We start from the raw sequence: 72,089 nt of genomic DNA, 5'->3' as shown, positions 1-72,089 counted from the left end.
AAAAACAAACATAAATACTTTATAAACATTTACATGAATAAAGAAATACAAAATTACTCTTAACAGTCACACAGGCATTATCACAACTGAACATAATGACTTTATGTTGATTTACAAAAGATATAAATTTTCTTAATAACCAACTTGAACAGTCTATCTTGAATGGGCTATTCACCAAATTTTCTAATATATAAAGCAAAAGATATGTTCCTTGTATTTATTTTTAATGCTTAGAAGGTTTTGTATGGGCTGGGATAGAATGATTTTTTGGAATTTCTGAAAATATCTACAAAGTCTTACTTCACTTTTGATTTGTTTCCTAGCAGCAGTAGTTTAAAATGTACTTTATTAAAAATAAACATTGTAACATCTAGCTTAAGAAAAATTAAGAAGTTTAATAATCATCATAGCAACATTTCATAAATGAAAATTTCAGCCTTTTTAAAATGGCTTTGAAGAGATTTTATATGTTTCCTAAAGTTCATTTGAACTTAAAAATATGTAGCAAAAATACCCAATATAAGGTATAATATTTTATTTTTCCATTTTACCCAATGAGGACTTCCAGAATATTAAATGTGTCAGGTTATATATTTTAAATATAGTACAATCTAAGAAATATCCTGTATTTAGGTCAGATGTTAAGGTGCTAATCATAGCAAATATTATAACAATCTATTACAATTACCTAAATAAATCAGAAAATATGACTTCAGAGATCATAGTGGAATCATGTGGAATCATTCTATATCTAAACAATATCATTATCAACATCTTGTGCTATTTTAATATAGTTATGACAGATGTAATTGGAAAAATTAAATGAGGCATGTGTAAGATCTTTATTTCATAAAACTTAATGATCTCAAAAATAAAAATTGACAAAACTACTTAAATTCTTTGCTCACAGACATCAGATTCTTTTCAGTTCTTTCTTAAACCTACTCCATATAGACTTTTGTTTCCAGTAATTCACTGAACCTCTGTCCTTCTAGGTCAAATATGATATCCACATTTCTATTTCCAGTCCTCTGCTTAACACAGATGAAACACAGGTAAATTCTTCCTTCACAGTAGGTTTTCAGAAGACTGTTGGTCAACAGTCTTGCTTTTCCTCCTAACTAACCAGTGGTTCTTACTCAGACTCTGTTCTTGATTCTTCTCTTTCATCCTTAATATTGGAATTCTCCAAGCCACAGAGTATTAGAATCTTCTATTTATCAGCATAAGAGAATCATTTTTCTGATTCATGGCTTTTAATATTCTATGTATTCTGGTAATTTCTTGTATAAATCTCCAGGTCATAACTGTCTCGGAAAATCTAGTCTGCTACATCGTGCCATCAGTTGTACATGTTACAGACATTCAACTCAGCATCCATCCCAGAACTGCTCTATCCTAGAAAAAACTAGACATATAGATTTTATTTATCATTTCATTTATTTAAATTGCATTATTATTTGATTTATTTAAATATTATTTCATCCACATATTTATTTCATTTATTTAAAATTCCTTATTTCATTAATGGCAACCCCACCTTTCTAACTTCTCAGTAAAAAATCTTTAGTTCCTTCTTACCAATTTTTGCTCCCTCAAATAATGCTTCTAATTTTCTAGGAAATCCTTTTAAAAAATTATGTTCCAAATCCAACACTTCTCACCACTCCCATGATTGGTTCCCTGATCTAAATCATTAACATCTTTCACTTGGTAGCCTGTAAAAAATGGCACTGAGAGTAATCCTCTTAAGTCAGCTTCTTGCATGACTTGGTCAAAACTCTATAGCAAATTCTACATTCTCATTTATGATTTCATATTTTGCTGTGTATATTAGTCATGGTATTCAATTCCTCTGGCTCCCTTGTTTATCTCAGACATGTTAGATATATCCCCCAACTATGGATTTCTATTGTCAGATCCTTCCCCTGGAATGTATTACCACCACTCTCCACTACCACCAAATCACCGCTGAAGACGTCTTCCTTAATAAGTCTGTATGTGATCATCTTATTTGATGCAAAGTTGTGCATTGTTAAGACTCCCAGTTAACTGGTAACTACTTGCTCTTACTTTGTTCTTTATATTTTTAAACACATCTTCTATGATAGTTAATAATTTCACGTATTTTCTGCTTTTCCAACTTCCCAACCAAAATGTAAGCTGTACATGATGGGGAACTTTGTCTTGTTCTTTAATACTATTCAGTTACCTGGAAGAGTACCTAGGACATAATATGTTAACATAAATTGTTTTATTTATTTCCATTTGCCACATTAAATGTTAATATTAAAAATCAACTTGATAAATACCTGAAACAAATTTGAACTATTGAATATATTGAAAAAAGAATATATAATTTGTTAACCTTCACAATTTCAATGGAGATAATTAAATATAAATTTCAATCCAACTCTTTTCTTGGTCCAAATAAGCTAATGAGAGTTAGTAAAAGGCTAAAAGTTACAAGGAATTTGGATGCCCAAAATGCAGAAATGCCCAATATTTACAATCAAGAGAACAAACATTTGAACTTTCTATATTGGTGACTAGAAAGTCTAAATGTGCTTATGTCTAAATACAGTTTATGTATTTCCCAAGAATTCAAAAATATTCAAAAAGTCAAGTCACCCAGAAATATGAAAGGAGATAAAAACAGAATGATAGGTTAAAAATGTAATTTGACCCCCTCTGCCCACCAGATATACCCAGCATACCCACAAACATTTCTGGAGATAAACCCAGAATTATTGCAAGAAAATATATTTTCCTAAGAAAAGAAATTGACAGATTTCTTTTTGAGGAAACCATACAGCCAAAGGGATAAAACAGTATCTATTAATAGTTGTAGTTTCCTTTTAATAGTTGAAAATTCTCAGTCTAATTTACCTTTACTGAGACTAAATACTTAACCATTCTTTTCATTCTTTTAGTGTAGTATTGGCTCATTCAAAAATATGATTAATTGTTCAGGATTCACTGTATTTGAAGAATAGGCCCAAATTTGAAAGGCATTGAAAAATAAATAGAAAAATGAATAACCCAAAGCAATTTTCAAAAAAATCCAAGGATAAGAAAATATTCAAATAAAATAGACTCTTTTTAAAATTTAGAGTATTTCATCTATGAAACAAATATAGAAAGGAATAATAAAGGATAAATAGATTCATGGAAATTAAGAATACAATAAAGAAAATTCAATATAAGGATCAGAAGATCAAGGAATTCTCTCATAAAAAATCCTCTATTGAACATGGCGAATTTATAATACAACATAAAACTAAGGCTGCAATGATTTCAATTCACAAAATCCAATGCCCTAAAAATAGGCATTTAGACCTTTAACTTCTATTCTGAAAATACAGAGAGTAATATTTTCAAATGGAAATTTCAGAAAAATTTCTCAAAACAAACGAAAGTATATTATTGTGAAATTCCAAAATAGATTGCTAAAGGGAGAGCTCATGCCTGCAAAAAACCACCAAGACAGTGGGAGATATGTATGCAAAGGATTAGTAAATAGAACAACTTAGAATTTCTCAAGAGTGAAACCAAAGTTTCAGGATCGCAAAAAAAAAATACATTCATAATTCTAAGGAAAATCACCTCCAAGAGGAAGAAAAAATGAAATTAATGACCTATTTCCTGTGATGTAAAGTTGAATTACTGTTTTCCAGCACCTGGGATGGAATCATGAAATCTACATCGAAAACAAACAAAAAAATATGTTAGGAATTTGTTCATTCCAGGAAAATAATGAAATTTGTAGGAAAGAAAATATGCCCATCCATAGTTATATTTCAGATAAAACAAACTTGCATTCTCATACAAATGTATTCATACTTACATAAATCTTGAATATTAATTGCTTTAACTAAAGAATTGACCGGGATATATCAGCATATAGAGAAAAAGAAGTGCAAGTGAGGGTACAGAATTTGGGGGATATAAGAAATGTTAATGCCTATTTTTACCTGAGGAAGAATATATAAAATTGAAAAAAACTGAACAAGAAAATTTATAGGCATGATATCTTCAAACAGAAAAGCAAATGAGAAAAATAGGAGTAATAGCTTATAAGAGATTAAATTGATTGTTTCTTAGAACTGTGAATCAAGGCTTTTCTGCTGCAATATCCTAAATTTTTTGTTTGTTTTGTGGTAAGCCTTTAGAAATAATTAGAATATTTATACTGCATAATATAAAACTTCAATAAAAATAGTAAAAATATTTTATTATACTTAATTATACCCTATCTCTTGTTGAAAAATAATGTTTATTATCTCTTGGTTTAAGAATCATTATTTTATAAGGTTCATTCCTATTTTCTGTTCTAACTATAGTGCTCAGTTTCTCCCATAGACACTTGAGGTTTAATATAATACCCATATTGTTGGTTTCTAAGAGGCACAAAACCCTAACTTCACAGCTGTGCTACTTACAAAAGTCTGTGATCTAATCCTTATTTGCTAGGTATACTAAAAAAATGGAAAAGTGTTGAAAGAAAGATTTGATCCACAATAATATTTTAATTATTTCCTTTCTCTAGTGGCCAAGGTGCTTGACTAAGCCTTCTAAACCATTATTAATAGACACATTCATTATTCATGTAGTAACTCAGGGGGATAGTCAGAAACCTAGAGATAACAAGGAGAGGAATTGAACATAGGAAGAAAATAAATTTTTTTATGGAGTTTGTGTGTACCCAAAATTTGAAAAATATTAATAACATTGAAACAAATTTCCTGCTACTTAAGCATGGGGTATATTTGGAGACTTGTAGGCAGAAAGAACGTTCATTTGGCTGATTACAACAAAGAAAATAAACTCAAAAATGGCATCCCTTCTAAACAAATATAAATTGTGTTGAACATCCCATATCGCCCCATCCCAGTATCCAGGCCTTTTGCTTTGTTTCTTTGCAATACCTTTTCTTTCTGACTCTAAGTTTGCTCATGCAACTTGACTTGATAACATAATAGGGAAGAAAACACAGCATATCTTTCTCAAATATAGGACTGAAGAGATTTTGAGTGCTTATTCTTGCTCTCTTATGCTTCTGTGACTGCCATGGGAACCTAACAGGTGCAGCCGATAGAAGAATGGCAAGCATGGAATACCAAACAAGGTTATCCTAAATTGTGGAGAACCATCTGATCCCTAGACATAGGAATGAACCCAGCCAAGATAAAGAGATACATTAACACTCCCAGATGACCACATAGTACACATGACGCACAGGCAGGCCACCAAGGGTCTGTGATTGTTTTGGATGTGGGTTTTTATGGCATTTTTTTTCAGTCCTCCATAGTTGGCCCTAGAGCTTATACCCAAAACTTACGTCATGAATCTTGTAATTATACTTGCAACTTTCCTCTCTTTTCTTGAGAACAGATTCGAATATGTCTGTTAGCATATGTGCAACAAATCTGTTGTTTAGTGCCTGATTTAGAAAGACATGCTCACTGCATGTTTCTTGATAAAATTCAGATTTCATGTCCCACTTTCCTTCTTTCACTTTATGGAGCCTCTTTAGTCCTCTTTATATACTTACAACCAAGTCACTGGATTTTCATTGTGACAATCTCTTTGACCCCAATCATTTTGGTCATCTGTAAGTGACTTCTCCAAGCAAGGACAGATCTGTCTTTTTACCAGAACTAGACATTTGGATGCTGTTTGCCAATGTTCGTTTGTTTGTTTGTTTCCATTAAACCTCATACTGTAGTAGAGCAGACTTCACCATCTTCTGCCATGGCCACAATCCACTATCCTCTGCTCACTCTGGACTCCTCATTCCTTCTGTTCTCTTCTGTCCCAATTGGCAGAACAGATACACTAGCCGTATTTTTAAGTAGAAGTAGTGGGTGATGCTGACATCCTGATACATGCAGAATGATTTGATATTCCCCTTAACTGCAATAATGAATTAGGCCTGATAGATCACTAATGTAATGGAATTTATTTCTGAAAAACTGTTCAATGAGTAATGTGCATAAAGTTTTTTTGAAGTTGTCATTCTCTAGTGACAATACAAAAAGATCCTAAATAATAAAAATATAAGAATTAAAGTGACCTGCTTCATTCCCAAAATTTGTCTTGCCTTGATAAGAAAAATCCTGATGATATAATTGCATATAGATTAAATAAATTGGGAAGAGGAGATGCTTTTTTAAATATTAGCAGATAAAGAGTATTATCCAGAGACATGATATATGCTTGAAACATTCTGTTTAACAATATTATTAGATAGTAACAATATTACTGGAAATAATTAAAAAAAACTATTCTTAATATCATATTGGTTCTGTCCAAGTAGATATACTTCAGATATTACTTTTAGAAGCAATTTCTATGGATAGACTTTCAAGAACATACTGTAAGATACTGGAAATATCCTGGGAAATGTCCTCTGTCTGCTTTTGCAGGGAGTACAAGGTCATCTGTTAGACTGGAAACAGTTCTGTAAAGTCTGATGTTGGAGGTAAAGTTAGTATGTTCACTCATACTGGTGGCCAAGGAATCAGATAAAGGTTTAACAATGAGTAACCAGCCTGTGCATATCTGTAGGACATTCTTTAGAAAGGAAGAAATTAAATCCTACCTTGCTTTCCTCTGTACACAGTTAGGGTCAACACATTAATAGGTGGGGGATTATTTAGAACTGGAAGTCCCCCTGTAAAGAATTACTACTTTTTTTTTTTTTCTGAGTTTCAAAGTTTCAAGTTGTTGTTGTTTTTTTTTTTTTTTTTTTAAGATTTATTTATTTATATATACAAGCACTGGGTACAGTCAGAAGCGCGGGAGGGTGAGAGAATTCACCAGAACCAGAGCGGGGAGCAGAGCAGGCAGAAGGACCGAAGTACACTGCTGAGGGGAGCAGTGGGCGGCAGGAGAGGTCTGCGCGCCATGTGGTATCCCTGCTGGCGCCTGCGGATAGAATCGGTGCTGCAGAGGCTGCGGGCATCTTCACAGCCCAGCACTCAACCGCTGCGCCACTAGGGGAGGCCCAGAATTACTATATTTTTAATATCAATGACTCACTGCCTGTATTATGAACTAAATTCCAATTTGTTTGTTGTAACAGTTCTCAGAGTGAAATCTACTGGAGTTAGATAAACTCTGCCTTCCAAACTTCACTTTGACTATCTAATAAGTATTTGTTCTAACTACCATTGAATCTTTATTTGAAGCTAACACTTCAGTAAAAGGAACAAATAGCAAATTGCTACCAAATATAGGTACTATTAATGATGCACTTAACTTCTGTTCAAAGACACTTTGAACAGCTTTCGAATGAAAACTCACAAATATATGTCAATAGAAATAAATTAAAATTTATCTTATTATAGTGACTTGCATGGATATGCTAAACAGTCTATAAAAAGTTAATGTGAGTGGGCAGGGGGAGGGGTACCCTGGAAACCCCAAAACCTGCCTGTACTAAATAGGTCCTGCCATCTGCCATATCAACATAAAACATACTCATACCCTAGTGCATAAGACCTTCAGTAGAAAGTAACTTTAATACAATACGTGTGTAGTAGAAAGAAGAGAAGGGAAAGAATAGATAAAATAGTTTCCACATGAAACACCCAAAGTTTCCCATCCCCTCATGGGTAAATGCCCAGACATACAGGGTTGGCTCAAATCAGGACTGCTGAGACCCAAAAGCTTGCCACAGCTTAACACACATCTGGTGGAACCATAGGCAGATGAGGCCAGGCAAGTCTAGAAGGAAAAGAGAAACTCAAAATCAAGATAAAAGCTGCCATGTCAGCCTCTCCCCGGGTCTCTCACCCACGTATGGTTCAAATGTCTCCTTCCATGTCCCCCAAGTCCCTGCTACAAGTTCAAGGCAGAGAAGCAAGAGCAGCTTCTTCACCTGTGTCTGCTCCATGTGCCTCCCCCATGTCTCCTTGCTCCCCTGCTCCCTTCTGCTAGGCTCCTCTGCCTTCCCCTCCCTGTTCAGCCCCACCATTCCTTGGGTGGGGTAGGGAATCTAGATCCTCCCCTTTCCTTGGGGATTATCCTGTCACAGTAACAAAGTTTAAGTGAAAAATACTGTTTGCTAAAATAAAATTTATTACTGCTTGTTACCTATTTTTCCTACCTCTCTGTCTCAAAGGCAGTTATGATTTAGAGAATGAACAAAGTTCTCCTAAGTTAAATTGCAGATTTATTTTTTAACATGTGGTGCTTTTTTCAAGGGTTGACTGTGTTTTCCCAATAGATGGGTTCCTGAAATGGATAGATATTAAAGTTTATGATAGAAGAGCTAGAGATATGCTTTTCTCTTCTCAATCTGCTTATCCTGAAATGCATCTAGGTTTTCTTCTGCAGATGACTAAACTGTAATCCCCTAGCAATTCATTCTGTTGAATTTTTAAATAAGTTTCTTTCTGCTAGCTCCTTGAGAATGTGTATGTTGCAGAGCAAATGATTCTCATGCTTACCAGAGCATCAGTATACAAAATTCAGGTATCATTTTGAATACCTAATAATTGTCACAAAGCAGGCTAGTATAGAGACGACTAAGAGGAGGGGACAAAAGCCTCCTTACAATTCGTTACTATGCCTGAAAATATGCTTAATTCAAGGCATAATTCTATTCTGTCTTATGACCTCTTCTTTCATAATTATCATTGCACATTTATAAATTATTACTCTCTTTTACCCATTATTATACCAGTAGTACATCACTCTGGGGTGAAATGCCAGAGTATCAAGTGTAAAACTGAATAATTGTGTGTGTGTGTGTGTGTGTGTGTGTAAGTATTCCTGACTCTTAAAACATTTTTAGTATGGAAATGGAGTTATGGTCCAACAAAATGTGGTCTATGGATGAAGTCAGACAGTCATGCCTAGTCCCAGCTGCTAAAAGATAAGAGGTAAATTGTTCATGGGGGTGGCAATTGCTCTGCTAATTCCTTTAATTAAAGGCTTTTTCCAATAAATCTCAACCTTTGTGTGGCTCTGCCATGTTTCTTTACACATGCTTTAAACTTGCTTTATAGATGGCAAGTTGTAATCTTTTGTGCACAACAGCTTTTAGTTTTTATGTAATATTTATTGGGTTATCATTAGTAAGGTTAAAAACTAAGCCACCACTCCTTGCCCAGCAGGCAAGTTTAGGAGGCTTGAATAGATAAAGGAATCCACAAGGTGCATTAGATAGATAGATCACCTTGACCATGACCCTCAGAGCTCCAAGAATGTGGAAACAGACACATTCTGTGTCAAAACTAGATTAACACCCAAGACCATATATCCCAGCAAATAACTGGCACAAGCTGGTGCCCCCAAAGCATATAACAGTGAGCCTCAAGTATGAAAGAGCACCTCAGGCCTTGTGACCTCTCCTGTCTCAGCCCTTGCAGGGTATTTGATAAACCTGCCTTTTCTGCTCTCCACTCTGTCTCTGGTGAATTCCTTCACTCCTGGGACTCTGGCCAACACCTTGATGGTCCCCACAACAGTATTCTCCCCTGTTTTGATTGCCCCTGTTATACTGAAATCTTAAGGTCTGGACAGTCCCACTCAATATTTTCAAATAGAGACAATGAATCATCTTTGAGGTTTACTAAGGAACAATTCAAGTACAAATAAAAGTCATAGCTCAGAAACTAGGCTGTACTGTGAATTATCCCCAGTCTGTAGGGAGATAATTTTAACAGACTAAGATTCCGTAGTTATGCATTCCAGCTCTAGAGATTACTTTCAACAATGAAGCATTCTTGTCTATAATGGATGTATTGCTGGTCTCTTCCCACAGAGTTACTTTGAGAGATAATTAATAAAACATGTACAATGTGCATATTTACTACCTAGTATTAAATTTTCGATCTTGTTTTGTTACTGATATTGTTGTCGTTGTTAACTTTTTGAAGTCTTAGATGTAAATTGTAGCATTATGTCCAATGTCTAATACAAGGTGTGGCAAACACTACATTTTCAATATATATTTACTTAAGGAATTAACCACTTATTTATATCACTTGACTCTAGTGATAGAGACTTTTAAAAGACTTTGCAAAACTGACGTGAAGAGAAAATTTCAATTAAATTTAAAGCAATATAATTCTGAATATAAATACATAAAAGTGCTTATCAGAGTAAAAGGAATGGTGCAGTGTTCAGATACCTTTTTCTTGTCATGTTGAGACACAGGGCAAGCTAGGAATTAGGCAGTTTTAGGGACAGTGCAGGAGGGGACCTCTAAAGAATTAAGGGAGGCTTCAGAGATAAGGACAACCAAGGGAATGTAACCAATTCCACTGGGAAAAACAAACATCCCAGAACCATGGACAATGTTAACAATGGTCCAGGTTTTCTTCAGGTGATAAGATAAAGTGTAGAGATGCTCACCTGGAGGACTAAACCATAAAGATAAAGCGATAAGCATAGCAAATGGGGAAAGACAGACCTGTTAGATAAGGAATGTGAAGATCCCCCACTCAGTAGCAAATTAAGTGAGGCAGCCTAGAACTAACCAATCACAAAGAGACTGGGGCAGCTTTAGAATAATGAGGGAAAAAAGGTATATATTCCCTAAGACACGACTCCACTTTGGCTTTCTTGCCCCTCCCAGGCCTGGTTCCCTGGCCTGGGTGTCCCACTTTATTTCTGTTCTTTTTCTCCTCAATAAACTTTTTCTTTCTCTAAACAAACCTGCCTCTTCTCGCTTGCTTGCCTGAGTGTCTGTGAAGTTCCTGCTGCGGCTTTGTGAGACACAAACTCGTGGGGGTGGGGGTCTAGCAGCTGGGGCTCAGTGCTGCCCTGCAGCCTGGGATCTGTTCCTGGTGGGGAGACTAGGCCTGACAATTCCTGTATCAATGTCTAACTGAAAAATAAAGGTTTTGCCTCTACTTATGGTCATTCCATTGCTTACTTTCTTTAAAATATCCCCATATGCTATTTTTTTTTGCCATGTGCTTCCTATTTTATCTGATTTGAAAGTTATAAAAATTATCTTCCAGCGTAAGTATTAAAAATATCTTTTTATTGATATTTCCTAATCAGATTGTTTTAGAATCTTGAAAAAAAATCTTTTTACTTTTTAAGTTTTCACTAAAAAAATCATAAACAATGATGTTAAATATAAAGCTAAATGTAACTATATTACTCTGGAAGACATTTTAACTTTCTCTAAATGTAAGATAGCAATAATTTTAAGGTTAGTATTTTGACATAATACTCTACACTTTTAAACAATTGTATTGATTTCTTTTATTATTAAATTTCCTCATTCCTGGCCTCCCAAAATAATAGAAATCAGATTTATGTTAGACCAAGAAAGCAAAACTAGAATATTACATTTTAAAACCTACAAATATGTTCAAGCACATTAACTGAGATTGACATATAATTGTGAACAGAATAACTCCCTTCTTTTCTCAAGTTCATTCTTCATTTACCTCATTATTCTTGTTAGTGCCCATAAAGTCAAAAGCATAAGTTGTTTAGCTTACATCTGGTATGTGGTTCACATACAAATGTTTTCTTCCAAATAAAAGTTTTGTTGCTTTGGATGTAGTCTTAATGGTAAATAATTGAGAGATAAAGAATTCTAATTCTTACTATCTAATTCCATTTCACTTACAAAATGAAATAAACAAATTCAAATAAAATGCATGGAAAAGAAATAGAAAATGCAGAAGATTCAAAAAATAAAAAAGTCACACTGTCCTATTTTAGTCTTCTAAATTTTAATGGAAGGTCCAGGAAATCAACATAATCCTATTGTCTGCCTCTCTTTAAGTGCTAAAACTTTTTATTTTTATTTTTTTTTTTGTGGGATCCTCGCCGTAAGTACTAAAACTTATATTTTATAAATGTAAGCATTTCCATTATTTTGAATAATTGACAAAGTTCAAAATAATAGACTTGGGGAGGGAAGAATATATGGAACATGTATATTGTTCTGATTTTATTTGAATAATCTATAAAATCAATTTAAATTGTTAGCTCAATTAGAACCCTTCACAATTATTTGGCAATTTCTCCCTATTCCCAGAAAGAGTCAAAGAAGTCCAAATACTTCCATAAAAACTGATACAGTGAAACCATCACACATATGGTTTTATCAGAACATATTCTCTTTCCGAAGTGAAAATAACCTCCTTTTGAGAATAAAAATCTGAACAGAAATCCCATTCTTGATTATCTGCAAAAGCTACAAAAGCACTTTTGGGCTTATTCAACCATCAGATAGGCAGAATTTTAAGGAGGTCCATTCCTGAAATGTATCTTTATTTCCTGATGTGCTTATTGCCAATGTTATTTTAGCTGTTAGAGTATCTTAAAGACATAAAAGCAGTTGGCTAGATGTTCGAAAGATGATGACTGTAGCCTGCAGCTTACATAAACACTATAGGGTCCATGGACATAGTTGCAATAAAGCAGAACATCGAAAACACGGCTTATATAAAACTTAATACACTCAGCCCGGAAGATACTTTTAAACATTTGCTAAAATTACTTTACAAGCAGGCATGTTCACTATAAAATCATCGTAATGGAGAAATAAAGCAGGGGTACAGAATAAAAAGCAAAAAATTCTTCCAAACTATTCCATTTAAGCATCTAAATAACAACTAGGGTTATCTTGATGCCATGTACAGTTTCTTTACATGAAATCTCATTTATAGCTTTCTGGTATAGATAATTATCTTATTAAATTTAATGTTCCCAAAAGCTCTCATGTTTTTGTAATACCTAAACAAGTCTCTGACTTACTTACCTTCCAGATATATCTGCCAGTAAGTTCGGGTTTGCATATAGTGTCTTTTAAGAGGGATTAGTTCTTGTGCCACACCCCACAGTCACACAAGCATGTTTGTTAGCACTTAATTTTACAAAGGATAATCAGACTTATTATTGCTTGCCATTGACTATTATTGCTCAGAAGAAGCCGTAGCGTTGGGAGAAGAACAACTGTCAAATCAAGTTAGCAGAATTTTGTTAGTTAGGGAATTCAGGTAAGATATAAATATAGACTTGCCTGAAACTGAACTGTCTGAATAGTCTTCCACTGAATTGCTGCTTTCTCAACACTTTCTAAAAAAGAGGGAAAATTGAAGAGGAACAAGACCCTACAGTAACATGAACCCACACTGCACATCCCGTAGGGTTTCTTAGCCACAGGAAATATTCTGGGACAATGGGAAGATGAAGGACCAGTGAATTCTCTTGTTGACCCTATTCTTAATGAGTTTTCACATTCCTTCATTGTTTTATTGTATTCCCTACTGCATTCAGCATAAATTGGATTGACCTTAAAATTGTCACTTTACAGGTAGCGACCATGAAAATGCTCACCTTGTTCAATATGCTGCAAATACGGGAATGTGTCTATGTATGTGAATATGTGTGTATAAATACAAATATATTTAATTTTTAAAAATATGTTTCACTTCCTTCAAAAATCGTTCATTATATTTCCTTTGAAGATACTGGACATTATTTCTGGAAATGGCTTGTAATAAAAATAGAACACATGCCTGATCTTCTACTTCCTATTATCATGTAGAAAGCAACAGAAGGACATTTTTCTCATCTCTAACAAAAATAATAAGCTCAGTAGTGTAGACATTTTTAAAAGCTCATCAGAAGACTAAAGTTGCAAGGCTACATGGTGAAATAAAATCCAAACAGTGAGGGTGATAATTCAAAGAGGTAGGTGGAAAAACAGAACACATAAATCTTACATTAGGCAGTTCTGCAAGGAGCGGAGGTGCCCACCATAGAAATGGGGATTAAAGAGATTTTAACTGGGACCTCTCTGGTGGCGCAAGGGTTTCAGCACAGCACTGTGAAGCTATCCACAGCCACTGCAGCAGAGTTCAATCCCCAGCCAACCAGGGAACAACCCGCATGGCACAGCAGACCTCTCCTCTCTCGCCTGCTGCTCCCCTCAGCAGTGTATTTTGGTTGGTGTGCCTGTTCTGTTCCCCACTCTGTGTTTGGTGAATCCTCTCACACACACACACCCTATCGCCCCTGCACCTGTGGCCTGTGCCCCAGTTCTTGCATGCATAAATAAATAAATCTTAAAAAAAATAAAAATAAAGAGATTTTAACTAACTCGAAGGTGCAGCTTACACGATGGTTTAGAATCCCAGCAAGTTCTCCAAACAAGAGAAGTCTACAACTGTACTACGACTCATTTCTACAGTCCTTTGCCATTGCTCACAAGGAAGATTAGTAGCAGGGCGAGTGGGCTTTGGGAAAGCCTCACCAAAGTGCAGACTTAAAGGAATTACCAACGTAGAAGCAGCCAAACCTAGAGAAATTTCTCTGCACAAGGGTGTAAGTTCATATAGTTGGTTAACTGTCACAGAGGAACAAACAGACATGTAACCAGACACTGCTCCAATATAAGACATAGCCATCTGCTGCTGGGAGAGGAATAGGCACCCTTTTGGCCCCCAGGACTTTGCATTGACTTAGGCAGAACACATCTGCCACTGAGGGAATTGGCCCTAAGATGAGCGAGAGGAAAGGTTGGTTGACAAACCAGCAGACATCTTGAAGAAGACTCACCCCTGTAATTTGCTACATCAATCTTACCATAAACTAAGGCTGAAATAGAAAAGTTGAGCAACCTCTCTACCCAATCCAAGAGTTTTGCACACACACGCGCACACACACACTATAGAACATTCTCTCTCATATAGGAATATATGGAAATCCTTAGTACATTAGCAAATATAATCCAGGAATATTTAAGAAGATAATACTCAGGGATCAAGTTAGATTTTATTCTAGGATTGCATGCTTGATTTAACATGTAATAATTAATGTAATTTGCCATGTTAATCAATTAAAAACAAAATTGTGATCATTTAAATTGATGTAAATAAAACACTTTTGATGACATAAAAGAATAGAAATACCTTGCTCATTTTATAATTGGCATTTACAAAGAAGTTAGAGCTTATAAAATCTTTTAATGCTTTTAGCTTTTTCATTAGTTCTAGGCAAAAGACAAAGATATACTTTACACACAGCCTTGTACTGCACATCCATGTAGTACATTAAGACAAAAACAAAAACAATGTTGGTTGGAATTAAAAAGTAAATCTTTCTTGGCATATATCTTATGCATAGAAAATCCTAAAAATCTACAAGACACTTACAAGTTTCTCATAAAATTTATCATGCAATTGCCATATAACCCAGTAATACTACTCATGGGTATTTTTCTAAGAGAAGCAAAACCTATGATGAAACAAATCCCTGTCCATGAACATTCATCAGTATAAAAATGAAGCTTTATTAATAATAGCAAAAACTGGAAACCACCAGATACTATTTTGGTTGAAAAATGGTTCAACAAATCATTCACTCAGACCCCAGAATATAATTAAGCAATAAAAGTGAGTCAATTATTGATGTATACAATCTACAAGGAATTATGCTGGATGAGAAAAGCTATATAATTTCATATATACATACATACATGTATAGAACATTGTTGAAATGACAAAATTATAGAAATTAAGGATAGATTGGGGGCAGAAGGAACGGGGGAGGCAGCTATATAAGACAACACACTAGGGGTCCTGGTGGAATTACTCTTTATCTTGATAAGATCAATGTCAATATCCTTCATGTGATTTTTTTTTTCTAGAGTTTAGCAAAATGCTTCCATTGGGAAAAATTGGGTAAAAAGTACATCTTTCTGTATTTATTTTTTATTTCTTATTATTACATGTAATTCTATAATCATTTTCAGTTTACTTATATATCAACTAAAACTGGACATTTCAAATTAATGGTTGTCTAAGCATTTCAATATTTCAAAAAATTACATATTTTTGAAAAATTTTTTCAAAATTTAAGAGTGCTTATTTCCTACACATCGTGTTATTTCTAAATGAGGATTACTCTTGTAGTTTATCACATAACATTTTGCACTTCTTTAATATATAGTTTCTGTTGCTCATACCATGTAATTAAGTGTAAGTTTAGGTCAGGTTGACTTATTCCTTAAATGATGCTTTTTAGAACTACTGCACTGTCATGTCTATTTCAATATTACTACCAAATTAAACTCAATAATTTTTAAAAATACTGCATCTTAATTTTTATTATTTAGCATATTCTTGAGTTAAATTTTCATTTAAATAAAACAAGTTAGCAAGTGATCAGTCTTTCAAAATATATGTTTGTGTGAGCTAAAACTGTGAATTTTCTGCCCCCACATTTTAGATATTTGAATACATGTCTTACTTTTGAACAAGAAAAGCATATTTACTCAAATTAAGAGTTTTCCAAGGTCATTTTGGTATAAATATTTAAAAGGTGCCTTAGGCTACTGGGAATAGAAATGATATCGAGGGGCACAATAAACACATCTTCATAAAATTAGTTTGCATAAACAAATTAGATATCCAGAACTGAGTGTGGCATTTGTTTACGTCCTCCCGTATGAACAGGAAGCTGTATTGCATTTGTGTATGTGTGTGATAACATGGACTGTGTCCCTTGTTTCAAGAATATTTGAATTGGCTTTTTTCTCAGATTGACAGTGTTGTATTGTTAGAGCAGAGTGCATGAATACAAAGATAAATTCATATATGTGTATAAATACACACACTTACTTGATAAAGATTTTCCCAGATGTACCCTGTTAAAACAGAGCACATGTGTATATTTCAAACATATGTATAATTGAAATTTCTAAATAGTTCTGAGATGCATTAAATTGTAAAATGTTTGAAATTTAGTAACAAGTTTAGTAACAACAGCCAATAATAATGTTTGAAATTTATCAACAGTACATATATGCATAGAAATATATTAGCATACTGCTAATATAAATTAGTCAAATAGTATTGAAAATAAGTAAGATAGTACTTTAAAGAATCACGCCTAATTCTGGTCCAAAGCGGTCACCTTTGTCTCTCACTTTGCTTCATTTGTTCCATAGATATTCAGATATTTGAGGAAATAAGCTCATTAAGTTCTCTATAAAATTGCATATAAAACAATTATATATGTTTAAATGTATATTTTAGTCAGATATTCTTCTGAAATGCTTTTTTGCTTAACTATAATGTGAAAATTATATATACACATATACACATATGCATTTTTTTATAGGATATGAGAGTCTTTGAAAGTTTTTTCTCCTTTGGAACAATGAAATGTGAGAATATGTAATGTGTATCACTTATGGGAAGAAATTTTAATATCCAATATCCTGTTTGGCTTTTTTCATTTCATTTACTATAAAGACTGACATATCCCAAATGGTGGGGTTGTTTTAGCTTGCATTCCTGTTTGAGGCTGACAGGAAACAGAACCATTAACTAAACGTGAATAAAAATGTAGCATAAAAAAATCTAACCTGTGCATCTAAGCCAGGTCATTGGAGGTCATTTGTTCCTACAGCATTTTCTAGGTTAGTCTGAGGGATTCTATGTAAGATTTTCCTGCTGGTATCTAAAAAGAGAGAGCATTAAAGATCTTGACATTAACTCTACTTGCATGGGGGCTATGCTTCTCTCTTGAACCAACATGCAAATTAATCTTTCATTTTACACATATGAAATAATCATTATACTTATTTTGTTAAATTCTTATGGCCCTTACTAATGCTCAGTAACTAGGAATGCTATTTGGAAAACAAGTACATAATTCTAATGAAAAGAAAAATCTACTGTAAATGTTCTTTTACTTTTTTGTAAAAGAGTCTCACATTAACACATCCATCCTATCACTAGTTAATGCCAAAAATGAAAAAAAAGTCTGGAGAGAGAGGCAACCAATGTTTGTTTAGAATAAAACCTACAGGAGGCATCAGCTGGGAGGAGGAACTCAAATAGCAATTTTGATGAATTGCTGGAAGCTGAGCAAGGAATAGTATGAAAATGACAAATGCCTCATATCCCCCATTTTCTCCGAGCTGTCCTCCAGGATCCTAGCCATATTCAAATGGTGAGGATTCTAGATCTTTATGATAGCAGGGCAGGGAAGGGTAATCATTACAAAACATGCCAAGAGCCTTAGGTAGACCCACTTTCCAGTGTAAAATATTTCACCAGTGTGCAATTCTGAAACTTAATACCACTTGGAATGAGGGTGTTACCAAATGCTGGTCTCGGTTTCCCTTAGACAATAAAAGGAAACAGAATTAAAGGAGAAGGAAAGTAGTTTGATTTGTTGACAAATTGAGGAGTACAGCAGACTCCTGTCTGAAAAACCACAATTCTGTTCTTTGGCAGAGGGCAGGGTACTTATCAGTTACAAGGGCATAAAAGGGGGAGTTGGCAAGGGTTGGCATGTTTATCCCTGCAATTGGTTGATGCCAGCTTGTTTTTGACATCATTCCCTTGAAATGTAAGAAAACAGACTTGTTAAGTCGAGAGGGTCAATGAGAAAATGGCAGAGCTTATCTGGTGGGACAGAAAGAGAGACAAGTCCTACATTCTTGTTTCAAGGAGACCCTTCTTCACAAGAATCACCAGAGTTCCAAAGAAATAGATTGGGGATACTATTGTGAAGGAAAGGAGTTGGCAGCAAAGAGGGAGGAAAACTATATTTGTTGAGAAAAAATCGTGAATGTCAGTCATGAGAGAGATGCCTTAGGATTGTCAATAGGAATATTATAAAACAATCCCCTCTCCTCCCTATCCCTTCAGGACAGCTCCTGTATAAGGGAAGTGACTTATAGCTGAAAGAGTGACAAGACAACACTCTCCGATGAACAATACATTGGGAAGCCCCAAGGCCAAGAGAAGAGGCAAAAATAACATTTCTATGATATTTGGCAGCTTCTGTACCTACAGCTACAGCCAATGCATATTCATAGTAACATAAATCCCCACACTGAAGTCTTATTTATAACATATCCAGTATTCAACAACAATCAAGATTTAGATGGTATGCCAAAAGGCATGAAAAATCACAGTATGATGAAACAAAGAAAGCACGAGAAGCTGATGTGGATATGAAAGAGATGTTGGAATCATCTGACAGGGAAGTTCAAATAACTAGGATTGCTATGTTCAGTATTATCATGCAAAAGGAGACATGAGTAATGCCAACTAATACATGGGAATTCTAAAAAAAGATTGAAAAGGGGGCCTCCTAGGAGGTGCAAGGGGTTAAGCACCACGCTATGAAGCTATCCGCAGGTGCTGCAGCACGAGTTTGATCCCCGGCCAGGGAGCTACCCACATGGCGCAGCAGACCTCTCCTGTCTAGCCCGCTGCTCCCCTCAGCAGTGTATTTCAGTCAATCCTCCTGTTTTGCTCCCCACTCTTTCTCTGGTGAATCCTCTCACCACCCCCACCCCCACCCTGCACTTCTGGCCTGTACCCCAGCTCTTGTATGCATAAATAAATAAATTTTAAAAAGAAGATTGAAAAGTACATGCTGGAATTAATGAAAAAATGCTTGACAAATTCTAGGACTTCTTCAAATGGCTCATCAGTATACCCAACAAGACTGAGGAAGGAATCAGTGAACATGAAAATGGGTACTTAAAAACTTAGCAAATTGGAATGCAAAGGAAGATAGAATGAAACAAACCAGATCAGAACATTCAACATCTGTGGGACAATATCATATGATATCACATGTATAATTTGAATAACAGGAGAAAAGAGAACAAAGGAGAATATTTGAAGTATAATGGTCAATAACTGCAAAATTAATATCAGACTGCAAATCATACATCCAGGAATCTCAAAGAATGCGAAAACCTTGGCATTTCTAGTGGATAAAAATTCCCACCTCAATGTTCCATGACCTTTATGGTATGAATTGCTGCTAGAAATGTAATGGTGTTTTAAGGAAGAAATATTCTATTCTTCAAAGCATACACTAAACTCATCAGCATTCTTAAATACATATTTTTGGACTCACTTAAATATGCCCTTTATCTTGATTTAAATCTTTTCCCAGAAGAACTGGTTAGGGTCACTAATCAGGACCACCATCTCACAAACCCAGAAATTCATTATACTCAACCCATTCAGTGATCAGTCTTCCCATTTGTCTCATTTATTTTTCCATGAAAGAAAATTTTAATCTTGTGGCTCTTTCTTTCTGCAGAGTTTGTTAGATCAATCAGTTCCACTTTAATCAGTTTCCTAAATCTCACCCTCAGTGAGCAGGAGTCTCTGCCCATTCCCTCCTAGAAATCTCCTGACTGCTGATTAGCAAGAAGCTTTATTTAACAACCTCCTTGCTCACTATCACTAATACACACAGTCATACTTGCTAAATGACCTATTATTGAATAATCTTAAACTAGGAAATACAAAGAAGAATATTTCATGTGGTCATTTCTGGACAAGGGAGCTCCTACTGGTAAATTTCATGTGAACTTTTAAAGATAAGAAGCTGAAAGCTGATTTTGCCTTTATGAGGAAAAAATATACTTGATCAGGTCATCCATGAAATTAGGTGGCCTCATTTAGGGTTGATGATTGCTGTTAAATTTACTTTTTTTAATAAAAGTGTTTTTATGAAATTTATGACTAAGTAGTTTAGCTATATATTTTGTAGAATCCAAAATATGAAAGGATTATTATGTTTTTGAAAGCTCTCAGGTATGAAACAGTGCAGATAAATAGATTTGGAATTTTGGGGGAATACACATCATATAAATAATGAAAGTAATGACAGTACTAAAGATAACTCCATTAAAGTATACCAGCAAGCCATGGTGTAAAGAGAGAACGCTATTGCTTAAAGGGTGTGTAAAAGAAAATGATCCATAATTGGCCGAGACCTAAGACACCTGAGGGACATGGAGATATTTTAGAGATTTAGAGGAGATTCATCAGAGTGGTGAAAATAGAATCTTGGTTATGATGGTGTCAAAGAAATAGAATTCAAAAAGTTTCAACAAGATTGGTAAATTTTGATTTTCAGGAAAAGATGAAAATGTAAGAGAAGGAAGAGTCATTGAATGATATCTTATAACAACATAGTATGAGAAGAAAAAGACACTATAGGTTGACACAGGATTAGTGATTTACGGGAGAGTTTTATATCTAAAGGGCAAAGTTGCAGAGGACAAAACACAAATGTAGTGATGGTAGAAAATTTGTTCTTGTAATGACACTTTAGCACATAAAGAAAGGATATGGAAAAAATTGATGGAATTTAAGTGATTTGAGAATTAGGAACAGTTCTTGGGTTGAGGCTATATATATTCTATATATATATTCTATATATAATATGTGATATATACTTTATATATATTATTATGTGATATATACATATATACACTTTCATTGTGTGTGTGTGTGTATATATATATAGATGGAATAGTATTCAGCAATCAAAAAAGATGAACTCATGCATTTCGCAGCAACATGGATGGAGCTAGAAGGAATTATGCTCAGTGAAATAAGTCAGAAGGAAAAAGAAAAATATCAGAGGACACACCATTTTTTAGGCTGACTTTCCATTTCCTTAGTCATTCTTCCTGTCAGTAATCATATAACCAAATTCCGACGTCTAGTGCTAAAAGCAATACACACAGACTTAGCCTTTTCTCTCTTTTTTTCTTTGGGGAGATATTGAAAACTATTGCAACTTCCTTGGGCCTTGAAAATGGAAGCTACTCTCTCAGCTCTGAATCATATGTCACAGGAGTGACAGAAAACAACAGTAAATGTATTTCTTATTGACGGCACTGATAAGAGGACTGCTTTGTTGTGTGGCACAATTTGTATCTTTTTGATAAACTTTCACTATCGGACAAGTCATTTTCATAACTCTACCAAATGCACACAAATCCAATCTCTACTAGAATAAAATGTCTAAGTGTATACAGTTATATAGTCAACAATATAATCTTCACAAATCAAGTACATGAAAAAACCTATAACTAATGTTCCATTGTAAAGTTGCTGAGAAAGCTTTAAATTAAAACAAAAATCAGACATCAAATCTGGGTCAGTGAGTATTCCATGCAATGCTAATGTAAAATTACTGTTTTGATGACATCATTGAGTGTCAGTGAAAACTTCAGTGACCTCCTGAGCAAATAAATCGATTTTAAAAATGTTTATACTTTAATTTTTTATATGGAGGTAACAGTAGTTTACAATACTTTGTAAGTTTCAAGATTACATTTTATCACTTGGGCAGCCACCAAATGCCCACTCATAATCCACCAAAAAACAACAACCTTCTTCTACCCATTCCCTGGCCCTCTTTCTCCTCTGTTAACCACCATGCTGTTGTCCAGAGACTGAAGATTTGTTTTTGTTAATAAAAATTGTAAATAATCCCCTCTTCTTTTTGGTTTACATATATCTCTAATTATCCAAAGGAATGACTCATCTTGACTAAATTACTATCTGTTGATTTGCCACCTCCCCCTCAAATCCAACACTTTAATTCAGTTCACAGCACCTTATATGAAATGAGACCAAAAAATGTATTTTTATTTATTTATTTTTTATTTATTTATGCATACAAGAGCTGGGGTACAGGCCAGAGATGTGGGATGGTGAGAGGATTCACCAGAGACAGAGTGGGCAACAGAACAGGCAGACTGATGAAACACACTGCTGAGGGGAGCAGCGGGTGAGACAGGATAGGTCTGCCTTGCCATGTGGGTAGCTCCCTGGCTGACCTGGGATCGAACTCATGCTGCAGACCTGCTGATTGCTTCATAGTGCCTTCATAGTGCTGTGCTAACCCCTTGTGCCACCAGGGAGGCCCCCAAAAAACATATTTTTAGACAGCAAAAGACTTTATAGCAGCTGATGTTGTTCCTTTATTATTATATTTCAGTATTTACAAAAACTTTCATTATAAAAATCTTTAAGATGAACTTGAAGATAACTATGATGGAAACATGTATTAAAGTTGGGTTTATAAAGAAGTCAATGAACTACATGCTTTGCAGCCTTTTATATAACACCATTTGTGTGAGTCAAGACACTGTTAAGCTTTTCTCAGTTTATTCTCCAGAGTGCACTGACCAAACTCTAATCTCATGGAAAGGTAAATATAACTGAAGTGTTTGGAGAGGTGATGAGAAATCAGTGCCCAGAAAGAGCACTTAGCCATAAATGTCAAAGAACTGGGTCATAAGTGTTTCTCCACCTTGCTAAAAGTGTTCTACTTTTATTTTTATTTTCTCCTGGGCTCTGGAATGAGAAAGAATGGCTAGTGAACTGACCTAGCATTTATTGTCTTAGCACAGCTCCTTCTTAGAGAAGTAACATCCTTATATGTGTTTTCCATTACATTCCATTTTCTAAAAGTTCTTAGACACTATTTATTAAGATTGTTCCATCTTTGCCCATGCTTGAGGAATTCCTAATGAAATACACTTCCAGGTGGGGGAGATGGCATGTAGCAGGGTCCCCGGCATTGATTCTATTGTATTCTCTGTTAGACAGGGCAGTGCTCCTGGCTTTTTAGCTCTTGGACAAAATGACCAGTCATGACTTCCACCAGCAGGCCCTTAATATTATCCAAAATGTGGCTAAAATACATCATTGACAGCCTCCAGTATCGTATTTCTAGGTTTGTTAGTTCAATCAATATTTTCTAAGAAGTTCTTTTTTTGTTAAGGCTCAAGCTAGAAACCACCCCTGCTGCTTTTGGCCACCTGCAAAGCACAGGCCTGCAGTTGCGCTCCCTTGGGGATGGTGAGGGCAGATGGCACCTACAAAGCTGGCACATCCTGCACGTAGGTGGCAGGAAAGAGCCAGCTTTACCACTTCTCCAGTTCTTTCCATTTTGTAGATCCATGTTTTTGCCTCCAATAGTTTGACGCTATTGTTAAGGAGTTACATGCTAAGAAATGTTATCTCCTAGAGTGACCACTTTCTTCTTATGTAATGCTCTTCTAAGTTACTGGTAACTTTCTTTACTTTGAAGTTTGATCTTTTTGAAATTAATAGTTAATCCTGCTTTGATGAATGTTGAAGCATTATATTTTTCTTCATTTACTTATAATCTATATGAGTTTTTATATATTTTTTGCAGGAGTAAAATAGCACATACTGCATTTATTTCCTTGCCAAATAAGGAAAGAATTCACTGAAGAAATTCTCTGAATTGTTCAATGAGTGGAAAATGTCAGGATGATTTATGTGTTAGAAAATGTCTTTATATTTAAATTATATTTATTGACATTAGTCAGTGCATTTACACCTTTAAATTGAAAGTAATATTGATGTAGTGGAAATAATATTTATCATGTTTGTGATTGTTTGCTATTTTTTATCCTTTCTATATCTTTCACTCTTGTTCTTCCCTTTGTGGTTTTAATACAGTATCATATATGAGTCCATTTTCTCTCCTTTTGTTAGTATATCAACCCCCCCCCTTTTTTTTAAAGATTTATTCTTATTTATACAGAGCTGGAGTACAGTCCAAAGTCGCGGGAGGGTGAGAGGTTTCACCAGAGACAGAGTGGGGAGCAGAACAGGCAGACAGACCGAAAAAACTGCTGAGGGGAGCAGCAGGCATGACAGGAGAGATCTGCTGCGCCAGGTGGAATTCTTCCTGGCCGGATGGGAATCGAAGGGACATGGTGGAGGCTGAGGACAACTTCACAGTGCTGGGCTTAACTTACTGAGTCACCAGGGAGGCCCCTCCCCTTTTTTTTTAAACATTTGTTAGTAATTGCCCTAGAGTTTGCAATATATTTTTATGGCTAATGCAGGTACTCTTTCAAATCACATAAATAACATTATACCACTTCACAATTACTGTGAATGCCTTATAATAATACCTTATAACAAAATAAGCCTAATTCCTTCTTTATACATTTCCTATCAATGCTATAATCCATTTAACTTGCATATATGTATATTTAAACATATATATACACATAATCAAATACATTTTTATTATTGTTAGTTTGAAAAAAATACTGTAATCTGTAAGATTAATTAAGAAAAAGGAAGCTTTTCATTATATCTTTACTTATTCCTTTGATGATTTTCCCTTCTCTATGTAGATGCAAATTTCTGACCTATGTTATTTTACTTCTTTCTAAAGAACTTCTAACATTTCTTGCAAAGCAAGTCTACTAACAGTAAATTACAATTTTGGGATGAGATAATCTTTATTTCACCCTCACTTTTGAAGATTAACTCTATAGGCTATAGAATACAGGTTTGGTGAGGTTTTTATTTTATCAATACTATAAACATTACTCTCTTCTGGATTCCATGTTTTCTGAGACGTTAGATATAATTCTTATCTCTGTTCCTTTATAATTAAAATGAGTTTTATTCCTTCTGCTCTTCTATGATTTGTTCTTTATTTTTAAGTTTTTGTAGTTTGAAGATGATATACCTAGTTGTAGATTTTTAGCATTTAGCTAGCATGAAGTTCTTCCAGGTTCCTGGATCTGTGATTTGATGTATGACATTGATTTAGAGGATATCCTCAGTTGTTATTTTTCCATACAATCTCCTTTTTTGTTATTCTCATTCTGGTATTTCCAACATGTTACATGTTTTGTTTTGTCCAATTGTCCTTGTATCTTCTGTTCTTCTTCTTCTTTTTTATTTTTTATGTAGTCTTTGTTCTCTTTGTCTTTCAGTTTTTGAGGATTCTATTGATATATCCCCTAGCTCAGAAATGCGTCCTTCAACTGAATACAGTCTACTAATATGCCTATCAAAGTCCCATTATTGAATTTACCAAGGAAAGCACAGTAAAGAAAGGTGCACAGATATAAGATGTAATTGCTAACTTCTTCAGTGGAAAGACGAAACTCTTCCCAGTAAAATGAGGGAGATACCCTTAAAGAGAGAAGTTTACATATAAATGTCTTCTTTCAAAAACAACCTCCACTTAGCCTTTAAGGCCCCTTCTATAAGATCAAAATGAAAGATTTAGGGTTGGCAGATTTTGCTCCCTGACACTTGCACCTTCTTGCTTTAAGTATAAAATGTCTTTCTCTTGAGGTCACAGCACCCATCACATCTTGTTCAAATGCAAATTGCCACTTAATAAAAATAGCCCAGGTTTACATATGTCAGATGGTAAAGAAATATATAAATGCTACAATAAATATGCATAGCATACTGATTTTTAAGAATTCATATGCCACATTATAACAGAATTGAATTATCTCAGTGGGCAGAAATTTTCTTGAAAATAGAACTACTAAGATCTTTTGGGGGGAAATGTTGCTGCTACATGTTTCTGATTTTCAATATCAAGTTGGACAGTCATGATAAATTAAAATCCTCCTACTTTTCCCCTGGTCATTGTCTTTTCTGTGCTTTGAGTTTATGTTTCAATCTTTTTCTGTAATCACAAATTTCATATAGGAAAGTAATTTTGAGACAATAATCTATAATGGTAGTGAAAACAAGAATGCATCTTAGATACTTGTGAGTTTTGTTTACATTAAAAGCAAATACCCAATAGATTTTGGCTATGGAGAATGGCTCATGTAGATAAATAGGAAAGTCCTTAACTCTCTGGCTTGAGTAAGTGGATAAGTGGTACTATAATTCATTGATATATATGATAAAATTAAAGGAGTTAGTTTTTGAAAATCTTGACTCAGAGAAAGGGTAAAAGAAAGTTTGGTTATATACTTGCTTGGCTATTGGTCTTAATATAACCAATGACAGAAAGGTGCCAGTATGTAGTACACGTTTGAGGAATCAGGGAGAAGATGAATCTACAACGTAAGTTCTTTTGATTTGCAGGAGTGACTAGAATCAGAAGGATGATACATATGTGTAAGATGAGAGGCATTCTCCACCTGGGATGTTGGCTAATGAAGAAACAGTCATGATTCTACATGGCAGAGAAAAAAACTCAAAGCAATTCTAGCCTGATACATTCTTTTTTTCCTCAAACTTAACGAATTATTAATTGATCACAATTCAGAAGCAAATGTCAACTCGTCTCTTGGTTTGAGCCAAAGGAGAGAAAACATCATGGATTATTTCTTAATTACATCAATTCAGCAGCCCTTTGCTTTGATTTAAAAAAAATTGCTTTATGAATTTAAATATATATATTTAATTAAATATATATATGCATTTAAATATACATATATATGAATGGTTTTTTAAACTATTCTTGGATCATTCAACATGAGAAAAAGTGCTTGGTTAAATAAAAACTGACCCTGAAGAGTAATTTTATATGCTCATTAAAATTACCTTTTTTTTAAAGTACTTATTCCATATTTTATAATGTCAAAGAAATATACAAGCTTCTTTAGGAATGAAGAAATGTAGTACTGTCTCGTGATAATAATTTTATTCTTTCCCTGCTCTCTCCATAATCTCCTCATCTATAATGTGAAATAACAACTAAATAATTTAGGAGAGAAATGAGATATCTTTATGCAGACTGTTAATAAAAAAGAAAACAGCATTCTATCACTAATACAGATAGTTATTCATGGACTAAGACATAGTTCTTTCGATGATGATGATTATTGTGGTCTTTAGTAGTTATAGTGTGAAAATAACTTCTGTAATCAAGATAGAAAATATTCATTCTACAGTATAACTGGTATAAAGTTTACAGGAAAACTCTCTAAAGTTATAAGACAAAATAAAAATATCCATCAAGTGCTAATTTCTTTAGGAAGAAGATACAGATAAATCATTAATTAATATAACAAAGGCTGCTGGCATTTATAAATAGTATTGCTAGTTCCTGATAAGACAAATTACGTAAGAATCTATGTTTATTTTATTTTACCTAGCCCAAGAGAGACATCCTTCTAAGAAAACTTGTATTGCCCATACTTGACATAATTATAAAACTCTGCCATATGTTTCTGACATATGGCAAGCATTTGTGAGGAGCAGATAATGCAAGTTGCTAGACAATGATAAAGAAAAAAAGATATCTTAAATTTGTACAAATATGCCGATGATCAAATGATTTTATTGTTAAAGGGAACTGTAGTTGAAATTCTAGATTAAGAATACAGAATAACCATGAAAGACAAAATTAAATAGCTGGTTACATGTGCTATATATGAGGGTCTAGATCCCAATAGAAAAATAGTGTGCAGAATAATTGCAAATTAGGTTTATTTGAATCACTACCTAAATTACTATCTATTCTAAAATAAAATCAAAAAAGAAATAAAAATTAAACTGATGAAAATTACAAAATTTCATGTTTTTCTACTTTACGAAATCAGAACTTTATGTCGTATATGCTGCTAGAGCGTGACACTCTTCCTTAACAGGAATCTCGCATAGGCACTCACACAAGGAGAACCATTCTGTGACCTGACAAAAAAGTACAAAACAACATAGGAAAAAAGATGAAGAGACAACTTGTTATGCTAATTATGTTAGTCATTTGATTTGAAAAAATACATATTCCTCATCTCATATTCTGCTTAATATTTTTTTAAAGATTTATTTTTATTTATGCATACAAGAACTGGGGTGTAAGCCAGAGGTGTGGGGCAGTGAGAGGATTCACCAGAGAGAGTGGGGAGCAGAACAGGCAGATACACTGAAATACACCCCTGAGGGGAGCAGTAGGCAAGACAGGAGAGGTCTGCTATGCCATGTGGGTTGCTCCCTGGCTAGCCGGGGATCAAACTCACACTGCAGTGACTGGCAATAGCTTGATGGCTCTGTCTTTAACCCCTGCACCACCAAGGAGGCCCTCTGCTTAATGTTGATGTGAGTAAATGTTATATAATTTGTAGACTCCAATATTAATGGAGAGTTGGAAGTATATTCAACCAAATTTGTGACATAAACAAAATTACAAAAGGTAAGAATAGGTTATATATATATACACACAAGTACATATGTAATGTGCATTTAAAATGATAATGGCAGGGCCTCCCTGGTGGCGCAAGTGGTTGAGCTCAGTGCTGTGAAGCTGTCTGCGGCCTCTGCAGTGCCCCTTCAATCCCCGCTGGCTTTGAAGCAACCCACATGGCCCGGCAGACCTCTCCTGTCTCGCCCACCCCTCCCCTCAGCAGTGTATTTCTTCAGTTTACCTGTTCTGTTCCCCACTCTGTCTCTGGTGAATCCTCTCACCCTCCCGCACATCTGGCCTGTACCCTGGTTCTTGTATAAATAAATAAATCTTAAATTATAAAAAAAAGATAATGGAATATTGAGTCCATTGAAAGATTATCAATTAGGAAAATCTAAATGAATGTATATATCTTTTAATTTTGCAACTCTGATCATCACTGTATATAACGTATTTTTTCAAATAATATATACAAATATAGCATATGATTTGATTATTTGAAACCGTAGATATAATTTAAATACTTTAATAACATTAATTTTCTCTGGTATAATTTCAAGAATATCTGACATTTTTCAACACCTACAAATTTATTATCATGATCATGAGTACAAAGAAAGTTCAAAATGTATTTCCATTACAATTTTTACATACAATTACACAGCCAAAACTTGAAGAAGAAAGATGTATTTGCTGATTCAGGGAATTAGAGAGTAATTGACTATATACAAACATTCTAGACATGTGGAATTCACATTTAAAAACAAAACTACTATAGGATAATGTGGGTTATTGAGTGGTAACTTTGAGAGGTACGGGAGGAAAGGCCATAACCAAAATTAGGTATAAGAGCAAGAGGAAGGTAAGAATAAGATCAATCAAGTAGAGACAATGATAGTATACTGATTAGCAGATAAATGAATATACTGGCACAAATGTATGTATTATATCAGCAGTTACATTTATAAGTCACTGCATATAAGCTGGTAGTTTAAAGTACATTAGACAAAATGGAAGCTTATTTCTCGTGTGTGTGTGTGTGTGTGTGTGTGTGTGTGTGTGTGTGTGAGAAGTGTGAAGTAGTAGGTATTCTGGGGCTGAGATGGAAGACACTGTAGAGAGACATCAGGCTTTTGTGTCCTCAGCGTGTTGCTTTGATTCCAAGTCCCCACACACCCAGTGGGTTACTGTACCTGGAACTTCATCTAACTATTCCAGGTTATTCCAGGTTTTATTGCATAAAATACTGGAGAAATAGCTTCCTCTCCCTTTATGAAATGTTTCTTGAAATTGTCTCATATTTCACTAAAATTGTATCATTAAGATTTAATAATATAATCCAACTAACTTCAGGAGAATTTGAAATATGTGGTGTTTTAGCTGGCCAGATAGTGTTTTATTAATATGTACAGTAGACTCATTACTTTCCATTATTATGTTCTATAAAGTTAACACAAACCTCGAATTGGTAAATATAGAACCATGACTTCCAAGGTTAGGAGGGTTAGGTTCTTAAAAGCCTCTAGTTTCATTTTCTTCAACCAGTCAAGATGTTTGTGTGTGTTCATGTGTTTCCATTTAAAGGCTCCTTACTTAATATGTATTGTGGATTCATTAACATTGAACTCATGGACATTTACCATAATTCATGCTTCAAGGAAGCACATCAAACACATATACTTTCTCTATAGTGCATATCACAGCTTTCATGCATTTAAAAAAAAAACAAAAAAAACCCAAAACACTAAACGCCACTTCAGCACTACATCTGGGGTTGATTTTAAATAGGGAGCAAACAAACAAAAAGCACAATGCAAAAATAATGACACCAAATGGACCAAAAAAAGATCTTTGTTTATGTTAAGCAATATAAAACAAGAAAGCAGAGGTACTGATTAATAAACCACCCCCAAATGTTCAGATATACTTTTCACAAGATGTCCAGAGCTGGCTTTTTCCAGTAAGTGTCACCTGGGCAAGAGGAGCTGAGGTCAACAGAGGTCTGTGAACTTCAAGAAAAACTGTTACCATTAAGGGCCTCCCTGGAGGCGCAAGGGGTTAAGCACTGTGAAGCTATCCACAGCTTTTGTAGCACAAGTTCGATCCCCGCTGGCCAGGGAGCAACCCACATGGCGCAGCAGACCTCTCCTGACTTGCCCACTGCTCCCTCAGCAGTGTATTTCAGTAGATCTTCCTGTTCTGTTCCCCACTCTGTCTCTGGTAAATATTCTCACCCCCCACACCTCTGGCCTATACCCCAGTTCTTGAGTGCATAAATAAATCCTTTAAAAAAATTGTTACCATTAAAGAATGAAGATGACCCAGCTTTTGGGTCATCTCCAGAAACAACTTTTTACTGGAGAAACTTAATGATGGCAGGGCAAACATCTAGAGCTTCAGGTTTCCGCATGACTCACCCTCTCTTTATCATGTGAGACCCCCCCCCCCACTCTCCTTGAGACCTCAGATGCCTATCCCACCCATTAGATGAAGAATAAAAGCACTTGGTCTCTCCCAATTATTCCAGACTTTATAGTCATATAAATTCTCCACACGTATGTAATTAGCTGATTTTCTTTCACTTTCTGATGTTAAATTTCTGGCTTGACCAGTCTGCGAGGACTCTCAGAGAGGTGGGGTAATTTTTCCCTGGACTGTGCATTGTTTTGGTCAGTCCACTGGGAACAAGCACCTCCAGCTGTACCTTTTCTGTTCCTCTTCTGTCTGCAGAAGACTGGTAAAGCACTCTGCCTATTGACTTGGTAGTAACAAAGAAATTTTTGCAAGTAGGCAAATTGGCCAACAAGAAATCTGTGAATAGAAAGGATGAACTGTAATTAGCAGAAAGTGGATATTGAGATGCAAATATAATCTCAGATAACACATCTTTAGAATTTATGTCTCATCAGGTACTGACTTGCTAACATTAACGCTTTCATTATTCAAGGTAAATTTTCCCCCTATTTTAGTGAAGATTTAGTGAAGGTAAAATAATTGAACTAATTTGCCCAGGGTAACATAATTAATGCTAGAAATAGGAATGCAGAACACACATCATTTGGTTACTGCCTTTCTCAGTTACAAATGCTTCCAAGGGCCCCAAGCAAAAACACAAAGAAAATTCTCCAATTTAGCAAAATATGTTCATAACTATATGGCCATTTTTGCCATATTAGCCTAATTATCTTAACCAAAATTTAAACTCACCCTTCAAATTAACATAAAATAAGAATGGGGGTGTGATAAGTAGATAATGGGAAACATCCTGTGTGCAAAAGAAAATGCTAGAAAGTAAAGGAGTTTGATAAGAACTGATCATGGGACCTAGATAAGCCAGAGGTGATTTCTATTTTTAAAAATTCCATATTCGGGCCTCCATATTCAGGCGGTTGAGCACAGCACTGTGAAGCTGTCCACAGCCTCTGCAGCGCAGGTTCCATCCCGGCCGGCTAGAGAGAAACCCACATAGCACAGCAGACCTCTCCTGCCTTGCCCGCTGCTCCCCTCAGCAGTGTATTTCAGTTCATCTTCCTGTTCTGTTCCCACTCTGTCTCTGGTGAATCCTCCCACCCTCCCTTGCCTCTGGCCTGTACCCCAGCTCTTATATAAAAATAAATAAATCTTTAAAAAAAATAAAAAAAAAATAAAAATTCCATATTCAGAAACTATATATAAAATTGGAAAGCTGGAAGTGGTTAACCTTGCTGATACACACACCTACCCACTATGTTTCATTCTGTGGGTTGGTAAAAATTGATTTTCTGCACAACAGGGGAAACTTAATTAGTATGAAATTCTTCTTAACACTTTATTAAAATATGTAAATCCCTTTAAGATATAAAAGTCAATTATTATGTGTACATTCTGTCAAACTTTTATTTTGTCTCTTCTCCCACAGAATCTTTATTTCATAGGAGATGCAAAGCCAATTAAAGAACATCAACACACATTAAGCCCCTGTATTTTCAAGTGAAGGGACTAAGATCCCAAATTATAAGGGAATATTTTATTCAGAATCCAGCTATTACATAGAAAATCTAGAAAAATGCAGGCCCACTGCTCTTAGTTTTAGGTCCTGACAAAATTACAAAGGAAGATTTGCTGTTGGCATTGGGTCTCCTTCACTCCCACATTTGACTTCTCTTTGTCACTGGCCTCCTGAGCATGGATGTGAACAATAAAGCCTGTGTAACTGGGTTCCACCCACAGTTTCTGAAAGACCTACATTTTCCTTCCCCACCCTTGTTGGTCCTTCCTTAGATTGAGGAACATGCAACCGATGAGGTTCTCAATAAGTATAGACAGAAGATCAGGGGGAAGATTTTGCCATTGGGCAGGAGATTCCAAGGTCAGGTCATGGTTGGAGGAGCCATGGGCTTTGTGTGGGCCTACCCCCTTCAGTGCAGCAGCTGCTTGGGTTGATGGGGCCTGCTGAGCTCTCCAAAACCCTGGTTCAATATCTAAAATCCTGAGCCCCCCCCTTTAAATTCATTATTTATTTATTTATTTATTTATTTATTTTTAAAGATTTATTTATTTATACAAGAACCAGGGTACAGGCCAGATGTGCGGGATTGTGAGACAGAGCGGGGAACAGAACAGGCAGACTGAAGAAATACACTGCTGAGGAGAGCAGCGGGCACGGCAGGAGAGGTCTGCCGCACCATGTGGGACCCTCTCTGGCCGGCCGGGATCAAACCCATGCTGCAGTGGCTGCAGGCAGATTCACAGCGCTGCGCTCAACCGCCTGCGCCACCAGGGGAGACTCCATTATTATTTATTTATGCATACTAGAACTGGAGTGTAGGCCAGAGGTGTTGGGCCGGGTAAGAGGATTCACCTGAGACAGAGTGGGGAGCAGAACAGGCAGACTGACAAAATACACTGCTGAGGGGAGCAGCAGACAAGGTAGGAGAGGTCTGCTGTGCCATGTGAGTCAGCTCCCTAGCTGGGTATCGAACTAGTGCTGCAGTGGCTGTAGATAGCTTCATAGTGCTGAGGCTTAACCCTTTGGACCACCAGGGAGGCCCAGAGGCCCTTTTGTATGATTCACAAGACAGTACTGCCTAAATGTCTCACTTTTGACTCAAAATTATTTGTTTAAATTTGCTTTCTTTCTCCATGTGGAACTAGGAGATATAAATTCATTTTATGGACTCATGGTTCCTTACAGTTTTCTAAGCAAACATTTCATCTTTTACTGAATGTCTGTCTCATTCCAATATTTATTTTTCTTGAAGATGACAAAATATGGCATTGATCACCAAACATGTAATCTGTTTCCAATATTAAAGGAAACAATCAATATATTTGACTGTATGAAAATGAAAAAAATTGCATAATACATAAAAATAGGCACATATATTTCAGATTAATGAGTAATAAAGCATTAAAATAAAAAAGCATAAGACCAACTAGAGCACAGAAAATAAATTAGCAGTAAAATACAGAATACTCTATACAAATGCCTGAAAATATCTGATAATATATTCAATTTTACTAAAAGAATGAGAGAGAGAAAAGATGCGAATAAGGATATCTTTATACCATTCAAGCTGATCATTTCTAAAATATGGTAACACAATGCTAGTTAGCTCAGATTGGCATTGATAGTTTGCAAGAAATATAAACTATTATTTCTGAAAATTAACTTGCAAGAAAGAATTAGTTTAAGACATTCTACTCATTCCATGTCTAGAAATCTAATCCAAGCCTTTAAGTGTAACTTTGTAATGAGTTGCATGTTCAAGGACAAAATGGAAACACTGAAGATTTCAGATCAGGAAAGATGATGGATCAAATTTGGCATCTACATAAAACCAGATAGCACCAAAAGAATTAGTTGTTAAGAAAATACAACAGAAGTTTCCAACTTGAAAGGAGGTTGATCTGATTGTCAAGCATGTTGGCAGATCGTTAAACATTGAATTTTAAACTTAATTTTTAGTAATATTCAGAGAAGTAGGATGCATTTTTATGCTTCCTGTATTTTTTTTTTTTAAGATTTATCTATTTATTTATACAAGCACTGGGCACAGTCAGAAGTGTGGGAGGGTGAGAGGATCTACCAGAGACAGAGCAGGGAACAGAACTGGCAGACTGATGAAATACACTGCTGAGGGGAGCAGCGGGCGCGGCAGGAGAGGTCTGTCACGCCATGTGGGACCCTCTCCAGTGGCCGGGGATTGATCTGGCGCCACAGAGGCTGAGGGCAGCCTCGCAGCCCAGCGCTCAATCACTGTGCCGCGAGGGGAGGTCCCAACCTCCTGTAATTCTTAACTTCAAGACAGTCTAGTTACAGACACTTCCCATCCCTAAAGCTATAGAAGTCCATTGAACTAATATTTTTCAAAAATATGCTCTATATGTGTGTTTGTATATTATTATCTTATTGGAATCAGCCTGTAGCACCTTCAGACACAGGTCTCTTATGAATCCCCTTATGCCCTTAGAATTCTTAGAGTCCATTCATAGCTGTTCTTTCAGATGTTTTGTTTTGTTTTGGTTTTTTGCTCTGGTCAATTCTCTGGAAAAGGTGTTTTGAAATCCAACCCTGGCAGCATCACTTTTATAGATAAATTTAGCATCTTTTCCCTTACCTAGGTATAGTTGAAGCTTGCTTAGGGGCAACTCTTATCTTCCATGGTTCTCAAGTGTCACGGCCTTTGAAGAGCTTCTCACCTGCCCGGAGGAGTTCTTATGTAGTGGTCATATGCAACATACAAAGAACTTTCTTCAAAGAAATCTTTACTCATTTCCTCAAAGTCAGTGGTAGATTATTATTGTCTGATTCAATTTTAATATCTACTAGTATGTTCTTCATGTGTGGTCTAGAGCCTTTTACTATATAGGGACATTTGATCCAATAATGTTTTCAGCCTGTGGACACTTGTCAGAAGCAGGACATCTCAAAGTAGTTGGATATCACTCCTGATCATTTGATTGTCATCTGCATGGCATCTCTCAGCTCTTCAATAGATAGATACTTGGAAAATATTTTATTATTTATTATGTATTCAAGGTTTCTGTTAAAACCAAGAGACCGAAAATTTTGCAATTTGGGTTATTGCTGGCTAATATAAGCTGAAAATCTTGAATTTCTAAAATCTCAGTATGTTAGGGTGGCCTTCATATTTATTCCATCCCCCTTTTTAAGATTTTGAGATGCCATCTAATTGTATATGGGTCTTGGCCTTTTGGGGCTTAATTAAAAACATGTCAAAATTAATCCAATTATGGTATCATATAACATGAGTGTATATAGTTTCAATAGCACAGGAAAATGCATGTTCTGGGAGAACTATTTTTTTTAATTTAAATATTTTATTTTATATAATTCTTACATATTTTTTCATCTTTGCACAATGTATGCATTTTCATTTTGGTTATATTCCCCATACAATGGCACCCCTCCCCCTTATTTTGACTCTAGTCCTTCCTTTCCCCGCCCCTCCCCCCACCCCCATAGTGTGTCTCTGGTTATAGTTGCTTGTTGATTTTGATTTTTACTTTGCATTGATTAGTCTTTTACCTGGTCTCTTATTTAGGTTTTCTAAATTCCTGCTATGAGTGAGACCATCCGGTATTTTTCTTTTTCTTTCTGACTTATTTCGCTGAGCATGATCCCTTCTACCTCCATCCATGTTGCTGCAAACTGCATGTGGTTATCTTTGTTGATTGCTGAGTAATATTCCATTGTGTATATGCACCACATCTTCTTGATCCAGTCATCTATTTTTGGGCATTTGTGTTGTTTCCATAGCTTAGCTATTGTAAATAGTGCTGCTATAAACATAGGGGTGCAGGTGTCCTTTGGAATTAATGTTTCTGTGTCCTTTGGGTAAATACTTAGGAGTAGAATTGCTGGATCTTATGGAAGCTCTATCTTTAGTAGGTGAAGGATTCTTCACACAGCTCTCCATAGTGGTTGGACCAGTTTGCACTCCTACCAGCAGTGCAGGAGAGTTCCTTTTTCTCCACAACCTCACCAACATTTGTTGTTGCTAGTTTTTTTAATATGTGCCATTCTCACTGGTGTAAGATGGTCTCTCATTGTAATTTTGATTTGCATTTCCCTGATTACAAGTGATGTTGAACATTTTTGCATATGCCTGTTGGCCATTTATATTTCTTCTTCAGAGAAGTTTCTTTTTAGCTCTTTTGCCCATTTTTGACTGGATTATTTTCTTTGTTTTTGTTGAGTTTCATGAGCTCTTTGTAGCTTTTTGTGATCAGTCCTTTATCATAGTATTGTGTGCAAAAATGTTCTCCCAGTCAGTGGGGTTTCTCTTTGTTTTGGTTTTTGTCTCTTTTGCTGTGCAGAAGCTCTTTAATTTGATGTAGTCCCAGCTGTTTATCTTTGCCTTCACTATCACTGCTTTGGGTGATATGTCTGTAAAGATGTCTTTGATGTTTCACCTATATTTTCTTCCATGTATTTTATAGTTTCAGGTCTTATGTCTAGTTCTTTAATCCATTTTGAGTTGGTTTTTGTGCATGGTGTGAGGTAGTGGTCAAGCTTCATTCTTTTGTATGTGGCGACCCAGTGGGAGAACTATTTTTATTCAGACTAAAGAGATTGCAGATTTACATCTTCTGGGCCAGTTATCACCCAGCGGATTGAAATACATGTTTAATCCACTGGCATACTATCTATTCAAGTTGAAAACATGATTGAGACAAAGTCCACTGATTCCATGTCTATCGTCTTTTTTTCTACCTGTCAATATACAAGATACAAACCATTACCTAAGAGTTCTCTAACATTTTTTTCACTATAATAATTTCTACTTTATAGTCACTAAGTCTTCAGTTCTCTTCCTCTTCTGTGTTTGCTATGATAGAATTGAGACATCAGAATTCTTTTGTATCTTAACTTTATCATTCTTCACTAATAATTAAACTAACTAGACTAAGTTAATTTCTTTCTCCCTGGGAATGTTACATTTCTTCTAATCCCAAAACACTTGAACAATCCTTTTGCTTGTTTTTTTCTGATCTCAAGACCAAGAGGTAGAGGTTGATATTCTCTTATGCAAGATCATTTTTTTTTTCTTTTCTAATTTTCTCTATTATTTTATCACCTCCAGTTTCTTTGAACACTTTGGTACCTGTTTCACAGTAATGTTCTCCGCACCTAGATGCCATATCCATCACTTTTAGTGAATGTAAATGTCCATAAAGACACTCAGACAATAACCAAACTCTCAGTTTTATGATTTTTTTATGGCCATCTACAATCCCACACAGCGTTTCACTTCTACAATTTCAACTTTGACCATGTCATTAGCTGTACCTCAAGGATTCTATCACTACATATCATTAATTCAGTGATTTCCAGTGGTGACCACAAACTCATTTATTATCCGGCTGCTTGGCAAAAAAACTCTTGATCAGGAACTGAGGCCTCTATAAATTTCTCCCCATCAACCTCTTTATCATTATTCAGCTTGTTTTTCATGATCCATGATTTAAAGGACATTCCTGCAAATATTGTAAGTGCTTTTGATTTTCTATTCTTACTGAGCCTACCAAGCAAAACAGTAATCTTGGATGACTTAAAACTGTCATAGTGCAGCATGCCCTTACCCCAGAAACTGATCAGTGCTAGATAATTTCACACATGAGGTCCTACTGGCCCCCTAAAATCATTATTATCCCTCACAAGCACCAGTTCTTGGACTGACCATTTATCTCATTCTCCATAAAATTTTTTAATCTGCCCTTTCCTCTAATTTTGACACCCTCATATCTCCTTCATTCTAACTGATGGCTTTGCTACTTGTCAAATAAAATGGGAATCATGTTTAGGCTACACACTTTTCAAACTGCTACCAAAAATAAAGCATATTCAGAATCCCCCTTCATCTTAACTGGGGTCCATTGCTGTAACTGTGCTTTAGAACCCCCGTCTTTTTCACTCTTCAGTCAAGTTATGTCATTGATATTACCTCATTTAAATGTGTATTCAAATTTTAATTCTACAAATAAAAACCATTTTTGGAATAGTTTATCAGTAGTTCATCAAAATGGGAAATGTATTGGATAGCAAAATGTCTTCTATCATACTAGAGATCCATGTTCAGCATTTGGAAAGTGAGGCTCAGCAGTAACTTGGGTCCTGAGAGGCCAGGTCACTGCAGCCCCAGCTCTAGCCCCAGGAAGGAGATCCCCAGTGATGACTCTAGGCAGCTTCCTCTGCTGGTGTGAAACATCAGCAAAGTCTGTGAGGTCCTGAGCAGCAAAACCTACAGATTTCCACAGTGGTGATGAAGGTAGCAGGGTCCTGTTCTTTTTCTCATTGGAATGAAAAATCTCTAAGGGAAACCTTCCTGGCATCAAGAAAGTAAGAGACTGGTGGGATGAAACAATATAGGTAAATGTAAATGCTTCTTAAATTTTGCTCGACTGTCGCCATTGGTTTTTGCATTCAAAATTTGTTTCACTCTGTAGTTGTTTCTTGGGTGTTTTGTAATGGAGAAGAGTAGCGTTCGGGCCTCTTAACCTGACAACTTGCTAATACCACATCCCATAATATAAATTATAGGGTTATGTATTATTATATAAATGTCTTTATTATGACTAAGACACTAAAATTTGTATGGAATGATTTTCTAATAGGTCAATTATGAATCGATAAGATATTGACATTCTAAATATTATCTTTAATGTAGAGAACATTCGAGGAGGTATCATTATAAACAGTCTAACCCAGTCTCAATTGCTTTGCTCTTATGAGTTCATATTCAAATATTAGCTCAAATAGAATAATGGGAAAAAGAAGTAAATAGGCTGGACCCGAGAACCATGATTAGGAATCCGGGCCACTAAGGCCTCGGACCACATCAATCAGTGGAAGGTCGACTAGTCAGCCTGAGCAGGGGACCAGAATGGACCGAAGGGCACCCCCAGACCAAACCCCAGGGTGAAGAGATGGTTTGATCCTTGTAAGGGAAACAGGATCTCAGGCCTTACGGTTTCAAGTCCAAAGTCAAACAGCAGCCAGGACACATGGATCTGGATAACTCGCCAGTGCACAGGGCCCCCGCGCCTCACAAATGGATTTTGTAAATTACATTTACCAAAGAAAGAAAGAAAGAAAGAAAGAAAGAAAGAGAGAAAGAAAGAGAGAAAGAGAGAAAGAGAGAAAGAGAGAGAGAGAGAGAAAGAGAGAAAGAGAGAAGAGAGAGAGAGAGAGAGAGAGAGAGAGAGAGAGAGAAAGGGAAGAAAGAAAGGGAAGGAAGGAAGGAAGGAAGGAAGGAAGGAAGGAAGGAAGGAAGGAAGGAAGGAAGGAAGGAAGGAAGGAAGGAAGGAAGGAAGGAAGGAAGGAAGGAAGGAAGGAAGGAAGGAAGGAAGGAAGGAAGGAAGGAAGGAAGGAAGTTGGATTTAGCATCCAGGCATCACATTCTCTAACCACATCTAAACAAATAATAAATATCGAGTTAAGTGACATATTCAGGAAAGCACAATGCTTAAACATCTATATCTGAAAATAATTACAGCCTATGTTTTGTATTGAGGCAACTTCATTCTTATAAAGGTTTTAGTGATGTCTTCCATTCTGCTATCAATATTTATTTATTGTTTTTGTTTGACTTCCTCCTTTACTTCTTTGTCTTCGGAACCATCTATTTCTCACTTATGTCTAAATACATCTTTGATTAGATTTATATGTGATCAAGATGAAATATATTCATAATAGTAAATAGAAGCATAAGAATAATAATTTGTTTATCATTATAACTAAATAGGCATCGGTGAATAGCCATCAAAAACTTGAAAGAATCTATACTGAGAAATGGGAATTTCTGAGTTAAGCGTCTGATATGATAATGGTTGAAAATCATTTGCATATCTTAGCAATCACTCTGCTCTAAAATTATGGTTCAGTGGAACATTAGTTCCTGCTTTTATTCATAGCGTAGGTCTTATTTGGAGAGTCTTAAAATGCTTGACTTTATGTAAATGATATAAAACCAAAAGACAAGAAGTGTGTGTGTGTGTGTGTGTGTGTGTGTGCATGCACACATGTATGTTGGTCGCTTGTAATGTTTAAATCAAAATCCAAGATTGAAAAAGTGGTAGTTACTTCTATATTTACTTCAGAATTCCTTCTTTTAATAAATGTTAGGGAAATGACAATAGGTATGAATTGACATAAAACAGGGTTATAATACTATACTGTTGTTTTTATGTCAGATTTTATCTCTAAGAAATGATAAGAGGACCCCAAACAGATAGGTAGAATTTTATTTGAGGCCTGCAATCAAAAAGGGTTGACTAGATATTAAGATACTAAGATGATGAAATTTTCTGTTTAAAAAGTTTGGTGAAATTTAATGATTTAGGGTTTATGAGTATATTTAATTTCTGCTATATAGAATGTCAAATCATCTGAAACTATCAAAGTTTAACTTACCTGAACAGTGATTCAACCTAATGTTATAAACATTAATAGTTCATATATAATACAAATGTGAGCATTTGTCTCACTAGAGATAAAACTGTTTACATTCTATGATTCTTAAAAATAATAACCAAGCCCACTATTAATAGCTATTGTCTTTCATCAATTGAAATACAAATACAAAAAACCCTCCCAATTCTGATTATTTTTTCCATTCCATGGAACAAGTCAGTGGTCATTGACCACTGCATATTGATTTTCTTTAATTAGGCTATCCACCACTGTTCCAATTAGTTGTGTCTATGGGGTAGAGAGAGAAGTAAGTCCCAAGGCATAAAACACAAAGTGACATCATGGCTATACTGAGGCATTGTTCATTAAAATAAAGGGAGGGCCAGTCAGCTCCTGTGATTAACACATGCAAAGTATGGAAGAAGTACTTTTATCCAAATAATGTCTTGGCAAAAAAGCATAAAAATAATTAGAGGGATATATTCTCTTCATATTAACTTTAAAAATATAAATGTGATTTTTTTTAAAACTGTTAAATTTTCCCACTTTTTTTACATGAAATTACTCATAATTCATCCTTTTCAGTTTTCCACTTCCATCCCTTTTAAGCACATCAAGCAATTACAACACTTGTAGGCATTTTGTGTGCAGAATCCTTTTAGCGATCATTGATTTCTTTCTTGGTTTTTTTGCATTTGTCCAGCCCACACTTACATTGAAAGCATATTTCAAGTAGCTCACCTTTATAGAGTTGTTTTCAAGGAATGCAACTTAGTTTTTATAGAAACAACTATTTTCACGTTGCTATTTTCATAAGTTTAAGTGACATTTAAATAAATTATGTAAGGGAAAAATAAAAACAACTGGTACAAACAGATTTAGGGATAAACACATCTGATACTTGGTACAAATACTACTGAAACAACGAGAAGTGTGGGAGACAAAAGCTATGCCAGCCAAAAGCATTCAGCAAGCCAGAGTCTTCAGTATGTTTACCAGATTGACTTAAGAACAGTATTGTTTTATGTGGTAAGTTGGTATAATGAAGGGCATTTAATATTTTTTGTTATGTTCTTTTTTTTTTTAAGATTTATTTATTTATACAAGCACTGGGTACAGTCAGAAGCGTGGGAGGGTGAGAGAATTCACCAGAGTCAGAGCGCGGAGCAGAACAGGCAGACTGATGAAGTACACTGCTGAGGGGAGCAGAGGGTGTGGCAGGAGAGGTCTGCACGCCATGTGGGACCCTCTCCCGGGGCCGGGGATTGAACTGACCAGCTTCGCAGCCCAGCACTCAACCGTTGCACCCCAGGGAGGTCCTTGTGTTATATTCTTATCCCTTGTTTCTTTAAATTTATTTTATTGCAGCAAATTTGTCTCCAAATGGAAATGGAAAGTGGAAGTGTATTCTTTTCACATTAACTAAAAAGATAAACACTTTTATCTTATTTTTATTTTTTAAACATCCCTATTTATTTTTTCACAGTAGTTTTCTTACCACCAAAGTGCCCACAGTCCTCATCACATTCTACTACTTACCTCCACCCATTTCTCTACTCTTCTCCTTTTCCATCCCCATCCCCAACCACTCCTGTGTGTCTCAGGTTTATTGTCGTTTCCAAGGGTCTGTCCTTCAGTGTGCCTTCATCTGATTCTTTGGTTTCACTGGATTCCACATGTAAGTAAAACCATCTGTTATTTATCATTCTTCTGGTTCAGTTTGCTAAGAGTAATCCCTTTTAGTTTCATCTATGTTGCTGCAAATGACATAAGTTTATCTTTTTTGTTAGCTGCGTAGCATTCCATGTGTATATGGACCATGTCTTCTCAATCTACTCATCTCTTCTGAGTCATTTAGGTGGTTTCTAATTCAATGGTATTGTTGCATACTTCAGTATCAATCTCCTCTTAACTCCCTAAGATTAATGCTCCCTTCCAGCACTGGTTTCTTCATGCATGAATCTCTAATAACGTCTTGCCTTGTTCAGCTACACCTGGTGTTCTCTGGTTAATCATTTCCAGAAAGGGCAAAGGTTGGAGTCTATAACAATTGACTTTTTTGATAATAATCTGCTAATTGATGGTTTTAATTTCATTTCATTCTATATAATTTCACTTGAGTTTTAATTTTCTTGACCAAATTCTCTGTATTAGTATAGAAGCCTGTTTATTTCTAAATAATTTGTAAATCTATGAATTGACTATATAGACTCATGAAGTAATTGAATACAATTTTGTCAGGGTGCAATGAAAAAAAATCCCCCAATGTTCTGGATACTTATGACCTGGAATCAGACAACATTAGACGGGTTAGCAAAAATCAATTAATAAAATACCTATGAAGAATATGCATGGTTGTAAATTCTAAAGAATAATGAGACAAGAGAGGGGGTGACTTCATATGACAAAGAGGAGGTTTACCTCATCTTAGAGTAAAGATGAGCTTCTTGGAAAAGAAACCCTTACAACAAGATGAAACCCCTAAATTACAGTCCTCCAGGTTATAAAAGGAAGAGCAGTGATTTCTTCCTGGATTAGAAAAAGAGAAGAAGGTTTGGAAGTGATGCTAGATTTGGTTTTGTTTAGGGAAGGACAAAGAAAAAGATTCAGGCAGGGACAAAAAATGTCTCCTCAGCCTTCAGTGCTGTCATTTGCCTCATCTTCTAACAGTCTGTGAAGCGATAGACCTCCCAAATACAAACACCACTGACCTCCAGTTCCCATATAAAGGAAACAAGAGACCTACTCTGGAAACATGGAGAAAATCCTATCTGATGTTATAGGGAGACAGACTGCACAGTGAGAATCTTGTTGAAGATTTTTATTTCCATTACTTTGAAACATCATTAGAAAATGGTATCTAAAATTTCTCCATTGTTGACTTTCTACAAAGTGTATGTATGTGTTTGTATTTTAACTCCTAATGATTGCTATATCAAAACTCTCTCATAGGCACATTAAAGTGACATTTGTTTCTATATGGTTTACAGTTCTAATTATTTAATAAATCTACAGCATTATCATATTGCATATTATTGTATCATGTGCTTTGGTCCACTTGATTGCTCAAGGGGTTTTTGAAACAGCTGTTCCATTGCTTTTTTTTGTTGTTGTATTCATAAGATATTTTAAAATACATATGAATGCTATTGTCTTCTTTACATTAAAGTCTATGATTATTAGCTAGTGTTTTTGAGTAACTGTGTTTTTTAATAATATCTTTCTGTGATCTCTGCATGTTGATGTAAACATACTAATCCCTGGTAATTTTGATAATGTCTTCATTAGTAATTAACCTGAGAACCATTTTACTTCAAGGTATTTTATTTTATTATTATTATTTTTTTTTTGGTTTGTAGTTCATAGTCTTTAGAAAATATACTGTTGAAGGAGGAGTAATTGTTCTTGTTTTTTCCTTTGTGCTTTTATTTTCTTTTTGTTGTTTCTTTGCTTGTACTCCAAAATGAAAATTATACTTTTAATAATAGTAGTTTTGATATCATTCACATTTACTCTCAGAATTTAGATATGTTTGTCCTTTGTTAGTTTTGGTGCATTTTCCCTTTACTTTTTTTTTTTAATTAACCATTCATGCTCTATTAGCTACCTTTTCTCCAATTTTTTAGTATTATTTTTAAGGAAAATATGCTATATTAATTAGTAGCTTTCTGTTCCTGAGATAAGTTAGAGTATCTATAATTAAAACATATATGATAACTACAAAATAGAAAATTAAAAAGCCTTGTAACTTCCTAGGCAGTTGATACTAGAGAAACCAGAATTTAAATGTTTCTGGTGTTAATGCTCATACTATATATACCTTAAAGAAAAGAAATAAATTCCAGTTGTATGTTTTATTAAAGCTAATAGTTCACACATTAAAACATAAAATGATATTTGGGACTGCAATATACCAGGTTGAAATAAAATGGAATGAGATCATTCCAGTAAAGTATATCTGTGTATTGCAGGGTCTCTGTGTGTTAATTGGTGTAATATTTTAAAAGACATGGTCAGTAATTTTCATTTGATATAAGTGGCCATTTGGCAACATGATAGTGCAATAAGAGCTGAGTAATGGGATCAAAAGGACACTTGCCTTAGCTGACTATTACTTCTTATTTAATATACATTAAATAGACTATTAGTCAAGAAACCTTGTAAAGAGGCTATGGCACCATTTATAGCTATTGAAAATAATTTAACTAAAATTGTGGTGAGATGATTAAAAGAAAGTATTATATATAAGAAAATATATGAACAAAGCTGGAAGGATTTGGTGATGTCCTAAAATAAAAGATTTACCGTCTTCTTAAAATAATGAAGAACCTAGCCTTTATGATTGCTAAGGAAAACATGACAAATAGCCAGAGTTTGGTAAGAGTGTAATGGCCTTGGTTTTATTTTATATTTATTTTGGTGACTCAGTGAATACAAACATAAATGCTTAGGTTGAAAATAAAATCATTAGTGCTATAAACATTATGTCTGGATCTAAAATTCATGTGCAAATAAATATTTTATTATTGGTTGCAGAAAGCACCTTCTTTAACTATTGAGAGAAGGAAAAACTTTGCCTCTAAGCTCACTTAACTTCTCAGCTGGGACTGTTTAACAACAACAACAAGTTAAAATAAATTAAGCAGTTCATTGACTTGTATGCGCACCCTCTACGGGAGAAACCCCAATGAAAAATTATTCAAAGCAACAGCTTAAAACTAAGGTTTATATAGCATTTTCAACAAAGAATGATACTTTTGTTGAGAAATTACAAGATAAAAGAAAGCAGGGCAGCAACTCTAGAAAGCAGAGGTATGGAAGAACCCTAATAGAGTTAGGTTCATGCTCCTCTGGCACCTTCTCTGGCCCGTGTCTATCTCCAGTAAAAGGAGGATTTGTATTGCCTCTAGGCAGCAAATGGGAACTTTCTCATGATTTACTGCATTTTTATTTTAATTTGCTGCTTCCGTTCAAAGTAATTTTTATGTCGAAGAAACATATATTGGGGTTGCACATTCTGGTTTCCTTCATCGTCACGTTGACCTCATGCTCCTTAGGTAAGGGTGCTAGTACTTGGAAACAGAGCCCAATAAAGGTAGGACATGCATCCCAGGTATTCTTTTAAGGCTTTTAGTAGTTATTAGATTACATATAAATAAACCCCAGAACTATGAAGACTTCAGTAAATCTAGTACTTGAGTAGAGGAATTTAGATTGGCTCTCCTTTGAGTTTCTGAGAATATGAATATTGGACCATACAATTTTAACTGGGTGGTCCCCAGGGAAAGGGGAGGTTCTAGGTTCCCTGCCCCACCCAAGGAAGGGTGGAGCTGAGCAAGGAGGAGTAAAAGTTGGAGAGGAGACTGAGGAAGGAAGGTAGAAGGATGGAGAATAAGAAGGAGACCCAGAGGAGGTGCATGGAGCAGAGAAAAATGTGAAAAATTTGCACTTGATTCTTGGCCTTGGACTGTTTGAAATAGATGTGGGTGAGAGACCTGTTGGTAGGCTAACACTGGTGGCATTTATCTTGATTTTGCTCTTTTCCTTGCAGATATGTCTGACTGTTTCTTACCCTTTTCTCTGTGTCACCACCAGAACGTGCTTTAGACTTGTGGCAGGCTTTTGGGCTTCAGTGGCCCTGCTTTGGGGCCAGCCCTGTTTGGCTAGACAATTTCCCACAAGGGTATGGGTGGCCTTGGGTCTTTGGTTTGAAAAATATATTCTTTCCCTTTTCTTTGTACACACTAATTGTATTAAAGTTCCTTTCCATGAAAGGTCTTAGGCACTGGAGTATGTTTTGTCTTGATGCGGTAGATGCAGAACCTATTTAGAGCAGGGAGGTTTGGCGTTTTGGGGGTACCCCTCTACCTGCTCTGTAACACAATCTTTGCAACTATATTGTTTGAAATAAAGCATAGTATCTGAAGAAGCAAATAGATCAATTTGTTACCCAAAATAAATCCTGCTAGAAGTTGACTTGTGGAAAAAATCATATTCATGCTAGATAATTTCTGGGAAGAAAAATTTTGTATTCATGTTCCACATATATTGATGAATTTCATACAATGGCAATAGAGTTTGTTCTGTTATGTTAATTCATGGACAAATAGGTAAATGTATGAACAAAATATTTCAGAAAAATTCTGGTCTGCAAAAATAAAAAAGAGTAACATGATAAAAGATGAAAAGAATGTCACAGTCATTATGTTGTATTATTATTGTGAAGAGCCATTTAATTAACATGAGTTGAAAAAATAGTATATCACCGAATTTTGAATCCAAAATTAAATGTAGGAAGGAACATGTAGAGAATGTTATTGAAGTTGTTTATTCCAACTCATATCAATTAGAACAATTTAATGATGCCAACATCTGAGTAAAGCAAAGAGAAATTCATGGATTAAAATCACCAATTTGATCACTTATACCCAATCCCAGTCCTTAAAATCCTGGGACAGCTTTGGATCCAGTCCTTGGGCTCTATGAGAATATATATACACCATTTATAATGGGTCAATAAATGATACAAAATATTAGAAATTGTAAATGATAAATCTTGAATCTACATTGAATACAAATGCTATGATAAGCACTGTACTTTCATAGCAAATAACACAAACAGTATTCAGATAAATTTAAATTTCCAATAAATCATTTCTTTTTCAGTTTTTATTATTATTTTTTAATTTTATACATTTTTACACCATTTTTCATTTTTGCACAATGTATGCATTTTCATCTTGGTTATAGTCTCCACAATAAATAATTTTTATGATAAGTGTATTCCAACTATTTCATGGAGCACATGTATACTAAAAAAATATTTCTTATTTATCTGAAATTCAGATCTAACTAGCATTCTTTATTTTATCTAGTAATCCTAAGGTTGTGAGATATATTCATATTACATTATAACAAACCAGTGGGTTAAAAATTGACTTTTGCTGCTTTGAATTTACAATCAAGACTCTGGGAGAACATAGGACATTTAGAAAAATAAGACTCTTCAAAAAAAAATCAAGTTATTGGTGTGTGTTGATGACTTATGTTCATACCACAATAAGGTAATAAAAGAGACAAATGTCAATGCTACTAGAAAGAGAACCTTCGATTTAAGTTGACCTGTCTAAAAGAAGAACAGACACATATATACAATTGGGAGAAAAGAGAACCTTTCTACTTTTTGCCAGATATCCAACAGGGCTAAGTGTCCATAATTTGAAACTGTCAAAGTGACTTCTTTGTCTCATGCTGAAGTTCTGGACAGTTAAGAAATGAAGTCCAGAAAAATAAAAATCTAGGTTGGAATCTAATGGAAAATTAAAACAACCACTAAAAGAAGTAATAGGGAGCTTAGTTCTTTATCCACTCCCAGAAAACTATAATGGATGCTGTGCTTGGCAAAGATAATAGCATTCTCACACATAGCCACAATTTATCAGATGACAGGCAGAAACAGAGGTGACTAATTGTACCTCTTATTCCTCATTGGTCAAAGTTAAATGCCATGCCTGATGTGACAAACTGAACTCTACAAATCTGTGGCTAAAAGACAGAAAAACCAAGGTGGGTTCACATTCAATGTCGTTATTTGAAGTATTTCTATTTCTGGTATCAATAAGATGCCCCCTATTGCCCAATTAAATCTTTGGACATTAGTCCGAGGTTTTAAAGCTCTGAAATCAAAGTGACTGGGAATGTATAATTATCCCTTCCATAAGTATTTACATTAAATAAGCAGTGAATGGGTAAACTGCACATAGTCATCCTTGGAAATATATCAATAATGAGTTTTCTTTAGTGTTCTTGTCAGTGGAATGTGGCATAGAAACTGTATCATCAATCACTGCATATTCTTTCAACAAGTAGTGTTTTCTGTGTAAGAGTGCTTATTGTGAGACCTTGTTTATACATTTACTTTTATAAATTTGTATGTGGAGTCATTTGAATGATCAGAGAGCTCAAAGATTACAAATTTTTAAAGAGAAACATCTAGACGTTTTACAGTTAGAGGTATCCTTGTTCATATTCTGGAGTAAGATATGCCTACATAAATGTAAACAGAAGCATAATTATATCTTCATTAACATAGTTGGTATATGGGGCAGTTTGCATTGGGTTAGAAATTTCTGGATGTGCATAAAGAAGTAAATGCAGTTACTGTATATATCAAGCATGTGTGTGAGGCCTGGGCTCTCAAGGGATGGATGATAGCATCCATTATACATGTGTATTCAGCATCCAATTTCCCTATGTGGTAGTAACCAGAGGGGAAACACCCTTTTTACCATGAATCACGTTAGAAACAGCCATTTGATTTACTTGACTCACATCAAAACCATCATTCTTTCTCTTGAAGCTGGTAGAGATGTGTCACTCTTCTGGGGCCCATAAACCTGAAAGTATCTGTCTCCAGAGTTCAGATCCAGCCCATTTCCTGCCACATGTAGATAAAGGAGAGAAAAAGAAGGTACAGGAAGAAGAGAGGGAAAACACAAAAGATAAAGTGCCTTGGAATCAGCTAATACATCTAAGTACCCTGTAGACAATTGATTTCAATCTGTTATAGTTGCAGCAATACATTTGTGGGCTATAAAAAATTAAAGAAAGGCCAAGAATTTTTTTTAACAAAACAGAATGGAGTAGAATAATTTAAAACATCAACATGCTTGAGATAGATAGATGCTGAACATATTATATGATGACACTTTTATTTATGTATCTATATACGCACTTGTAGTTTTCCAGGACTATGATGTAAAATCAATTTTTTTTATTTTGAGTAGTTGTCAAAAGATATTTGAAGTCCAGTGATGACAATTCTATTCCTTACAACTAAGCCTTCTAATGGTGTAAGTTACCCCGAAATTCCATCTAAGATCTACCTTCCATTTTTATTTTACTTAATGTAATGGTACAAGTACTTTACTCACAGTAACTCATTTGATCCTCCTGGCATTTCTGTGAGGGAGTCACTAGTATTATCTCGCCTATAACAGTAAGAAAATTGAAGTACACAGAGTTTGTTATGTTCCCAAGTTCAATGGTAAGTGGCAGAATCAGGATTTATACTGCACCCTGGAAAATTCTCTCTCTCTTCTTATTTTTTTTTTGTTAAAAGCAATGGGAAACAAAACAAAGTCTTAATCTTGTAGCATTATATAATGAAATGTTTTATAGAAATAGGAGAATATTTACTTCACTCACACCAAACTGAAAAAGAAACTGTCATATGAATTGTAGTGTCTTAGAGTCAAGGTCAGAAATTATTGTTGAGATTCCTGGGGCCAGTTCCAGTTCTTATAGGAAAGTGCTATGCTAAGATTACTATTTATAAGTTAATGAGCAATCTTTGAATCCCTAAATGCCTTACATAGATCTTTAGACTAAAGTGATCATTATTTACAATGACATTAGATCTCTTTGTTCTTGAAACTAAAGCGATACAATTAGTTGTTAATTATTTTTCAGTGAGCTAACATTGGTAGGTTCATATTTTTTAGATTCAAAATTATATTTGTAATATAATTTCTTTGCTTTAAAAAATTCTGATTTGTGTACTTTTTCAAAGAACCATTTAATTTAACTTGGCATCTCCATGTGATATATAATTAGTTCATAAATGTTAAGTTATTAGCAGTGAGATCTGTGGACAAACCAGGTTTCCATTTAAAAATATAAGGAGTAATTATTGTCCAATTGCTTTGATCCAAGCCATATAAGATAAACAGTTCATGCATCATTTACTTACTGAGCATAGTTTTAAAAGAAATGATGAGGGACCTCCCTGGTGGTGCAAGGGGTTGAGTGCAGCTCTGTGAAGCTGTCCACAGCCTCTGCAGCATGAGTTTGATCCCTGGCCAGGGACCTCCCCACGTGGTGCAGCAGACCTCTCCTGTCTTGCCCGCTGCTCCCCTCAGCAGTGTACTTAGGTCTATCTGCCTATTCTGTTCCCCACTCTGTCTCTGGTGAATTCTCTTACCTCCCTCACCTCTGGCCTGTACCACAGTTCTTGTAATCATAAAAAAAATAAATCTTTAAAAAAAAAAGAAATGATGGAATAAAACACACAGATTCTTACACCTTATTATGACACCTTCCCTGTGCTCAGCATTTCATGTGCTTCATTTCAGAACAATAATGAAACCTAATAAACTGATTCTTAGGGAAATTAATAAAACTACACAAGACCATGCAGTACATTAGTTGAAGAATTATCTTGTAACCCCAGATATACCTGAGTTCAAAACATGTAATTTTCCAACTATAGTCTGCTGCAATTTTTAAATATAGTTGTGGAGACCTGAACCAAAGAAATAGAATGAGAGCTGAAGAAAAAGTTATTTTCAGGAAAAGTAAAACAGACCTAAGTTAAACTGAAACTATGTTAAGTTTGTGACAAAGTGATTAGTTAATAAATTAGTTAATAAATAAGAGATAGTAGAGGGGAGAGTAGAGTTGACCTGGACTGAGTCAAAGGGACACTGAGCTTGTAACCAGGATAATTGTTTCAGAGTGACAACCGTATTAACTTAAACATGATTGATTTTCTTTCTGTACCAATGTGGAAAGCCATGATAAAGCAACAAATGTCTACAGGATTTGGTAGTAAAATTTTGGAATTCATTATCTTACTTTATCTTATTCAGATATTATAATAAAAAATGCTTAAACTCTTTATGAAATAATGATTTTTTGTTGAATCCAAGCTACTTTTTACTAGGATGGCTTTTATTAGGATAGTTGAAAAAATAAATTTTGCAATAAAGAAGTTGCATATATGTATGTATGTATGTATATAATAAAATCATTACATCAGATTCAATAAATAAATATCCCTACATTGAGGTACAATGCCCATAAACTGGCTATAAAGAGGGCAGACCCACCAAGATGTTTGTTTTCTTTTTATTTTTGCAATACTATTTCTTTTGTTATAAGTTTAACTTTTTATTTATATTAGGTATACTACCCTTAATTCTCCTCTTTAAATGTCCTAGTTGCTCTTAGCAACATCAAATTATGATGACTCCCTTAGTGCCTTCACTAAGTTTTAAGTATATTTTACTGCTCTGTGACTTGCAGGACATAATTTAAAGCTAAATTTTAGCTTTTTAATCTCTTTTGGGTTCAGTAAATTTATTGCCTATGAGAAGTGAAAGAATAATAGGAGAAATAATTCTCCAATGAATTAACGTTATAGAACCACCTTACCAGGCTCTCTAATCTATAGGGCTCAGCTAAGCAAGAAGGGACAAGGGAAATGTAAGGGGGCTGTGATTTGTCCAGTGACAATGAAAAAACTTGATGTAACTGCTTGTTCCGATGCTCTCTGCTACCATCATGGGTTGCGGCATCACCTGGAAAATGTTTAAACATGGTCATGCCTATGAGATTCTAAAATTAAGAATTGGGAATAAAGCACTATATTCTGATAACTGCACTAAAAATCTACAACCCATACAAAAAAAATTAGCTCAAGAATAAAGGTTGTATATATATATATATATATATATATGTATATTATATATATTCTTACATATATACCATATATATGCCAATCAAAAATCATTAGCTCTCCCCATATTCAAGTAAATACCATTTTAAAATTAATTTTGAGATACCAGTCCACTGCTAGAAAGAAAGTTAGGCAAGCCATGTGCAGATTAAAAATAAATAGAGGCTTGAAAATCAGGATATTCTGGAATTATTTGCATTTATTGTTGTAGCCTATATGTGTAGTTCCATATCTCTTCACACCCTAGAGATATGCTAGATGAATTCCAACCATGTGAATTTGAACTGATGGCTGTGAATAAGATTCTGTCTTCTAGCATTAAGTCTGAAAGGGAGAAACTAGCAGTAAACAGGTGGCTAATGGGAAAGTAATTGACTTTGTATGACTGCACACTCCTTGTTCAAAAAAAAAAAAAAGATAATAAATTGAAAGGGATGTATTGCCCACTGCTCCACTCAGCAGTGAGTTTCAGTAAATCAGCCTGCTCTGCTCCCCACTCTGTCTCTGGTGAGTCCTCTCACACCACCCCACCCTCCATCTCTGGCCTGTACCCAGCTCTTGTATGCATAAATAAATTAATCTTAAAAAAATCTTAAAAAAAGAAATAACATGTAAATGCATATACATATGCAAATATACCAGAGGTGACAAGAAAGTGAGAAAAAATACTCAAAAAGTAAAAAGTTAAGAGAAAATATGAGTGTGATCCCCATCAGGGGCAGTTCCATTTTCCTACCCCACCCAAGGAAGGGTGGAGCTGAGCTGGGAGGAGCGAAGACAGGAAAAGGATAGAGCTAGAAGGAGACCAGGTAGAGGCAGGTAGTAATGAGAGACATGTACAGAAACTGTGCTTGCTTCTCAGCTCTGACTGGTAACAGGGTCTTGGGGGGGCCATGGCAGGAGACACTTGAAACAGAGATGTGGATGAGAGACCTGTGGGAAGTCTGATAATGGCAGCTTTTATCTGGATTTTAATTTATTTGCTCTTTTCTTCCAGACTTCCCTGGCTCCTTCTGTTCCTTTCCTATGGTTCCTCCAGAGGTGACTCAGGAATGTGGCAGGTTTTGGGGCCTCAGAAGTCCTGATTTCAGCCAACCCTGTTTGGCTGGACATTTACCCATGAGGCCATGGTTAAATTTCAATGCTTCATGTGGAAACTGTTTTATTTCCTTTCTTTTCTCTTTATATACTAATTGCATTAAATTTATTTTCTACTGAAAGATCCTATATGTAGAGTATATTTTGTCTTGATACAGGGAATGGCAGAACCCACTTAAAGTGGGCAGGTTTAGGGGTCCCACGGCACCCATCACCCTGACCTATAACAGATTTGGCAACTGAAAGGTCAGTGCAGGGGCAGGAATGTGGAAGCCCACCTAGAAAAAATAGACAATAAACCTTTTCCCGCCCTACAAGCCTTTTCCCTCTGTGCAAACCCAGTTTCCCACCTGACCTCTCCTCACCCTATGAAAGCCTGCCTCCCCCTGGCACCGGGCAACTTCTCCAACCCCCGTGGGGCTGGGCAAGCCTCCATGGGGGCGCAATAAAGTTTCCTGCCTGTGAGAAACTTGGCCTGACTCTCCTCTTCACCCCGCCGATCCTTTCAGCAACCATGGCAGTGTTGTAGAGCAACCCCGATACAAAACGGGGTGCCTTACTGTGGGTCCTCACCCGCACGCTTAAAAGGACTTATCAATGCTCTACTGCAGGCACACGCGAAAGGTTAATAAAAGGTTTATTTACAAGGGAAGGGGAAATGAGGAAATGTACAGCTCAGGGAGAAAAGTGGGAGACAAAGTTTTAAATGAGTCCTACCCGATCCACCGATCAGGAATCCCAAAATGGCGCTCTGAGAGCTGGCCGCCAGCCAGGAGCTGTGAAGCCAGGAGGCGAGCGATAGCGAGTCCCCCAAGGCCCACGTGTTTGATTTTTATATCCAACCTGGCTGCCCAACTCCGCCCTCAGGTCCCAGCCGCCCTCCCTTTGGTGGTGATGGGATTTGTCTTTCCCAATGTCTTGATGGCTTTAGTCTGGAGTGGGGGTGGGGTCCACAAAGCCTGTATGGGATTAACTCAGGACATCATTTCCCCCTAACAGCAGGACTGGAACTTAGCCATCTGTGGTTAGTCAGCCCTATGGGAAAAGGTGGCTTCCCCATAGCACTGCTACCCTAAGCGGTTTTTGTTTCTCGTGTGTTTGTGTTTCAGACACCTGTGGATTTGCTGCTGACTCTTAGATTAGAAAAATTGGCTCTGATTTTGTGGAGACTTTGCGTGTATGTGTGCAACTTGTTTCTAGTCATTTGTTCAGAGGCTTGATTTTGTAGAAATAGCTTTTTTGTGTGTGTATTAGCAAGCAACTTTACTCCAAGGTGCCTAGTGTTGAGATCCCATGTAGGTCAAAGATGGAATCTGCTTCCAAATGGCATTTGAGGTCTCTTGGTGGGCTTCTCTAGAACTAAGTAAGCAGTTTCACTCAAAAGATGGTAAGTTGCTGTGGCTTTGGACTTTCATTTGTGATTTCTGCTGGTTTATAGGTCTGATTAGCAATTCTAAAGGCAATAATAGTAGTTCAGTAATGAGTTGTTGAGACTTTGGGTTTTTCTTTTTTTTTTTTCTTATTGTAACTACTTCCCACTCTCTGAATCAAAGGTTTTTTGCAAACCAACAAGGGAGCACTGTTGGTTTAAATTTGCAAATGTATGCCAGGTGCTAAGGTGGAAGAAACCTTGAGCAGTAACTGATAATTGCTGGTAGCTTTAATGGATTCTTGGAAGTAACTTGGGTTTTGCAAGGTCTAGTTTAAAAGGTTTTGGTGAGGGAACTTTTGTCTATACCATTTGTTTTGGGCATATTTGCCATTTGAATTCTTGGATTTCTTTGACTACTGTAAGAAGACAGGATTTGAAGACTTTACTTCCTACTGAGGAATGTTGTAGAAAGCATTCTTTTTGATGCATGAGGTAATTGTACCAGATTTTGATACCTGTGTTTTTGCTAGCCCTCCCTAGTTTGGGGGATGTGATTTGTGGGTTTTTTATATTTATTTTTAATTATATAAGAACTGGGGTAAAAGCCAGAGATGCAGGAGGGTGATCGGATTCACCAGAGACAGAGCAGGGAAGAATAGGCAGAAGGACCGAAAACACTGCTGAGGGGAGCAGCGGGCAAGGCAGGAAAGATCTCCCACGCCATGTGGGTACTTCCCTGGCAGGCCAGGAATCGAACCCATGCTGCAGAGGCTGCAGACAGCTTCACAGCGCTGAGCTCATCCAGCTGAGCCACCAGGGAGACCCGTGATTGGTATTTTGATGTTTCTCTTTCAGCTTCTGTTCCAGGGTGGCTAACTGAAGTAAGTTGACTCCTTTAAATTGAGAGTTAACTGTTGATATTTTGATTTTGCTCTTTCTGGTTCTGTAAATCCGAGGTTTCCTTGCTTGGTACCTAACAGAAGATGACTTCTTTTGGTTGTAATTTATTTTAAACTTGCTCTTTCAGCTTCTGTACAGGATATACCCCCAAGATTGACTTCTAACGTGAATACTAAACATCCTAAATTGATAAACAAATTCATGGAATGCCACTGTAATTATTCTAGCTGAACTTTTTTTTTTTGCATGTTCCCAAGGTCTTAGGTATGTAAGATGACATCTGAGATGTGATTTGTGCCAGCAATACATAACAGTTCTTTGCAGTTGTGTAAGATATTCCATGTGGGGTAAATGATAACTAAAAGAACTGTCTGTGCCTATATGTTGTATGTCTGTATGTGATACTGAATACCAGCCTCAGTTTCCCTCAGCCAGTGAAAGGAAACAGTTTGAGGAGAAGAAAAGTAGTTTATTTTTATTTTTTTTTTTTTAGAAGGAAAGTAGTTTAATCCATTGCCAAACTGAGGACAGTAGACTCGCGTCTAGAAGACCACGGTCCTGCTCTCTGGCAGAGAGCAGGGGTATTTTTACAAAGGAGTTTAAAAAAAATGGGGGCACTGTGCAAAGGTCAGCAAAGGGGAGATAGGAAGTATAGACATGTCTTTTTGATTCAGGCATACATACGGAGATTTCAGGTGGGTGCCAGCTTGCTTTGTTAATGCCTGCTGAATTCGTTTAAATTCCTTATTGTCTTAGGGATGTCCTTCCTTTTCCTTAGAATGCAAGAGGACAAACTTGTTAAAGATGCTAACTTTTTAGGGATCCTTATCTGGTGGGGCAGAGAGACCTGTCACTGTATTATATGTCTTCCCTTTTGTGCCTAATTGTCTTGGCCTCTAGATGTTGTAAAATTGGTGCTTATAGACATTTTGAAGTAGGAGATATAATGGGAATTGGTATTAGTACTTCTAGGAAACATCTGAATTTCTTTTTGGTTAATAGGATCTAATTTATAATCCCATGGGTTGTTTTAAAACATGTGCTTATAAGACTGTATTGGCTATAATTTTTCTCTCCTATCTGGGAAGTTGATGTTGTGCACATATGTTTTTTAAATGTTGGGAAGAATGGGATTTTGGAAAATTTAAGGTTTTTCTTTGGAAAAAATGGACTCCAGTTATGATAGCAAACTGAAGATTATTGCTTGATTGTCAATAACTACTTAGCTGTAGCTTTCATAAAAATTGATATTATTTTTTTTTTGCTGCTGTTGTTTTTTATATATGGGGTCATGGTAAATGCAAATGGAGGCAATTTTACTCCTTCTTTTCTAACTTGGATGTCCATTATTTGTTCTAACTGTAGTTGTCAATATTCTGTTGAACAGAAGTGGTAAGAGTGGGCATCCTTGTTTTGTTTCTGACCTTAGAGGAAAATCTTTAGTTTTCACCACTGAATATGTTGGCCGTGGACTTTTCATATATGTGTTTTCTTATGTTCTCTTTATTTGTAATGTGTTGAGAGATTTTATCATGAAAAAGAGTGTTGAATTTTGTCAAGTTCTGTTTCTGAATTTATTGAGATGATTGTGTCATTTTTATTCTTTATTTTGTTGTATTCTATATCACAAGTGATATTTGTATGCTCAACATCCTTGCGTCTAATGGATAAATCCCACTTTGTAATGAGGTATAATCTTTTTTAATGTGCTATTGATTCATTTTGCTAGTTTTGTTGAAGATCAATGCATCTATATTCATCAGGGATTTTGACCTGTAATTTTTTTGTTTTGTTGTGTCAGTGACATGACATCACTGGATGAGATAGCTATTTAAAAAAAAATAAAGTCAACCATGTGTTAGTGAGAACAAGGAGAAGTTGGAAAACTTGTTGCAATGTGTAGATGTTATGGAAAGCATATATAGACTTCTCAAAAATAATTTTTTTTATGAATTATTTTCAGTCAAACAAAACCTTGCAAATGACTTGATCTAAATTCTGTATATAAGAAGAAAAAGATGGGCCTCCCTGGTGGCGCAGGCAGTTGAGCACAGCGCTGTGAAGCTGTCCACAGCCTCTGCAGTGCAGGTTCGATCACCGCGCAACCCACATGGCGAGCAGACCTCTCCTGTCTCGCCCGCTGCTCCCCTCCCCTCAGCAGTGTATTTCATCAGTCTGTTCTGTTTGCTGCTCTGTCTCTGGTGAATCCTCTACCCTCCTGCGCATCTGGTCTTTACCCTGGCTCTTGCATAAATAAAATAAATCTTTAAAAAAATAAAGAAAGAAAAAGAAAAGACATTGAAAGTAACACAGGGACACAATTTGGATTGAAATCCCTGTGTGATTCATTCAAAAACCTATACTCTTTCTACTTCATCAAACAAGAGAAGTCAAGCAGGATAGTGGTAAAGGAAATGTCTTTATGATTAAGAAGTCATTAGAAACCTTAGAGGACCTGGTTGTGTAGAATGTTGGAGGAGGTAGACATAACTCTCAGTGATTAATGAATAGGCCTGAGGAGGAAGCCAGAAATGACATAATATCCTGAGATATATGACTTAGGGAATGTATCCAAGAACATAATCTTTAGGGAGGAAGCAGGATCCTTGAAGATTCTTAAGGAATAAGTACAAGTGTCATGTTTTCATAATTTGGGGGTAATTTCCTCATGGATATCCTATGATCACTTAAAAGAAGCATGGGCTTCAATTCAAGAAACACCACTTCTAATGATAAAAAGAATGAAATACATGCAAATGTTGGTTATATGAACTGAACACAATGATTAATAAGTGGAATCACGGATATAACTATTGCCAAAGATATGTTATTAAACTCAGATTCTAAGCTTGTGTTACCTACATTAAAAAGTCAAAAGGTCTTACTAAACATTGGGTATTTAAATGATTTTCTCTTCTTAAGCTGGCATTCCATCTATTATTGTCCTACAACCACAGTATGGTTCCTTTATCAATCACAAGTCTATCTATCTATCATCTATCTATATCAACAGTCAACAGTAACATATATATATATATATACACACACACACACACACATACCTACAATACTATTTAAGGGATATTTCTATCATTTATAGTACATAAATATAATGTTTTCTATATGAACAAAATAGATGTGTAATTTTGTATGGTATTTGTTACTTTTGGAAAATAGTAAGAGTTGGTGTGGGTGGCACTCTGTGTTGTGCTTTGGATCACCTGCCTCAATAATCGCAATCTTTTTTTTTTCTAATGCAGACTCTTAGCAGGATAGTAATTGACATGTTGTATACCAAATGTCTCTTAAGACATTGAACAATTTCAAAGGTTATATTCTTGGAATCAAGAAATAAGAGTCCCTACGGTGAGTTTCATAGCCTACACCAAGTGTTTCTAAAATACATCTCATCACCTCAAATAAGAGTTTTGATAGAAGTGTGTGGGGGAGTGTGTGTGTGTGGTAGGGGTGCAGGGATAGTGTTTGAAGAAGAGAATGATCTTGGGCAATCAAGAGATTTATCCCTTGCCTTCTATTCCTTTCTTCCTTCTGTTTCACTCAGTACTAGAAGGATCTCCTCATTTTCTTCTGATACAAATCTATTCTTTCTCCTCTATTTTAGCAAACCAGTGCTTGGTGAATGGGAGCAGTCCACATTACCCAAGAAGGAAAATGCAGGGGAACTGTTAAAAAAAAAAAAAAAAAGATTACATTTTATTTTAATAAAGACTAGTAAGTATTTATATGGAAGAAATAAAAATGCTATAAGAATTTCTAAGATGTTAAAATTCTGAACTTTATATAAGTCAGTATACTGTGATAAATGTAAATGAAGCCAAAATAGGAAAACAAAAAACCTGACCAAACTTTGGAGGTAAAAAGATGAAAGTAAAAATATTTTACTTTCATTTTTACCATACCACTGCATATCACAGAGTTATTCACAATTGAACAGGAATAGTAATCTGTTATTATTCTGGTGAGCCTGGATGTTTGGTCTTGACTCTTGGTTAGGGTAAGAGCAAGTCCAGTAACTCACATTTTTTTTTAAAGATTTATTTATTTATTCATAGAAGAACTGGGGTACAGGCCAGAGGTGCAGAGGGTGAGAGGATTCACCAGAGACAGAGTGAGGAGCAGAACAGGCAGACTGACTGAAATACAGCTGAGGGGAGCAGCAGGTGAGATAGGAGAGGTCTCCTGAGCCATGTGGGACCCTCGCCGGTTGGCCAGGATTGAACTGGCGCTACAGAGGCTGGGGACAGCTTCACAGCGTGGTGCTCAGCCGCCTGCGCCACCAGGGGAGGCCCGCTAACTCTTGATTTTTAATGTGTAAAATTTTCTTGTGGTTCTCAGGGCACTCTTATTTATACAAGATGTACCTGGTTAGTGAAGCATCACATGACCAGGGTATAAAATTCCCTGTAGGAAACTTAAGATTTCGCAAAGCAAAGCAAGATTCTTTATACATATATTGGTGGTTCTGCTCCAGCAGCAGTTATTTCTGCTCCATGTCTAAAGAAAGAACTTTGGAAAGCCCAGAAGAATCTCTGGATCCTAAAGGTTGTCTATGTTTTCTTTCTCCAGTTGTGTTGTAGACTTTGACTTTCAGAGTCCTTTATAAATATGCTAAGTGAGATTATGAGTTATTTCCTTATTTCTCCAATTCTTCCATCCCAACAGTAATGCTCTTATTATTGTTTTTTAGTTTTGTTAATGTCACCTTTTCAAATTTGAACAGTGTGCTTATACCTCAACTTATCAAACTTAAACAATATCCACTGACATACTTTTATTAAAAAATGGTATTTAATTCTTTCAAATATTTCATATATTTTTATTTGTTATTTCTTAATTAATTGATTTTAGACAATAACTTGTTGCTGCATAAGAAATTAAGTGCTTCAACACTCATTTACTTTCAAGTAGTTTTATTTTCTAACTTCCAGCATAGATGAATTTTATTCCCAACAGTTTATTAAAATCTATAACACATTTTGGCATCTTAAGTTTTTTTTTTAAAGATTGATTTATTTATTTATACAAGCACTGCATACAGTCAGAAGCACGGGAGGGTGAGAGAATTCACCAGAGCCAGAGTAGGGAACAGAATAGGCAGACTGACCGAAATACAGTGTTGAGGGGAGCAGCAGGCGTGGTAGGAAAGGTCTGTCGTGCCATGTGGGACCCTCGCCAGCGCCGGGGATCGAACCAGTGCTGCAGAGGCTGCGGGCAGCTTCGCAGCCCAGCGCTCAACTGCTACACCACCCAGGGAGGCCCGGAATTTTAAGTTTTGATGAGTTGTGTAAGGGTAAACAAAATAAAATATTCCTTGTCTAGTAAAGAGGATGCTATTGGCCCTCTCCTTATTAGTATATTTCTTGAAAATATAATAGATTCAATTATTTTTTTTATTTTACCCTACAACATCTTGGGTCTTCTGACTTAGAATTGTAAGCCGGGGGCCTTCCTGGTGGTGCAGCGGTTTAAGATGCAACCTGTGAAGCTGTCCACAGCCACTGCAGCACAAGTTCGATCCCCGGCCAGGGAGATAATCCACATGGCACAGCAGACCTCTCCTGACTCACCTGCTGCTCCCCTCAGCAGTGTATTTCAGTCAATCTGCCTGTTCTGTAACCCACTCTGTCTCTGATGGTTTCTCTCACCCCCCCACACCTCTGGCCTGTTCCCCGTTCTTGTATGCATAAATAAATGTCTTTAAAAAAAAGAACTGTAAACACATATTCTGAAATTAACTTAAGAATCTGGCATTAGGTTTATAGGAGATTATCAAAAGTTGAAACTATTTGTTGTTCAAACAGATAAGAAAAGTTTTAGTTCATCTTTCTTTCTCCATTAGTGTATAAATGTGTGTGAAATTTTGTTGAGTCTTTCAATGGCTACCTACAAGCTTGAAATCTGATTTCATACTCAATTATAAATTGTGTTCTCTCCCTTCAATACTGGTATGAAAGATTCTTTGTGTTGGTAGGATTTTTTTTATTTCCTTTGCAGTTGTATATAAATTAATTCTAAAAATTAAAATCCAATGCAGAGTGCTTGCAAATTTATGATTGTATAAATTTTATCCACCAGAAAGATTGATAGGAAAGGGTAGATGATATATTTTGAAGTCTTTAAACCTGCCCAATTTGAATAAGAATGTTAGAGGCATCCATGTGAAATAGATTCTCTTTACATAGTGCACAATTGTTTTTGAAAATTTATGCCACAAATTGCATCATAATTGGAACATGACTTTGATGGATTTTTTAATCTGGTGTATTTAGTAGTCTTTTTTTTTTCATTTTATAGCAGGTATTTATGACCTGAATTTATTAATAAGCATACTAAGTGAGTGTCTTATTTCTTATCATATGTATAGATAGATAAGTGAATCCTAGTTCATGTTGTAGGAAGTTAAATCCTGAAAGGGGTTCAGAGTATGCCACTTCGGCATGAAGATAATTTTGAGCTGGAGGGAACTGACAATCAACAGGAGAAAGAAACATTTTAGAAACTCTTTTATTTCATCAGAAGCAGAAATTTCTGAGAAATGTGGACTACCATAAATATTCTCTTCTGGGGAAGTTTTATGGCCATGATAGAAACTCAGTGCTGAGATACACATGGACTAGCAAACCTCATTCCATTAGTGTCCTCCATATATTTACCATCCCACAACTTGCCACCCTGAAAAGCCTAAATCCCTTTTCCTTGGCTCATCAAATTTTTACAAATTTATTGGTATTTTTTAAAATGCTGTATATACTCAAGTCTTATATCCTCCTTTGAGTTACTCATCACTTAGGTTTCTCCATGTGATGTGTGATTCATGTGTTAAACTCTGGTCTCGTGTTAATGTCTGTCATCTAATTTGCAAAGCCCCAGCCCCAAAAAATCTAGGAAGGCAAAGAAAGAAGCTTTGCCCACCCTGCCATCTGCAGATATCAAAAGCACAATTAAAAGAGTAAGAAAAAACTGCCTTTTTACTCATCAGAACAAAGTAGAGCAATATTTTCTGTAAAGCTTGACAGTGGCTTGGAGTGAGAGACAAAATCACAATCTATTGAGAATAGGAGACTTAATTTAATACAGGGCTTTCAATACTGATACACATGACTAGAATTGGGCCAGAATCATGATGTGACAGTCGTAGATTGGTGGAAAAAGCAAGGTGGGAATTTTGAAGCATTGGATTCAAGAAATTTTAGAACACAAACTGTTGATAATTTGTTAAAGGTATGATGGATCTTTCATGAAATTTCATTTGAATGACCAAACCATTTTCATGGACTGGAAACTCCTGGGAAATGTTAATGATAATGGAATAGCAAAGTCATATTAATATAGAGTTGTGGGCTGAATTGTGAGCCACTGAAATTCATATATTAAAGTAATAACCCCCATTATCTTGATTGTAATATTATTTGGAGATGGGGGTTACAAAGAGCTAATGAAGGTAAAATGAAGTCATCTGGGTGGGTTCTAATACTATCTGAATGGTGTCTTATAGAAATATGCAATTAGACTGATATGATGAGGTACAGAAGAGAGATCACATGAGTGTAAAAGGATAAGACAATCTTCTTCAACCCAGGGAGAGAAGCCTCAGTATCAAACCAATCCTGTTGACACCTTTATCTCAGATTCCTAGCCTCCAGCTTGTCTCAGTAAATTCTGACCTAGATTTCCTACCAAATTTCTGTTGTTAAACCACCAAATGAATGGATGGTATTTGTTATAGTAGTCCTAGCAAATATATGTATAGATAAACAGTGCAAGTAGTTTCATTTTTCTTGTTCAGACTAGACTTGTGGAGCAGTCACTTCTTAATTTATTTTTTTCAATATGCTCCTGATTTTGTCCCATGCATTGTGGTTTCTATTGCATCTATTCATTGGGATCAGTTTTCATATTGGGAATGTGTACCTGCAGGCAATATTTTTCAGAGATTTCTATGTGTAATCTACCTTTATCTTAACTTTACCTGTTTATTATTAATATTTTTATTGATATAACATTGATTTACAATTTTGTATATGACTTAGATGTATAGGCTCACCCCCTATTGGTATATGTTACCATACCACACCCACCACTAAGGCACCCATATCCCCCCACCATAGTTAATTGCACACTCTCCTGGCCAACACTTGTCTCTACTGATATGCACCTTTCTCACAGGTGAGAGGTAGTATGTCCTTGTGGTTTTGATTTGGATTTGCCTGATAAGTGATGATAAGTGATGATGACTCAAAATATTTGCAGTTTCTTTTGAGTATCAAATCTGTGTTCTATTTCATGTTTCATAATGTTTCTCTGTTATTTTCTAACATTTATTATTGGTGAATAAAATTTGATATTAGCTTAATAAAAATACTACACACATATGTTTTATGCTCTAAAATTTTTTAAGTATACATTATATTTGCTAGTTGTTTGTTATCTACTCATAATTAAAAAATGTTCTTAACTGTAGATGCTCATTAAAATCTTTCATTAGAAAAGGTTTTCGAAGTAAAGAACCTTATGCCAGACCAATGAGATTAGAGTTTTTGAGACAAGGACTTTTTAATCACATTCTAAATGTTTCCTGAATGATTATAGGTTTACTGGAAATATATTTGTGTGTGTGTGTGTGTGTGTGTGTGTGTTCTTCACAATAGTTGTTTATTATGAACTTGAGTGGCAAGTTTGTAGGAATGGTGTTTGTACAAATGGTGTTGCCATCAGTAAGCCTAATATTAAAGCCATTTTCAAAATCAAACAACTTTAGTGAAATAAAGACAATGGTTTTATTTTGCCCTGATTAAATCTTTGCTAGGAATTCTTGTTCTTTCTGGAGAGATCATTGCACATATAAAGAGCATAGCTCTAGAAGCTGGCGCCGCACTATTGATAATTCTCGCAACATGTGGGTGAAATTACAAGGTAGGAAAGCATGAATGGCAAACATTTCAGTCATAGAACTAACCTTCAGTCAACAGCCCTTCTGCTATCCATGCATCTCCTCTCTGTTCTTAGCTTTGTGATTCTCTATGCTGCTATTGCAGCTTTTTCCTATGTGTGTATTGGATCATGGCTCTCTGCTCTATCTTTGATGTTGCTGTAAGTTTCCATCTGCCTCTTTATATTCTAACATGTGTCAAAATTTCTATAACAACAATTATTTCCTCTCCTAGCTCTCTGCACTATTTTACTTTTTTTTTTCCTTATGGAATCATCAGAGGGAAAAAAAGTGACATATACTTGGTATACAGATAGAAATATTGATTCCATTCACATTATGTTTTCCTTTCAAATGTCTGAGTACAGGACTGTGGACTAAAAATTAATACAACAGAATAAAATAAAACTAGTTATACTATATTCAATTAACTATGGATTTATTATTATGAATATTTTTGAAATTCAGAATTAAAGTTTTAAGGTTTTAAAAGGATTTTTAAACACAATCTTTGTCATACAAATTACAACTTTAGTGTTTTTGTTTTCCATTTACTTTAATGAATATGTGTCATATAACTGGACTGGATTCATTTTGTCACTACATCCTGACTGCTGAGGAATGTCTCCTCTTGTGATTTCATCTCGTATCTGCTCATGAATAATTTTCAAAAACTGAGCTCTCATATTTAGACAGCTTTCTTGCAGTGCAACACCTCATTGCTCGCACTGCAGGGTAGCCTGGATGCCTGCCTTGCACGTCAGGTTTTGTATATCAAAGACAGAATTTTACATTTTCATCTCAAGTGCTTCAATATTCAGCATACTTACAGTCATTACAAGAGTGTTGAGAATGTCTGTGTTTGGGCTTTAATTAAATTAAAACAGCATTTATTTTGTGGTATATCAATTTTAGTGAAACTAAACTTCTTGTACTATATACCCATAGGAGAACTATAGTCTTTAAAAAAAAAAAAAAAAAACAACTAGGTTAGTTTCCTTTTGAGTACAGAATAATAAAGAGTATTTGTTTACTAATATATGACTTAAACATGCTTTCAAATGTTAACTCCTCATATCTTGGAGGAATTTTTTTTGACAGTACCTTTTTATTTAATTTAACAAATTAATTTATTTTTAATTGAAATAATATTTGAATATAGTACCTGGGATGGTGAAACATCTTTATCATCTCAGGCGTATCACCTTCTTGGTCGCCAAAGGTAGAAGCAGAAGCAGCAAGTTTTTTGTGCAGTCTCTAGAAGGTATGTGAGATGATACGTGGGGGGAAATTCTATGATTTAAAACAATGGAGAGAGTGATGTCAGTGAAAATGGTGTAATAGATAGCTGCACTGGTCCGATGTTCCACAGCAACATCGAAAACCCAAGCAGAAACTGTCAGAATCAATCTAGTCTGTATTCTGTAAAACAAGGAAAGGTTTATAACCACCAAAGTAAATGATGAATCAAGGAAAGAGAACTTGAGGATGTTCAGAATGCTTTTTGGTATTTTCATTTGTCATACACTTCTTCCAAGTTCAGGACAGATTTAAGGATGATAACCCATGTTCCCGGTATGTCAGCAGACAAGGGAGTGGGCCTGGACCCTTCAGGCCAATTCCATATTCCAGAAGCATAAATGGATACGCTGGGTGTGAACTCGCTATGTCTGCTTCTCTGCTTGCTAGAAATCAGGATGGTACAAGGGGCCCTCTTCCCAAGTCTGGGGAAGAACTCTTGAAACCCTCTGGTCAAGAGTGAAAAGAGGAATCTATTGATACCAGTTTGGACAGGCATGTTGTTACCCAATTGGAAAGGATTCCTCAGTCCTTGATTATGGCCAGGAAAAAATTCAGTCATGTCCAATCAAAGCAAAGCAAAGCTTTATTTAGCAGTATTATACATGGAAGGGGTTCTAGTGGCTACAGTCCATGGGAGAACAACTTTGCCAAATAGTATGGAGTCCTGGCTTCACTCGGGTGCAGGGGGGCTGCTCATTATGCCCTTTCTGGGGTTTACTTCACAGTCACTCCTGGGGTGTTGACTTATTGGTCCCAGTTGGAGTTTCTAACTCATTGCTTCTACTATGCACCCAGGGTGTAATTTTATCAGCCCCAGCAGGCTGGGGTGGGTGTCTGCCAGGTCTTTTCTGGCATCCTGAATGTAGTTGGCCATTAATTTCCTTTAGGCATTGCTCTCCCTGCCCTAACTGCCTAACAGAGTCAGCATTTATTGATTCGTGAAAGAGCAAGGAGAAATCTGGGGAGAGTCCTCTGGGCGTGAAAGATTCAACCAAGTGCCAAGGCTAGGGATTTGTGTAGGCTTTAGGGTTGGGGTTTGAGGACAAAGGAATTAAACTTTATTGGCTGAGAAAGCAAGAAAAGTCAGCTTGGCTAAAGTCTGTCTATCAGAGTGTGTTCCATTTATTGTTGCTGGCTGTAAATACCACTCTTCTGTAACCTGGTGGTCTTGCATGACCATCCTGAACAACTCATGGGTAAGCATCTCATGGTGCCTCTGCCTGCAGTTCCAGTTTGAAACAGTCTTGTCTCAGGTCTGTAATTCCCTTCTTCAACAGCTGACTCAATAAGCTGTAAAGAGATAGTTCCGGAATGCACAAACTAAGGAAAAATTAGTGAAACAAAAAATCACAATGGGCCAAGGAAATTTATGCAGCAGGTGTCTGAGCCAAGAGTCATTTGTTTAATCGCTTGTTTTCTAGCCTGTGGAAGAGCAAATTTTTTTCCTTGAGTCCTGTCCTGTCTTTGTTCCAAGACCCTTGTTGGCTCTGAATCATGGTCCCTGATTCCAGAAGGATCAGAATAGAATATATCCTTAAAAACTTCATTTGTCTATTCTAACCTCTGAGAGATTCCTTGGAATATGAGACAGATTGTGTTTGTTTAGCCAAACTTGGAGCTCACTAAGGTCTGAAAATGTCTGGGATTGCCTCAAAACATGATAAGGTAAATGAAAATTCCATGGCCACTAGGAGAAAAAGACTACAATTGAAACAAACAATAGAGTATACCAAAGGTTGGGAGGAAAAGGTTAAGAGAGTTTTTTGGGTAGTAATTAAACACTCCAAATTGTTTGTATGCACTGGGGAATTTTGGAAATCACATGTATGCCTGAGGTAGGACACAAGCTCAGAAAATAATGGATACCTTGGCTTTCCCCTCTGACTGCAAAGGCTGGACAATGTGAAGGCATGCACAGGCTTTTAGTTACCTGGTTAAATGTTGAAGGAGTGCCACATCAGAGAAACAATCCACAAAGACTGGGAAAGAATTGTTTTGTTATTTTCCATTTTATTTCTCTCCCTTCTTCTCTCCCTCTCAAGTCGAACTCTTGAGGAATAAACTGCCAAAATTCCAAATGAATTTTGTACATTCTACATTAACTAAGTTCACCACTAAAAGTCTAATTCTATCCACCATAGAACACATCTCTTTTACCCTGTTTGTCAACCTGCTTCCCCTTCTGGTAACCACTAATTTAGTCTTTGTCATATGTGTTGATATGGTAATCATCTGGACTGATCAAAATGTGGGCGCAATGGTGATAGAATGACTTCAGATAGTAACTAGTGTTCATGAAGACACTGGTAAACAGACCTGTGGAAAGCAAGGGCACATAAAATCTAGTGTGGAGAGAGATCCCACTTGAATCAAAATTATCAAGTGATCGAGATGAAATGCGTCTGAGAAATGACATAAATATAGGCACCCAATTGGAGGCAAATTGAGATGCTAATGAACTACATGTCTGTGGCCCTGGAAACTTCCCTAGATTTTGGTGAGATCTGGGGGACCTCCCCCTTTAGAGGAGGCATTCCTTTCTCTTTGCAGTGGTGCTATATCCTGAGTCTCCCGGGACTGTTTACTGTACTTTATCTTACCCACCCTATTGCCAGTACCAGATTTTGCCAAGATGTTCTTTTCCTTCCCCCATTTTTATGGCCAATTTTATTATATGTTTATATTATTGCAACATAGTAAACCCTCAACAGGTTCATATTGTGGTTATGGTATTTGGATTAAGTCCTAAGTGAAGTCTTCCTGCTTCTCTAAAGTTAGCACTCTAAATCTAAATATCTGGAACCTGATAAAACAGTCTTACAGCCCAAAAGTTTATTTTTGTTTTATTTAGTTCATTCATTGGTAGTACATACATTTAATGATGCACATTTGAAATGTATATAATGTTAAAATGCCATGTTACTTCAATAAAAATTTTTAAAAGATTACAAAGTACTTACTAAATACAAACTAGAGGAAAAACAATTTCAGAGCCTATATATAAAGATAGAGGCTAACATCTTAATATCAAAGACAAGCGACCAATTAAAATTAGACAAAGAATGTGTATTGACATTCCAAATAAGATACACAAGTGATTTAAAGGTACATAAAAATATGCTCAATATCATTAGCCATTAGGGAAATGCCAATAAAAACTATGAGACAACGCATCACCAACTGATATGGCTGTAATCAAGAGAGAAACAGGAGGGAGAGGCGGAGACTAAGTATGCATTTTCTCATTTAGTAACCTTGATATTGTCTTGATAAGTTTTAATATTTATCTCAGTTCTTCCCATTTTAGACTGGTTCTATTGGGAGGAGAAGATATCCTGAACAAACTCCACAAACAGGTTTTATAAACGCCACCCTCACCCCAGACTAAAGAGATCCCATAATGTCATCACCATTGAAGGGAGACTTGCTGGGAACTGAGGGTGGAGTTAAGCAGCCAGGTTTACTGTCTAACCAGACATGTGGGCCTTTGGGGGCCTTGGTTTCTTGCCAGCTTTCAGTGAGCTATTGGGGCACCAGCTTAGCAGAACTGGTAGGACTCATTCACCAATTTATCTCTCTCTTTCTCCCTGAGTTATTCATTTATTCATTTCCCCTTTTGGTAAATAAACCCGTTATTGACCTTTTTGTGTGTGCCTGCAGTTGAGTCTCATTATAAGTCCTTTTTAAGTGTGCAGGTGAGGACCCACAGTCAGGACAACCATTTCACATTGGGGTTCCCCAGTAACAGTTCCTATAAACAAATTTTCAAGGAAGTGAAGTCACATCCAAATAAAGGCAATAAGATGTTGAATCAGCCTCCCCAAAAATATTTAAGTAGGCTTTTCTCCAAGATATATGGGGCAGGCTATTTCCAATGTCACCTTGGCACATGTAGTAAGGGCAACTGATGCCCTGTGGGTTCCGAGAGTAACTTAACATTTCCCTAGAGAATGAACATGTAATGTCATCTCCAGAAATAGCTTTTTTATTAGACCCATATCTCAAGGCAGGGAAAATAGCTAGAGACAGGTTTTGTCACATGTCTCTTCTGGAAAGGCCCCTATTCTATTTCTTAGTTCAGGATATAAACTCAGCTTCTCCCACTCACAGCCATGTTAATTCCATTATGTATATAATCAAATTTGGTCTTTTTCTGCAACTAATGTCTCTGATGTCAATTTTGTTTGCTCAACCAACCCAAGGAGAACCCAACAGATGTGTTAATTCACTCCTGTACTCCTAAAAAGAAAATAAGTATTTTGTGAATTAATGTAGTCAGATTAACTAAATATGAAACTTTTTTAAAAGTTTGTACAAAAAAACCACATGATTTTTACTTTTAAATGGATAATACATTTTAAAAACATGTAATTGATTTAATGTAAAAATATGACAATTAAAATGCCTATTTCAGAACTTTTTCTCAACCACACAAAATCATATTTAAGTCAGTATATATTCACAGTCACTGAGAATTTGATCATATCACATATTTACTGCATTGACTAAGAGGTTCTACCTTTTTGCCTTTTTTAAAGAAATCATATAGGATCAGAATCTTAAAATTATTATAATAGTGGCTATTTTCATTCAAATTAATGTGAAAATGTAAATTAATGTTCTGAGTAAATATTTGAGATTTATTTAATCTATAGTTAAATATTTGTACTACATTCTTTTTTTTTTTTTTTTAAACTCAGGCCTTTTTGAATTCATTTAACCATCACCCAATGAAAGCTCAGTACTGCCCTCATTATTCATGGGAACAGAAGCAAAGAAAACTAAAGAAGCTTCTGTTCTTAAGCAGTCAAAACAAGACATGCCAACAATAGTAACAAAGCAATGGATTCAGTAGTAATTAGAGATTTGGAGGCTCTTTGTGAAACTGTTATTCTTCAGAAACCCTTAATCCTTCCTGTTTCTCATATATTCTGTAGTTCTGACTTCTATCAAGTGACAAGTGGATTTTGTACCTCCAGGAAGTTTCTAAACTATGTATATTCACACAAGTTTCTTCTCCAACACTCAACTTCTACAAGCAAACTTCCTTTATGCTACATTATTTGAATATATAAAGACATTGATTTATTAAATTAATTTCTATTGCTCCCCTGTTAGTACAAGGTTATGCAATTAAATAGTATACTGCATTAATAGTATATAAAATGTTTTATATTCTTTTCCGTGTGGAGGTTTTGAAAAATGCAACTATCCAAGGTTAATTACTGGCTAAAGTAAAAGTAATTTTAGTAGGACAGTATTTTGTTAAGTAAAGCAGAGATATATTTATAACTTTCTGTGACCATATTTTGTTAAAGGATACCTTACAGAATGCAATTATAACTTCAGGATGTAGTGTAAGCGACTGTTATAATTTAATATCTTGCGTAAAATATTTAAACATTTTTATGATGGTGAGTGAGCAAAATGCATTGTAATTTTAACAGTAATCAACAGCAAGAATAATGATGTTGTTTTTGCCATGTCTCATATATGAGACAAAAATCCTATGCTGAAGCAAAAGTGTATATCAGAAAACAGAAAAGAGGGAAGATTTTTAAAACACTTCTAATTGTTTAAAAGAAACATGGTTTAAAACTCTTGTTTCTACTTGTTCCTCTTTGAACAATTTTGATAACTAGGAAGTTCTTCTTATCTAAAATTTAATTACTTTTATGAAAAATCAGTCCAGTCACTGTGAAATTTGACAGGGACTAGTATCTCTGAACTACTTCTTGGATTAACCTCTGTAGTGTAATGGAAGTTGTCAAACTCCTGGGGGTGATGGTAACCACAGTGACAGGACACCTGGTTATTG

The sequence above is a fragment of the Talpa occidentalis genome, unplaced genomic scaffold (genome assembly GCF_014898055.3).
Source record: "Talpa occidentalis isolate TD23 unplaced genomic scaffold, MPIMG_talOcc4v2.1 talOcc4.4, whole genome shotgun sequence".
NCBI lineage: Eukaryota > Metazoa > Chordata > Mammalia > Eulipotyphla > Talpidae > Talpa > Talpa occidentalis.
Note: the sequence above shows the minus strand (reverse complement) of the source record.